Genomic DNA, 70,551 nt, shown 5'->3' with positions numbered 1-70,551 from the left:
GGAACCCTCTTACACTGTTGGTGGGAATGCAAGTTGGTACAGCCACTTTGGAAAACAGTGTGGAGGTGCCTCAAAAATTTAAAAATAGAGCTACCCTATGACCCAGCAATTGCACTCCTGGGTATTTACCCCAAAGACACAGATGTAGTGAAAAGAAGGGCCATATGCACCCCAATGTTCATAGCAGCAATGTCCGCAATAGCCAAACTGTGGAAAGAGCCGAGATGCCCTTCAACAGATGAATGGATAAAGATGATGTGGTCCATATATACAATGGAATATTACTCAACCATCAGAAAGGATGAATACCCAACTTTTACATCAACATGGATGGGACTGGAGGAGATTATGCCAAGTGAAATAAGTCAAGCAGAGAAAGTTAATTATCATATGGTTTCACTTATTTGTGGAACATAAGGAATAACATGGAGGACATTAGGAGAAGGAAGGGAAAAATGAGGCGGGGGGAATTGGAGGGAGAGATGAACCATGAGGGACTATGGACTCTGACAGACAAACAGGGTTTTAGAGGGGAGGGAGGAGGGGGGAATTGGTTAGCCCGGTGATGGGCATTAAGGAGGGCATGTACTGCATGGAGCACTGGGTGTTATACGAAAACAATGGATCGTGGATCACTACATCAAAAACTAATGATGTATTGTATGGTGACTAACATAACATAATAAAATTTTTAAAAAATCCACATACAACTATGATGCCCCAAAATGTAACTACTAACAGCTTACTGTTGACCAAGTCTTACCAATTAACAGTCAATTAACACTTACTTTGTACATTGTATGTATTATGTACATATTCTTACTATAAAGTAAGCTAGAAAAAAGAAAATGTTAAGAAAATTGTAAGGAAAATACATTTTCAGCACTATACCATATTTATCACAAAAAAGTCTGCCTATGAACGACCTGCATAGTTGGGCCATATGCTGCTCAAGGGTCAGCGGTATTTCCACGGGGAGAAAGAGCACTGCGTGCCGTACTTCCGTGTAATAGAGTAACACCTTCTCCACAGACAAGACTAACTTTTATAAGCCCCGGAAACTGACTTTACTCCATTAAATCGCTAATTCCAGAATGGCACCTCCCTCTTCCTCTGCTTTCGCGGATACTCCCTGCCTGCTCCACCTCTCCACTCACGGTGAGCCCCCATGGAGCCCCCATTACCTGCAAGACGATGCAGCCCTGGATGAAGTCGTCAAATGCGATCTGCCCCCGTCCTTGTCTGTCGAACTTGCGAATGAGGATGTCATGAAACTGGTCAGAGAGCCGGTACCCTTGAAGAGGAGAATGAGGATGAACAGAGGGCCAGGAGAGTGGACATTCCCATCAACATCCACGTCCTCCTTCCAAAAGGCCCCACAGCCTCTGACATCAGGTGATAACAAATGACCGAGGCTGAGGTGGGAGACTCGAGGCGCAAAATCATTCATATGCACTCTGGGAACGAAGCCATCATTCTGCAATGCGCCCCGCCTACAGTCCCATGAATGGCCGACATGAAGACCACCCCCTCTTTCTGGAAGGGTGAGTGTTACTCGGAGGCCAGCGCTGCCAGGAGCAGCAGGTCATTAATGTGAGCTCACTCGTTCACATCAAGTATACTCACCCCACAGTGCTGCACCCCAAAAATCACCCCGCAGGGCAGCCCAGCTTCGTTGTGAAGTTTTCGTTTTACAAATGGTTTCATTTTACATTTGAAAGATTGTATCACTGAAGGCTTCCAAATAAACAAAATGTAAACTCAGGGAAGTAGCAGATTCATTGATGGGTACTCCCCTCTATAAATTAGCACACTGACATTAGGAAATGAAAGATTACAAGGAGCAAGGCAGCCTCGTAAAGTTCACAACCACTCAAGGGTCATCCAATGGTTTCTCTCCAGACTGCACAAATGTTATGACAGAGTCACTGATGCCACCTTCAACTCACTGAATGTCTTGGAAAGGTCTCCAGCAGGGAGGCGGTTCTGAAGATGCAGGGACACAGCAGCCACTCGCCTGTGGGACACCTCTCAGGGCCACTCTAAACAAGGATACCTACTTCCCTCCTAATCCCACTACCTGTGTGACTGTGGTGTCCTTACTTATTCAGGAGACAAGATCCAGGGGCCAAAGTATTTTTACCGGTTTTCCGTCCTGTTGGAATCTTTGCGAGGATATATGTACACCTATCATCTGAGTGAATTTCATAGTTAATAACTTGCAGAAACACTTACTTTTCTAAAAAACAGATTCAAACATGCACACACATGACAGTACCTTCCAGAGTGGTCAGCATACTCTATCCATCTGTGACTTAAATCCAGGGCCCCCTTCCCTGCCAGCTGAGTAGAAGACAGGATCCCTGACTTAAAAAAAAAAAAGAGACAACAGGTCCTGGATGGGGGTCACACCCCCAGCCCCTCTGAGTCTCCTCTCCTCACACCTGGCACCTGTGCCTGTGGACAGGTAAGGAAGAGGTCCAGGCTGGTCAGGGCTGAGCTCATCCAGGGCGTAGACAGCAGATGATGGCCATCGCTGTGGCAGTCTCCCGCCCAGACATCCACAATCTCTGCAGACCACGTAAGCAAGTTCTATCATCCCTGGGATTAGCTTCCAATTTCCCCGGTCCTCAATATTATCGTAGCGAGAACAAAACCAACAGAAGTCAGACTAGAAAAATGAATGATGAACAAACAGCCTATAAAAGAGACATTTACATAAGAAGCAAAATCTGAGAGCAGACTCTTCTCTAAGAATTTCCTTCAGTGAAAATCCATGTCATGATAACCCCACCCTCGTAAATTAAGAGGATGTGCCCTCTGGAAATGCAAATCAAAACCACAATGAGGTGGCTCACACCTGTCAGAAGGGCTGGTATCAAAAAGACTAGAGGGCGCCTGGGTGGCTCAGTTGGTTAAGCGACTGCCTTCGGCTCAGGTCATGATCCCAGAGTCCTAGGATCGAGTCCCACATCAAGCTCCCAGCTCAGCGGGCAGCCTGCTTCTCCCTCTGACCCTCTCCCCTCTCATGCTATTTCTCTCTCTCTCTCAAATAAATAAATAAATAAAATCTTTAAAAAAAAAAAAAAAAAAGACTAGAAATGCCACATGTTGGCAAGGATGTGGAGACAAGAAACCCTCGTGCACTGTTGGTGGGAATGCACGCTGGTGCAGCCACCCTTGGGATCAGTATGGATCGGTAACGTTCCTCAGAAAGTTAAAAATAGAGCTACCACATGATCCAATAATCCCACTACTGGGTATTTACCCAAAGAAAACAAACACACTGATACAAAAAGATATTTGCACCCCCACATTCACTGCAGCATTATCTACAATAGCCAGGATATGGAAGCAGCCCAAGTAACGGACTGATGGATGGATAAAGAGGTAGTGCACACACACACACTCATACACGCACACACACACACCGGAATATTAGGCAGCCATAAAAAAGGATGAGACCTTGCCATTGGCGATAATATGGATGGACCTAGAGTGCATTATGCTAAAAGAAATAAGTCAGAGAAAGACAAATACCAGATGATTTCACTTATATGTGGGATCTAATAATAAAACAAATGAACAAACAAAACAGAAACAGACTCGTAAGTACAGAGAACCGGTGGTGGCCAGAGAGGAGGGGTAGGGGGATGGGAGAAATAGGTGAAGGGGATTAAGAAGTACAAACTTCAGATTATAAAATAATAAGTCCAGGGATGAAAAGTACAGCCTAGGGAACAGAGTCAATAATACTGTGACAATGCTATATGGTGACAGATGGCAGCTACATTAGTCGTGGTGAGTGCTAATGGAGAGCGCTGTCGAATCTCTATGTTGTATGCCCGAAACTAACATAACGTTTCTGTCAACTATACTTCATTTAAATGGAAGAAAAGAAAAAGAGGTGCCCTCTGTGTGCAGCTCCCCTGGCTTGTGACCCTGGTCAGCATCGGCCCCTGTTGGACCTGACGTGCTGGCCACAGGGCCACACCCTGACCTTAGGAGAGTGAGGTTCTCTCCTGACAGCTAACAAGCACAGCATTGTTAGTTGTATGGGAGGGATGGTGACAGCCCTCTACAGAGTGGTCCTGGGGCTGGAAGGAGCTGGATGGAGGCCTGGCTGGCCTGAAGATCCCACAAGTCACCAACCGCCTATTCCCAGCACCCCCATATGACAGCACATCTTCACAAACCTGGACGCTAACCAGTAACTACTCTCCAAGGGACAGAAACTGCAGCAAGGGACAGACCTGGGACAGGACACCAACCCGTGTCTATAACCAGCCAATGGCATGAAAAGGGTGGGGGCTGCCTGTGGACCTGCCGGGACCCTAACGCAAATGGGCTACTAATTTTTAGGGTGGGTCCATGGCATTGATTTGGTGAGCTAACGTCCACACCTTCCAGGGATGCAGAATAAAGCATGCTGGGCTAACACCGCACAGGTCTTGTATTCCTTGGCACACAACAGAGGACAAAGCAAATGCAGCACCATGTTGGTAATGGCTGAGATGAGTGACAACTGAATGGAGGGCCCTACAGTTTGATAACATTTTCATCAGAAAGCACTGAGCTGGTGGAGGGAGAGGGGGCGGAGGGAGAGGGAGCTGCCCGTACCTGACGACCTTCCCCACCAAGGGGGCACTGCACTGTGTGGGGTGAACTCCTCACACACTTCCTTACTTCCAGCTCTCGTACCTGGTGCACAGCACATAGGAACTGTGAGTTTAAAAAAGGACTATGTGAGCTACCGTAGCTAGCATGTGGGCCTGTGAGAGTGACCCAGTGCAGTCAGGGCTGGACAGAAATCTCTGCTTCAATTACTACCGAAAATCTTCTAAAATCATTAATATGTGAAAAGGATAACAATGTCCCTTTTTGGTAGAAGGCCTCAGAAATCAAGAACCAGTCACAGGAAGAGACTTGTAAGAACAACTGACGAAATGCTGTAGCAGAGTATTTACTTTCTCCAGAAAACATCTGGAAGTCAGGTAGGAGCCCAGCGTCAACCAGATCCTGAACACCAGCGACTGCCACATGACCTCCATGACCCTGAAGCCATAGCAGGGACTCAGAGGCCAGAGAGGCCGGGGCACTGCCCGCCTCAGAGCTCCCACCGTGAGCTCTAAGGACCCAGTGGGCCACTGGCACGAAGGAAAGAGAGGGCTCTGGGCCTGACAACGTTAGAAAGTGCCGTGTTCCCTGACACCTGAGGTCACTTGTCTGGATGTAATTCACAGGACCCAGGTTCCTCCCAAGCTGTCCTCGGCCCAGTCAGGCCTCCAGCTCCTTCCAGCCCCAGGACCACTCTCTGTAGAGGGCTGCCACCATCCCTTCCACATGGCCCTACCCGTTCCCCTGTCTAAGGGCAGAGCAAAGTCAGCTGGGTTCCCAGTCTCAACGCAGAGAACCTGAGGTCAAGTCCTGCCCTAATCTTGACCCACACCTAGTGAGTTGAGAACACAAACTTCCTATGGAGTCCCAGAACCTCTAACTGAACACCACAGGAATTCATAAGGAAAGAAAGGAAAGAGAAAGAGAAGACAGTCAAAAAGTGCATGCCCAAAGGAAAAACAGGAGAAGGGGTAGAAGTTAACAACACGTTAACATGAGAATTAAGATGTACTTTGTATTATTAAAACTCAAAATACCGGGCGCCTGGGTGGCTCAGTCGTTAAGCGTCTGCCTTCGGCTCAGGTCATGATCCCAGGGTCCTGGGATCGAGTCCCGCATCGGGCTCCCTGCTCTGCGGGAAGCCTGCTTCTCCCTCTCCCACTCCCCCTGCTTGTGTTCCTGCTCTCGCTATGTCTCTCTCTGTCAAAAAAATAAATAAAATCTTAAAAAAAAAAAAAAAACAAAACTCAAAATACCTACAAGTTCATTAGTACATTATAATAACATAGTACATTATAGAAAAAATAGTACATTATAAACTAACTTGCCTGATTTTTTTTCTAGAAGGTATTCATAAGCAGTCTTTCAAGCAAAATGTAGCAGGAGTTTTGTAATAGGGCCCCAGTAAACAGAGGGCTGAGTGAGATCATCCCAAACACACCAGAATCTGGGTGTAACTCCCACAAGCCTTGGACAAGTCTTCCATGTGCGTGTTCCCTCCACACACACAAAACCCCAACACCCTCTCAGACCCACACACCAGCATCAGAAGGCCCACTGACCCACCCTGGAAAGGCTGGGCAGACACTCCTGGTGGCACGGCACACTTGGGCTGACATGAACTTGAGAATGGGAGCCTGAACGCCTAGCAACGCTGTGCCTGAGGCAAGCAACTGGTATTGCCACTTACAGAATCATCTCCTACAAGTATCTGATCGTCCTGCTGTGTGTGGTGATGTATCATGAATTATAAGCTGCCGGACGTTTTATTTTCCCTTATTCACGTGAAACTGTTTCCAAAGCCATCCCATTCCCAGTGTGCATGTCACAGCACTCCACTCCACAAGTGATAAACGATTGCATAGCCGGTATCTCATTTTGGATGGAAAAAAACACATCAGGTCTCCAAGTCAAATATGAGCCTTCATGAGATAAATAATACCAAGGTATAAATCAGTATGATGTCAACAAAAATTTCAGTTACAAAAATCAGTAAATTGAGGGGCACCTGGGTAGCTCAGTGGGTTAAGCATCTGACTCTTGATTTCATCTCAGGTCATGATCTCAGGGCAGTGAGATCGATCCCCAAGTCAGTCTCTGCGCTGGGCATGGAGCCTGCTTAAGATTTCTCTCCCCCTCTGCCCCTCCCCCACTCTCAAAAAAAATCAATAAATTGACCAAAGTAAAAAAAGTTAATGACACCAAAATGGCCTCCAAAATGAAATACGCTACACAATCAAGATAAGTGAATTACCAAAACCTGAGAGTGCTTGCTTGAGCTCGTTCTTGTCAATCATCCCAGAGTTGTCCCTGTCATAGGTGCGGAAGACGTTCTGCCAGTCTGTGATGTACTTCCAGACGCCAGTGAACTCACCGAAGTTCACGCCAGCCTTGTTCTCTCGGTCAAACATGGCTGAGACAGAAAGGAACATGAGTGGTACGCAGCAGCTGGTAACTCAAGGTTAGCTGGTGAGCAGCTCAGTCCCAGCACAGCCACCCCACACTTCCCTCGGGGCCAGCCCCGTGCTCAGCCAGCAGATGCCCAAGTGTTGGGAAGAAATGCTCATTCGTTGATGGGAGGGCTGGATCTCCTCTGCTGGGTGGTTACCCAGCCACAGCCCCTAAACCACCTGAGACAGACGCGAGGCACACAGTAAAGAAAGTGCAAGAAAACACACCCGCAGACCCACAACAGAAATAATGCTTGACACGGAAGTAGCCTCTACAGAAACACGATGCCTGGAGGGTACTCTTGCTTTGTCAGGAAGAAACGGAGGTTCAGAGTGAAGTAGCCACCTCCACTCTCCCAGCTCCTAGTTCAGCTCCTTCCTTTCTCCAAGAGGACCTACAACCACCAGTGCAGGCCCACTGCAGTGAGAAAAAGACTCTACTGGCTTTAGATTTTAGTTTTTTTCAGTAAGACCTGCTTTTCATTAAAAAAATCAGCCTAAGGGTGCCTGGATGGCTCAGTCGGTTAAGCCTCCAACTCCTGATTTCAGCTCAGGTCATGATCTCAGGGTCATGGGATCCAGCTGTGTTGAGCTCCGCACTTAGCGGGGAGTCTGCTTCTCTCCTTCTCTCTCTCTCTCTCCCCCAAATAAATACATACATACATAAATCAATCAATCTTTGAAAAAGAAAAAAAAAATCAGCCTAATTCCAGGTCCAAATATGAAAGAATCTATAACTGCATTTATATATAATGGCAAAATGGCGAAAAATATACATAAAAACTGTCTGTACTCCTGCTACCAAGAAAATGACAAATCACTTGGTCCCTTTCACATAAAGAAGCCAATATAAGACTGAAACAGGAGCGCTCTTGGTTGCTCAGAAGTACACTGTAATTCAGTGAAAGCTCACATAAGGGAAAAATCAGGTCAGAAACCGAGCATCAGTGTTTCCGCCAGTCAACAACCATGCAAGATACGGACGGTGTGTGAAACGTGCTGGTCCTGTATGTACATGAACTCTTCAGAACCGGGAACTCAAGCTGAAGTGCTCGGCCAGGAGGGCAGGGTGAGGGGGACGAGGCAGAAAGCACAAGCTGCACCCAAGCAGGACAGGAGTCTGCCTGCGCCTTTACTTACATATGATGGACCTGACAGTCACTGGATTAAATGGAGTCCATGTGCCTGAAAATAAATGACAAGAAACAGTCAGAGAAAACAGTTTTCACAGCAAGCTCTAAGATTCTAATCTGGAACATCAGTAGCTAACGACAGTAACTTGCTGTTCAAGGAAGACCTTGGGACCACGGTTCTCAGCAGGGACACAGTCCCTAGGGGACATTTTTGGTTGCCATGACCACCGGGGGCTGTAAGCATGTCGTCGTTTGGGTTCGGTCCCCCACTGTGCAGGAGTCCCTCAGGCCCCAACAGACATACATTCAAAGCTGTTTATAATGACATGAGGCCGGGGGCTCGCTCTCGTTTACTACATAAACAAGATACGGTTTTATAGTATTTTTTTAATTTTATTTCTTTCTTTATTTTTTTTACAGTGTGGATCCCAACAAGGGGCGTGAACTCACGACCCTGAGAATCAAGACCTGAGCTGAGATCAAGCGTCGGACACACACAACCGACTGAGCCACCCAGGTGCTCCTGGTTTTATAGTATTTTAATATACACTCTATTTTCTAGGAATGCAGCCACCAGGTAAGTTGAGAAGCATACTCAAAAACATACCATAAAACCATGCCATAAAAATTTTCTCCTAAAATTATAGTCTGAGCATATTATTTTCATTGAGAGTGTGATTCACTTCAGAATAATGGGGATATTCGGGGCGCCTGGGTGGCTCAGCAGTTAAGCGTCTGCCTTCGGCTCGGGTCGTGATCCCAGGGTCCTGGGATTGAGCCCCACATCAGGCTCCCTGCTTGGCGGGAAGCCTGCTTCTCCTTCTCCCCCTGCTTGTGTTCCCTCTCTCACTGTATCTCTCTCTGTCAAATAAATAAATACAATCTTTAAAAAAAATAATAATAATGGGGCTATTATCAAGTATTTGTTATAAAGGGGACTGTTGAATCTGATAGAACCATTTATCAACTGGTAATGAAATGTTCACTAGATACCTTAGATACCTTTATGCCTCAAAATCTGTTTTCAGAGTAATTTATACCATTATCAATTTTTATACTCACTAAAAACAAAGTGTAAAAATATTTTTAATGTGGAGGGAAAGCAGTGTCTCTCCCCACATCCCACTTATATAAAACCTCATATTTTCTTCTATATATAAAACTGTTTTTGCCTCCCCCCCGCCCCCCGCCCCGAGATCCATGCCCTGACCTCACATAAAGTGACCTTTCATTCAAGTTTGAGGCCTATTTGGATGTGGGTGGTGGGCAGGAGAGTCTGAAGGGTACCACCCCTTACACTCTACCACACTGGGCTTCCCACCACAGCTCTAGAGGGCCATGCCCTCTAGTCAGGGCTCATGCACATGCTTCTCTACACCTCAAGTGTGGCCTCCCAACACACGCACACCCTTCACCACTCACCTCTCCTATAAGCCACAGGAAAAATGTGTCCCCAGGAGAGCTTTCCCTGAGCGCCCACATTCCCCCCAACCCCTACACATGGGGGCTAGATAAGCATCTTCTGCAGGCTTCAAGACATTTGGGGAGGGAGAGTGGGCAGAAGCCTGTATATAAAGGTATTATTGAAAACTATGTTACAAAGAACCCAACAGAAAGGAAAATTCTAAACACGGAGAGGGTTACTTCTTTGCTGTTTGTTTTTCCCTCCTTCACACCTAGCTGCTGCAAGCACTGAACTGCTCTTCCACAGGAGACAGCCCAGCACTGACTAGAAACCCCAGGAACCCAATGCACCTGTTGCAGCCTTTCCCTGGCCCTCTTTTCCTGTCTCCCCTCCACCTGATACAGGCTGATGAGCCCTCAATCAGTGAAAGTAAAGGCAGCCTCCACAGTCCATCCTGACTGTGAGCAGAAGCATCATGGGGCCGTCTCTGCAAATGACTTGGCCAGAGAAATTTGAAACAAAAGCAACACAAGTGCAACAGTTAAGTAATGTAGAAACATGCGCATCTGCCGTGGTGAGGACCCGGTGCCACCTGGACAGGCATGCACGGAATACCCAGAGAGAGTGCACCCCTGAGGTGACCCAGGGGAACCAGCACCCATGCTGGAGGATTCTAAGGATGGCAGGGGTCCCAGGCTCAGGAGAGCAATAGGTCATCCTGAGCTGAGTCAAGGATGGAGAGAGGCTGCCCTCTAGCACAAGACCCACAGGTTTTCTGCAGGGCTGCTGTGCAAGGGAAGGTGGAGGCAGGCTCCTCTGCTCATCCTTCTTGTTACCCAAATGGGGCCGGACTCTCCAAAGAAACCAAGGGATAATAACAGCCAACAGTTAATTGACTAGTTATCATGTACAGTCCTGTGGCCTGGTTCTCAGAATGAACATCAAAGCTCAACAACTCACAGCGAAGCCGAAATACTACAACATGTAGACTTTTGGGGCAAAAATAATAAATAAATAAAATTTGAAAATAAATAAAAAATAAAAATCAGACTTTTTAAAATGTCATCACTGGTGATCTCTTTCCACTTTACTTCATCAGACCAGGAACTCCCAGCCCTCTGGACTTTTCTACACAAGAGAAGGTGTAGCGAGTCCTGCAGGGCTGGGCACACAGCACTGGCATTCAATGCACAGAATTTGCAAGACTTTGGTGCCTCTTCAGGTTCAGCAAAATTCCATACTTTCCCAGTTTTCTTCAATTACAGCTTCAAATAGCACAACTAGAAATATGGCCTTTCTGAAAAGCAATCTAAATATTGATCAACAGCACTAATGACGCCTATACCCCCTGATGTGATAAATGTCACTTCTAAAAACTGGTTCTATGAAATTTGGAGTCAAATTACTACAGTATTTACATTAGTGAAAATTAGAAACAATCTAAATGACTAAGTGAAACACTGTAAACTCAATCCCGGTAGATACATTGTCTCCCAGTTCTGTACCAGGCACATGCAGGATCTAGTGGACTGGGGCTTGGCTCAAGGAGGAAAAGGATCTAAACTTCCAGTCTTCCTATTTTTAGATCCAAAGAAACTGGGGCCAGAAGTGCGATACACCCAAGGTTACAGGGTAACTTGTCAGTAAAGCCAGGTCCACCAAATCCCAACTTTCTTTTGTTTCTATCTGAAACTCTGGCTGGGCCTGTTTCTGGAAAGAGCAGACAGGACAGGCTGTACTAGGGGTCCTCAAGAACTCCTTCAGGCTCCATGACTCACTAAGACTCCAATACTCAGTCAGTCTGTTACAATGAAAGGATAGAGTAAAATCAATAGGGGGAAAAGGCACCAGGAGGAGTCCAGTGGACACCAGTGCTGCCCAGGACGTGCTTACTCCTCCAGCTACGAGTTGTGAGGACACAGGCCAAGTACTGTCCACTAGGGAAGCTCCCATGTCTAGAGTCCAGGGCTTCTCTTGGGAGTCCATCATGGAAGCTCCAGATACCCAGAGGGAAACCAGGTGTTTGCCATAAATCCTACTATTAGTATCAACTATCCAGGCAGACAGGTATCATACAGCTCGAGGCCCTTGGTGGACAAAACACTCTCCTCAGTCAAAACATCACAGGAGGTAGCCAGCCATCAAAGCCCTTCCTAGGAAGGAGCGGACTCTGAGCAATCCAGGCCTGCTGAGTGAGTCCTTCCCCACACACAGGCAGAAGGAAGCTGAAGGTAAATCTCTAAAGCAGCAAACCCCCTTACCCACAAAACTGGGCCTGTGGGGGCAGGAGCAGTGATGGGATCAGAAGCACGGTCTGCAGGGAACTAACTGTCGCTTATATGGTCTGATTTCCCTCATTTCCTCTTAATATGGGATCCCCAAGAGAGCTGGAACTCTGTTTTGATAAAAATACCTTAAAAAGAATATATGGATTATTTTTAAAGTGCAGCTAAAAAATGTCTCCACAAAATACCTACATAGATTATGTGAAGGCAAACCTGCAGAAGCACAAAAGAGAGGCTTGAGCAAAATTAAATTCCTGCAATTCCAAGAAACATCATGCAAGTTAAAAAAAAAGGTACCAAACTGAGATAGTTTATGACATGTCATTTCAAAAGAAGGCAAGAGAACAGTCTTCTTCTGTCTTTCCTCATACCTGTTAACCACATACCTTCCTGAGAGCAGTCAATTTTAGAAGCTTTCCTATGGAAAAAAGTCTTATAAAGAACTCAGTGTATGGGACCCACAAGTACTCTTTCAGGATGGTTTCAACTACATTTTAGCAGAGAGCGCACACACACACACACACACACACACACACACACACAGATTTAATTAAAGTGAGAAACCATGCAAGTCTAAAACTTCAGTTTTCCCACCAGTAATAGACTAAGTAAACCAACGTCCTGAAATAGCCTAATATTCCAGTTCTAATATGAAAACAGAAGCCCATTCCTGGGAGAACAATTAGAAGTCAAAATAATGTCAATTGCATTAGCCCTCAGAAGTCAAGGGGAGTGGAGAGGACCAGACGGGCCCACCCAGTGGCCAGTTTCCACGCACACACTACACCTCTGCACAGGAGCCCGGCCTGGCCTCCTTCGGGAAGTGGCCTTTCTAGTGGCAGAGACAGCTGCAACAACGATCACAAGACCCGAGTGTCAAGGACACTACAGCGATGCCACAGCAGCTCGACAGCAGGCACATCCCTCCAGGCAGAGAACCTGCAACTCGGGATGTACACGGCCTCAGCTTACATCAGTGCAGGAGTACTGAACCCCTGCAAGGGGGTGGGCACCACCACGGAGACAGGTGGGAAGACACCGGGGCTCAGCACGCCTTGCGTGCCTGTGAGCATAACATGAGCAGAAGCACCGGGGGGGGACCAGCAACAGACATCTGGATTCAGATTCTGGCTCCACAGCTTGAGAGCTATAAGGGGTAACTCACCTACTCTCGGGTCTGCATCATTCATAACCTGCTTTACTGCAGAAAGAACTTAAAGAAATTTATAAAGGTATCCATGGTAGAACAGAAATGAAGTAAATTTTAATTACGTTGGATGGGAAGAGAAAAGTAGGAGGATAAGAAAGTAAGGGATCTAAGACCAGGTCAGTAAAATTGACCTCTCAAAATTCTAAGTTCATGCTAGTGGCAAGCCACCGACTTAAATTTTTTAGCAGCTAATTTGAAGAGGAAAATGTAAGTGGTTAAAGATTCAGGGTTAGTAAGATATAAACAAAACAAGACACAACAGCCACCAGACGTGCTCAGAACACCGGAGATACCAGGCTCCCACGGAGGAGGAGGACGGCTGCTTCCCGGGCACCCCTGGCTCAGGGGGCGTGCTGGCTGCGGGCCTGCCTCTCTCCAGGTTAACCGTGACTACCTGCTTCGTGAGGCCAGTTCTTCCACGCCGCCCACAAAAGCTGAGGCAGGCCCACCGGCCAACTCAATACAAGTGCCTCCACAAAGACCACTGAGACAGTCCCAACCATACCTACTAGCTGGGTTAAACTAGGTACTGATTTCAAAGTATCTCAGCAACGGTGAACAAAACATCCTCTAGGCAATTGTTAAAATTCACTCTCTTTTAAACAGGTTCCTGGTGGATATTTAGTAGTAGCTGAGTTCAAGATTATGTTCTGACAGAGTAAAGACCCGTATGCTTTAACGAGCTGAACTAAGGGCAGCACTGACACCCTCTCGTGAAAATACAGGAGCCTAACGCTATAGGTCAGACTAGGTGCCGCCACCACACCCCCAGGGCTCCAACAACATGCTGATTTGAGATTAGGTTTGTTACGTGCCCAGCACGGTGCCCACATGCAATGGATGCTCAGTGAGTGGCAACTATCATCACCTCCATCCCCCGAGCCGACCCCCGGCCATAACAGTACTACTACTATACTTTCACTATCACCTCCATCCCGAGCCGACCCCCGGCCATAACAATACTACTACTATACTTTCACTATCACCACCATCCCCTGAGCCGACCCCCTGGCCCTAACAATACTACTACTGTACTTTCACTATCACCTCCATCCCTGAGCCGACCCCCGGCCATAACAATACTACTACTGTACTTTCACTATCACCTCCATCCCCTGAGCCGACCCACGGCCGTAACAATACTACTACTGTACTTTCACTATCACCTCCATCCCGAGCCGACCCACGGCCGTAACAATACTACTACTATACTTTCACTATCACCTCCATCCCGAGCCGACCCCCGGCCATAACAGTACTACTACTATACTTTCACTATCACCTCCATCCCTGAGCCGACCCCCGGCCATAACAGTACTACTACTATACTTTCACTATCACCTCCATCCCGAGCCGACCCCCGGCCGTAACAATACCACTACTGTACTTCCAGCCGACAACACTGAACCCTGCTGTGTGCCAGGCAGTGTACCAAGCACTCTCCATGCATTTTCTCCAACCACCCACCCAGAAAGGATCCAGACAGGAGCCCCCAGGGTGGACAGCATCACGCTAATGAGGTCAGAGTGTGCCCATCACTCCCAGTGCACGTTTCACACAAACCCCAAACCTGGGTGGCACTCTCAAAACTTCAAGCAAACAGACAAAAAGATGTCCAAATGGACATGGGTCATGAATTGGTCCTCACTTACTGGAAAAGAACTCAAAAGGAATACCTGCAAAGCATGACCCCCCGAGGGCACTCTGACTGCAGTGGCCACCCTCTTTAACATATGATGTGAAAACATCTGTTTGGTCAACGATTAGAAAGTTTTTTTGTTTTCTGAGAGAGAGAGAGTGAGCTTGCTTGCATGGGGGGTGGGGGGGGCTCGATCTCACGACCCTGAGATCATGACTTCAGCCGAAATCAAGAGTCAGACATTTAACTAAGCCACTCAGGTGCCCCAACACTTAGAAAGTTTTAAGCCAGATGTGCCAGATCACAGCCTGCTGGATTCCAGTTTGTTTTGGCATCTTTCTAGTAGTAACCCTGTCTTCTACTCCTCTAAGTGTAACTCAAGCTTTGGAGACACAAAAAATGGAAAGGAGTTAATAACAAGAGAAGAATCAAGAAGGCACAACCATCAAAGCAGAAGTAAAGAAATTTCTTAGTTTCCTGAACACAGCTACATAAATACACATGAAGTCATACACCAATACCTGCGGCCCAAGTGTTAAATACTAGAAAAAGAAGTCAGTACTATCTACTGTTCTTTAGACATATTAATCTGCAAATACAAATCCTGCACTTCATGCAAACCATGACGCAGTGACAAGACTAACACTAAATGTCTGGTATGTGCCCACAAGGAGGGTAAGCACACTCCTTTCAAACCATCCAATATCCAGCACTGTGAAGCAGTGCTGGCATCCTTACTCTTTCCAGAACATCAAACTGCTGCCCACTAATAAAAATGGGTCTTTCGACATCTTAGAATCAATCCCTTTCTACCTTAAATGGCACACCTCTGGAAAGACAAGCTACAAATCTAAGAACCAGAAAAGACAGTGGCATCTGAGGGACTCTTAAAAAGGGCAAAACAGCTGGGTATTTAATGAAGTAAAAGGTCTCAAATAGTACGTCCATGGATTAATTATGCTGAAACCAGCAAGAACACAACTCCACGGAGAGCCCCCAACACACCACCACACAAGAGCTATGATCCTGTATCCCTGTCTGAACACCTAGTATTCCCCCACTGATAAGACCACCTTCCCACAGTCCAACTGCCAGCGCCACACCTCCAACATCCCAATCACTTCCCCATGGTGCCCCCAGCACCTTGATGATCCTCTCCAGAGAGGTCACAAAGATGGACCTACCTAAGAAATTCAGTGATCTTCAACGTACCTTAAGTGTATCTGCTGTACAAAGCTAAGCTTCCTATCCTTCCCTAAAACCCGCACCCCAACCTCCATTTCTCAAGAAGCACTTCCCTGCACTAGTCCTAGCTCAGCAAGGCACTTAGAGCAGGATATCACTTGGCAAAATAAATCAAAAGCACCTCCACCACATGCCAGTAATAATAGTTAGGCCTTAATAACTCCTCTGTACCTGGAAAAAGAAACTATTTACTACGGGTTGGTCAGGCTCAAAGTTCAGTAGAAGTCCTGATGGCCAGGTCGCACTCACCATTGGATAGTGCTTGCTGAAGCTCGTTGTCCGATATCACTCCGCTCCTGTCTTTATCAACCCTACAAAATCAACAGCACTTAAGCTGGTGATTAAAAGTGCAGAACAAGCAAAACATGGCAAACATAAACATTTAACTCTCGCGTTAATCCTGCATTCACCCCGGCGTGCTCCCTCCCATGGACCTTCCACTGTACTCTGCTAGGATGTCTCACTCCCGCATTGTGCGGGGGAGGGAAACACCCGAGCGCCTTCTCTCCTCCGAAGCGCGCCACCTGCCAAAGTCCACGTTGGTTCTCCGCAGAGACACCTAACCATTTTTGTCTCTCTCCCTACACCTTCTCAAGCCTTCCTCCTGCGTCTTCCCTTGGCCAGTGAATTCCACCCACGCCGGTTTCTCTCCTTCCAAACAGCAAAAAGACTGCCTCAGACAAGTCCGTCACGGCCATGAGTCATTCGAGTCGCCGTCACTCATTCACGTGGAGGGACGACTCCGGACGGAAGGCACTGCCGTTACGGGCACCAGCTTCTCTCCCTGCCGCTGGCAATGTAACCGCGCTGAAGTGGTCTGTCTGTTTACCCTAGGCAAGCATCCCCAGGAGACCCTCCGGGAGCAGCAAGCCCTCAGCGGCGGCTCTTGGCGTTGCAGGGGGAGGGGTGGAGGCCGCGACCCCCGAGCATCTGCAGCGGGCTCCGCACCTCCACAGGGCCCCGGCGGGAGGGAGGCGCCCAGGGGGCGGCAGCACGGGGCTGGGGGTGTCGGGCAGGAGGCCGGGGAGAGATCTAAGGGAGCCAGGAAGGAGGCCAGGGTCGTGATGGGAGGACGAAGGGAAGCAGGAAGGAGGCGGAGGGTAGGCCCAAAGGAGCCAGGAAGGAGGCCGCGGGAAGACTGGAGGGAGCTGCAAGTAAGGCGGGGGGTGGGGGTAGGTGGGGAGAAAGCCGGAGTGAAGCCAGAAGGAGGCCGGGGGAGGCCGGGGGGAAGCCAAGAAGGGGGCCGGGGGGGCCGGGGGGAAGCCAGGAAGGAGGCCGGGGGGAAGCCAGGAAGGAGGCCGGGGAGAACAGAGCGGAGGCCGGTAGAGCCTCATAAGCGCCCGGGTGGCGCCGGGCCTCACCTCTGGAAAACGTTCCACAAGAAGCTCTGGTCCGGCAGCGCCGCGCCTCCAGCTGGGCCGGCCCCGGGGCCCGGGCGGTAGGAGTAGGCGGCCATGGGCCCAGGCGCACCGCAGGGCTGAAGTCCCCCGGGAACGCGAGAGGCCCGGGGCGGCTCCACTTCCGCCTCTGCTGGGGAGGGGCCTGGCACTTACGTCACTTCCGGGGCCACACGAAGGCGGTGTCTCCCCGCGGGCGGCTCCGGCGCCGCAGAGCGCCTCGCGGCCCGGTTGCTAGGCGACGCCCGGGGCTGTGCGGGTGCCCGCGGCGGCCGCCTCCGGACTCGCGGAGCCGCGTGCGGAAGGCGCTCAGTCCGCAGGGCGGAGGGACAAGAGGCGCGGAAGGGGCTCCCCTCGACCGTGTTTAATTCTTGCTCCAAGAATTTCTGGAAGGGAGTGTGACGGAAGGGAAGAACACGCTTTTCCGGAGCGTTTCGGTCTCCCCGTGCGTCGTCCTGTGGCGTCACCCGCCCCTCACCGGCGGCTCCGCCCGCCGGGGAGCCCCTGCCAGCTTCGGGGCGGTGGGTCCTGCGGGTCCTCAGGGCCGCGCTCGCCCGGCTTCCTGGTTCCGGGTCACCAGGCGACGTGCGTGCGGGCTCCGTCAGTTTCCTCAGGGGGACGAGGGCGCTGCGTGACGCCGGCTTCGCCGACAGGACTCCTCTCAAACCTCCTCAACAAGGCGAGGCTTTCCCACGCCTTAGTGAATTCGGATGGTTTCTAAGTTTCCCCTCACGAAGTAGTCATGAGCCATCTTTTCTAGAACTTTCCACAGCGCTGGGCCCATCTTTCGTGGGTCTCCCATCTCGGGCTCCTCTTCTGTTCTAACTCCACAAAAGTAATAGCCAGGGTTTTGCGGCACAATTGGCAGGGAAACCGGGTCGCGTCCCAGCGGCGGCAGCAGGCCCCGGGCTCCCTCTCCCGCCCGTGTGCCACCTGGACGGCCTCGGCCCGCGCCGCTGCAGGGCCCAGGAGCAGTCCGCTCTGCCTTCCTGTGGTGCCCGGCGTGCTCTCGGGGAGGCGCGCTGCACCCTCGAGTCTCCGACCGTGTGTGGCCCTCAGGCCAGGCCTCCAGGCCAGCTGCAAAGTCCGCACCCTTCTGACGAGAGACCGGCCGCCTGAGATCAGAGAGGCAGGCCCAGGCCTCCCTGAAGGCTGACTCCTAAAAGGGGCGTTCATTACTAGGAAATGAGGGTTTATTTTATTTTATTTATTTTTTTTTTTTTAAGATTTTATTTATTTTTTTGACAGAGAGAGACATAGCGAGAGCAGGAACACAAGCAGGGGGGAGTGGGAGAGGGAGAAGCAGGCTTCCGCAGAGCAGGGAGCCCGATGCGGGACTCGATCCCAGGACTCTGGGATCATGACCTGAGCCGAAGGCAGACGCTTAACGACTGAGCCACCCAGGCACCCGGAAATGAGGGTTTAAAGAACATCCCGCGCCTGCCCGCGCCCCTGTGGTCCACAGATGTACGATCAGTTTGGAAGGCTTCCTCAGACCCCGGCCTGCGGCGGTCGGCCCAGCGGCAGTCCCCGCCTTCACGTCAGCCCTCGTCTCTGATGGAGTGTGGACAGAACACGGCCGCTAGGCCGCAGCACCTGCGCCACGCTGTCAGGGCGGGCCCACGCCTTGCCGTCCTCGCCGTGAGCCCCTGCCCCCGATGGGGAGGGCGTCGCCTGCTGTCCTGTCGCCCGGTTACAACGGTGCGCAGCCACAGGGTGACCGCCTACTTGCCAGCAGAAGAGGCAGATCAGCCCCTGCCCAGCTGCACTGACTCAAGCACTTGAAGTATTAATGTACTTGCCGCTCCCCCCCCGCCTGTCTTGGGATTCAATTCCCTCCTAACCAGGTCCGTTCCAAGCTTTCCGAGGAGATGTAGCGCTCCCGGATCGGATGGGAGAGGAGAGAGAAACTGAAAGGCAACACTGCTCTCTTCCTCCTGGTAACGTTAGCCCGTAAGGTCTAATGTTGGGGCCAGTTGGAAAATGCCTCTTTTATCATCCTTAGAATTTTTCTAAACATTGGCTCTTTCAGGGTCGTAGCATTCCTAACACCTAACAGTCCACCCTCTTGTTCATCTTATGTCTTTGGCATATAGTAAACCCTCAACAAATGGATGACCAAGTAAGTTATGTGTCCATTCTTGACTGGCCAAAAGTTGGTGATTCATAAGTACTTTTGGAATAAATCAAGCCATCTTAGGAGTCTAAATTTTGGGGAAAACTTCTTAGAAAACACTCCTGACTCTATGGATACACAACAAAGAAGGACCCAGATTCTTAAAAACTGCAGCTGTTCCTGTGCAAGCTCTGCTTTCCCTCTGCACAACGGATGTGGCAAGTGGGCACATTTCCATAGAAGAGGCTAGAGAATATGTTCCCTCTGGCTCGCCCAAGGCTTCCCCAACTTACTTGACCTGGGAAGTGGCATCTGGGCACGCAGACAGCTTCCCTTGGGCAGCTCTTGCCTGGACCTGGATCTGGGCGGAGGGGTGCCCTTCAGGCCAAGTGATGGAGCCTCACTCAGTCACAATTGGAATCAAAGGGCAGAGAAGGGCCAGGGAAGCTATGAAATCCCAGAGATCTCAGCAAGTATTGCCTGTCTCTTCCTCACATTGGGCAGTTTTCAGAAGATGAACGGGTGAGGTGGAGGCCAGGAGACCCACTGGGAGGCTGCTGACCACATTGTGTATGTATCCACACCAACATCTTTCCCTCTGAAGCCACTTTGATTCGTTGTTTGCGCCTGATTTTCTCATCAGGACCACCAGCGGCTTGCACTGTGACCTTTACATGCTAGAAAACTTCCCTGTCACTTTCCCTTTTACAGACTCTGGTGCAGAATTCTAGGAGACAGAGCCAACTGTGTCCAGGCCTCCTCTTCCTTTCCAACCAAGGTTCTTGTCAGAATGCAGTATGAAAGAGAATGACTTACCACTTTTAACTCAGGTGTCCTACTAAGTGGAGGTCAACTTATCATACGTGCTGTTTAATGTAAGATACTAGCAAATGTCTAGATTGGTGTTGCCCAACCGAACTGTCTGCGACGATGGGATTGCTCTGCCGTCCAGTGTGGGAGCCACTCGCCACATAGCTACTGAGCACTTGAAATGGATCAAGGTGACCGGGGAATGTAATTTTAAGTTTTGTGTCATTTTAGTGAACTTAAATAGCTATGTGGTTATGGCTAATGCTATGGACAGTTTAAGAATATTGTTCTCTATCTTTTTTGCTTCTTTGGATCCGTATTAGAAATCATCCACATCTCTTGGGTCAGCACCCTAGTTTTTTACCTTGATGCACATTTAAAAAATAATTTCTCTGGTGTGTCAATTCCCCTACATGTGGGTTCTCTTAGAAACCTTAAATACACATTGTATAAAACCTTTCCAGTATGAAATATTCTGTCCCATAGGAACTTGCATTTCCAGACCACCTACTCCCCAGTGGTTTTCTTGGTTTCAGAATGCTCATGAAAATGGTCTGCAGGTTGATTTTTGGTTGAGAAGTAGCAGACATAAGGAAGCCACTGCCCTCAGTTCTTTGAAACCAAACAGCCCTTCTGTTATCATGCTTCATGGACATGGCTTTGCCAGCTTTTCATTCATTGTCCCAACACTTAAATGATGCTTAGATGCCCATATTTATACTTCCACTTCTGCAAAATTCTTTGGCCATACTTTGTTTCATCTGCTGATTGGGATGGAGGTCTGAGGTTGTCAGTCGTCTTTCCACCTGTTATTTTTTCCTGAAAATCACCTCCTTCATGTTTGTTGAACCACATCATCCCATGAAGGTGGTTTTCAAAGTTGGTCCCTGAACATATTACAAATGCAGATTCTCAGGCCCAACCCCAGGACCTACTGAACCAGATGTCCTGGGTGGGGTCAGGAATTACTCAACAATCCCTCCAGGTGACTCTGATATACATGCAAGTCCCAGAACCACATTAGGGATGGCAAAAACGGGGTCTTTAAATTCTATCATTCCTTACTCATTTATCTGAAGGGATTCCTCTGTAAATACTTTTCCCAATCAACTAGGTTATCCTGAATGGCAATTTGTGGATAAAAGGCAGGATAACCGTTTCATTATTTTCCTTTAATTGTCCACTTTCATTGTCAGTAGTTAGTGCCTTAGTTATTTCCAAGAGTGATTATGTTTTTGTTTGTTCAGTGTTGGCTGAGTTTTTAAACTACCATTATAAATTAACATACTGTTTTTAATAGTCAATCCACGCCTATGGCGGGGGGAGAGAGGAGTGTTAAGCAGACACCACAATCCAGGTGCTTAGGAAAATGTGTGTGTGTGTGTGTGTGTGTGTGTTTGTTTAAAGAACAAAGAAGACACCACAATCCAGGTGCTTAGAGCCCACTGCTATTGGGGCAAAGCTGGAAAATGTGTGTGTGTGTGTTTAAAGAACAAAGAAAAGGGGCGCCTGGGTGGCTCAGTTGGTTAAGTGTGGTTAAGCGTCTGCCTTGGGCTCAGGTCATGATCCCAGGGTCCTGGGATGGAGCTCCGCATCAGGCTCCCAGCTCAGCAGGGAGTCTGCTTCTCCCTCACCTTTTGCCTGCTGCTCCCCCTGCTCGTTTTCTCTGTCAAATAAATGAATAAAATATTAAAAAAAAAAAAACAAAAAAAACAAAGAAGGGGTGCCTGGGTGGCTCAGTTGTTTGCGTGTCTGCCTTGGCTCAGGTCACCATCTCAGGGTCCCTGGGTCGAGCCCCTGCTTGGCGGGGAGTCTGCTTCTCCCTCTCCCGCTCCTCATCTCTTTTTCTCAAATTAATAAAATCCTTTAAAAATAGTAAATAATAATAATAATAAAAGAAGAAAAAAATGTACACTTTACATTTCTATTCCAAATTTAGTATTGCAGGGTTACTTCTATTTCTTTCTCAGAAAACAATCTGTTTTAGCATTAACAGTTACTAGCTTTAACTAATTTAACACTACACAATTTCAAAGTATGAACACCAATATTCCTACTAACAGTAAGACTGCTGATGAAGCATAAGGTTTCTTAGTTGGTTCCATTTATCCTTAAAGTTCATGAAACTGTAAACTCAAAAGTTCTATGTTCTAATGCCACTTGAAATGACACTTTCCTCTTGGTGACAGTCACAGCTGGATTTGCAGTGGGGTTGCAGACACTCAATACTGTGTGGCTTGGAACTCCGCCAGCACTCACCAGACCTGTAGCTTCTTGCCCCAAGCACCTGCGACTCTGCCTGGGGTCTTTCTCTGGTGGTAGAAGTGTGGCAGGGAGCAGGGCCAGGAACCGACACTTGGATGCAGCCCTCAAGCCAGGAAACACACCCATCCCCTTGCTTGTGCAGCAATGTGAATGAACCACAAATCATGATGCTAAGAGAAACCGAATAAAAAGAGTACATGCTGTATGGTTCCATTTATATGTAGTTTTGGAGCACACAAGCTCATCTCTAATGACGGGAAGTAGATCAGTGGTTCCCTGTGCACTGTTGGGGATAAGGGGGGGGGGGATTACGAAGGAGCAAGAAGAAACCTGGGCTGGTGAATATGTTTATTAACTTCTGCCAATCATACCTCAAAAGAACTGTTAAAAATGCTAACCCCCACCAAGGAAAGAAAGAAAAAGAAAAGAAAAATGCTATACTAAGATAAAATTTCTCATTATATGATTGGCAAACATCCGAACATTTGCCATCATACTTTCTTTGCAAAGCTGTGGGAAATAGGGACTCTCCTCCATCACAGAGAATTTGGGAACATCTAAAAGAATGACATGTGCATTTACCCTTGGACCCAGCAATTCTTTTTTTTAAAGATTTTATTTATTTATTTGACAGAGAGAGACACAGCGAGAGAGGGAACACAAGCAGGGAGAGCGGGAGAGGGGGGAGAAGCATGCTTCCTGCTGAGCAGGGAGCCCGATGCGGGGCTCGATCCCAGGAACCTGGGATCATGACCTGAGCCGAAGGCAGATGCCCAACGACTGGGCCACCCAGGCACCCCTGGACCCAGCAATTCTTATTTTATTTGTTTATTTGACAGAGAGAGACACAGTGAGAGAGGGAACACAAGCAGGGGGAGTGGGAGAGGGAGAAGCAGGCTTCCTGCGGAGCAGGGAACCCAACGCGAGGCTCGATCCCAGGACCCTGGGACCATGACCTGAGCCAAAGGCAGACGCTTAACGACTGAGCCACCCAGGCGCCCCGGACCCAGCAATTCCACTTCTAGGACTTCACCTCAAAGAAAAGGACTTCACACACAAAGTTACTCATTGTGGCATCGGTAATACTGGAAAGAACACAAATGTCCACCACTGGAGGGTAAGGTACATTCATGCAACCAAAAGAACGAAGACTCACTGATGATAAGGAATGACCTCCAGATATGTAGACAAGGTGTACACAATAATGCAAATACAGATTTGCTTTCTTTTTCTCTTAAAACACTCACTAGGAAGATAACTAAAGTGGTTGCTATGGGGGAGAGAGGGGAGAGGATAGTTCCGAATACAATGGACTCTGAAAATATGTAAATGTCTTTACATATTTACCAGACAATCCCTAAAACTGAGAAACAGTAAAATCAATGACCCTAACTGTCGTGGACTGGATTCTATGGAAGCCAGCCCTGAGACAAGCACTACGTAGGAAAGGGACCCCGAGCAGCACTGAAAGCAAGCAGGGAAGGAAGAAACCCATTTACACCTCATCTGTTTTCTTTAATATCTGGCTATTTAAATACTTCAGGACACATGTTCACATATTAAACCATTTACTTACTGAGAACAACAAGGAAATGTTTGTTTTCTTCATATGCTGTCAACGCCAAAGTTCATTTTTACTTAATATATATGACAAAATTTCTGGATTTCGATGTTTTAGGTCAACGAACACGCCTCAAATCAAACACTATAAGCTCTTCAATGGACTTGGAAATAGAAGTTTGTAATTTATGTTTTATTTAAGAATCATGCCCAGTTTTACTATTTCACAAGAATGAAGCAAAGGATAAAGATAAGCTTCATTCACACTTCCTGGCTGTTGATTACTGGCAAGCTTCTGGCCACCGGGTCGTTGATCTATTCAAATGGCACTCCTTATTCACTTGAGTACAGGATTTTAAAAAGATAATTATGATATGAACACAGGCATGAGCTATTATACATAATTACAAAAGCTGGTCAACTCTGGTCTCATCAGTAGGAGCGAATGGCTGGAGGGACTGTGGCACAGTCAGCCTCATTTAAAGTTTTGTCGATCACTGGTCTGTATTGCAACGAAACCTTAAAAAGAAGAATCGACAGTAAGTTAAGCAAAATTTGTAGAAAAACATACAAATAGCATTCTACTGTGTTTTGAAAAATTAGCTGTAAAAGTTATTTGCAGACTATTTCAGGAACTTAAAAACACAAGTACTCACTGGAGTATTTTTCAGTAACAAACTCAAAAATGATCTAAATGCATAACAAGGGACCAGCCATGTAAATTATGGTAAATCCATGTAATGAAATACAGCAATTAAAATAACAATGTATTAAGTTCTTGATGCTTTACACAAATGCTCAAGAAGTGAAACCCTGCATACACTGTCATTCTTTAATTATGTTTAAAGTATATATTTACAGTTTTTTCTACTTGTATTTATATACATACACACAAGGAAAAGTATATGCACGTACATGCAAAACCCGAAGGAAATATTTCAGAATGATAATGAAGGCTATCTCTGACTGGTGAGCTTACAAACATTAATTTTCTTTATTTTTGTACTTTCTATACTTTCTAAAATGAGCACGTATTTCTTTTATAATTGTAAAAAGCCTTGAACATTACTAAAAATAGGACTGTACCGAGAGGAAAGTCTGATTTCTATACACTGTCAGAAAATAGACTTCATGCAAAGTTATGAAAGTTATTGCCTACCTGAAAGAGACACAGTAGGCTCTCTGTATTAAGTGATGGCAAAGAGAGCACAACATTATTTCTGTAGACTCACATAAATGATTAAGACTATCCCTTACAAGCCTGAAAAGCTTAAGGGTAAACACTTTATGTCTTATTTCTGATTCTTAATGCCCAGCAGAAATGCCAAATGGGTGAATTATGCTTTGGTGGATTAAGACTGTGAGTTTCTACTATAACCTAAGCGGGCTGTTCCTAGGACTCTGCCCACCTCACCCCCTCCTCTGCTTGCTCTGTATCCAGGCCGATGCTTCGGGCTGCACAGCATACCCTGGGGTTCCCTGAGGCTGCTTCCAGGTGGTCCGGCCAATGGGAAAAAAGGAGTGTTTCCCTGTCCCACCCCTACACCCCGACCTCACTCTCAATAGGCTTCATAATCATCATTCCCTCCCCTGCCACCAAGGCTTGGACGCGCACTCCTTGTCGGGTGCTAAAGCTGTGGAAGGCCAGCCCTTCTAAACTACTCGCCCACGCTGGATTCTGTTTCCAGGCAGAAGCCTGAGTGTCCTTTTCAGTGGTGTCTCAAATCTGTCAACAGTCAACTTAAATCCATGTTGCTTCTCCTAGTCCATCATATGCTGAACTCCAGAGCGTATGGGACAGCATATTTATCAGTGCATACGTGAGCAGAACACATTCCCCACATACCTTCCCAGTCTTGACATCAACATAGGAAAGGGTGTGCTTCCTCCAGTGCTCCTCAAATGGCTTCTTCTGCTGCCCCTGGATGGGCTTAGAGTAATCATACTCATCAATCCGCTCCTGAAGCCAGAGAAAGTAAGTTTATTTCAGAAAATGCCATTAACTATTACACTTCAAATTTCTTATTTCTCTAACAGGGCAATATAACTGGAAAACATAGCAAACTCATTAAAATGATACACGAGAGACTAGTCTGATATGAATCCCCCTAGATCCCACTCAATGAGGAGGTATCCACTGTCCTAAACAGACCTTGTTCACAGAGAGCTGGGACATTCATGGTCCATTTTTCAACCCATGTCCCTTCCCTTCTACCATTCCTAATGAAAAACCATTCTGTGTATATCTGACCTAAAAGAACACACTGTATGAAACACAGTGCAAGTAAGTCCCAAATGCAGGTGGAATGGAGAGATGAGACCCGTGATACATTTGCCAGCAGTCAGTCCTCCGGAGTGCCCGTCCATCCTGGGGCTCACGGGCAGGCCGTTCCTTCACTCCAGAGCCTCCACAGCACAGGTCCCGACAAGGGCAGGACCCAGTAAGGCCACAGAGCTAGGCAGTGGGTCTGCAGCTGCACTGTGAGCCCAGAGGTCCACTGCTACAACTACTGGGAGGGTGGCTGCAGAAATTAGCCTGATCTTTTACGCACTTAAAAGTTCATCAAAAACTTGTCTTTTTGCTCATATTCTGGGAGACTTCGAGTTCTTCTTTCAGCTTTTTTCATTTAAATGTTTCAATTTTAGCAATTATATTAAAATTTTGCTCAGAAAGTCTTAAAAAAGAAGCCGAATACTTAAAGAGTATCCTACACATGGTAATGGGTAAGACATACGAGAGCCACTTAAAGTAAAAACCAGGGGCACCTGGCTGGCTCAGTCAGTGGAGCATGCGGTTGTGAGTTTCAGCCCCATGTTGGGGGCAGAGATTACTTAAAAATAAAATTTAAAAATAACAACAAACTGAGGGTTGACACAGGGAGGTGAGTTGGGGATGGGCCAGGTGGGTGATGGGTATTAAGGATGACACTTGTGATGAGCACTGGGTGTTGTATGTAAAGTGATGAATCACTGAATTCTATTCCAGAAACCAATATTGCACTGTATGCCAACTACCTAAAATTTAAATTAAAAATAAATAAATAAATAAAAACACACAAGTGTAAAAAAAAAAAAAAAAAGATGCTTTCTATAAAAATAAACGAATAAATAAAAATAGAATACAAATGAAAAGATTCAAACTGTTTCTGCTGAGTGAGGCGAGCAGGGAGGTGGGCAGAGGCAGGCCTCTCACCTGGGATCAAGTGGGGCTGTAGCACTTCCCCTTATGTCTAAACACATACTTAGGGGTGAGCTCTCTTGCGGGAGCAGCTTCCCCCTGCCTTCCTTCCCCCCTTCCCCCTTCCCCCCTTCACACATCTGCTGTGACTGAATGAAAACTCCTTCACCTCAGCCACACAAACTGCTGACCAACCCACAGTCTGGAGAAGTTTCTAGTCCTCAGTACAGGTGATGAATGTGCTTAATAATCTAATCCAGCTTGAGTCGGTGAAAGGTAAATTAATAAAATTTCACAGTAAATCAGAAGCTAATCCTCTTGCTGTAGCCAATTTCCCCATTCGCCATGTCCAGCTGACTGGGGAGGCTGCCACCAGCAACACCACATGTTGCTGAACCAAAGCCTATCTGTCTGGAAGGTGGCTCAGGCCGGACTGATGCTCCATCCTGAACTTGTGTTTGCCCTCAAGTGCCCATTTCCTCAATGTTTTCCTTTCATATGCTGAGTGCTCTGTTCTGGAAGAATCTGAACTGTACTCTGCATGAAAATCAGGTTACTTTGGGACACCTGGGTGGCTCGGTTGGTTAAGCGTGAGCCGGTCGTATCTCAGGGTTTTGGGATCAAGTCCCACGTCGGGCTCCCTGCTCAGCGGGGAGTCTGCTTCTCCCTCTGCCGCTCCCCTCACCCCGCCCCCCCGCCCCACTCGAGTTCATGCACGTGCTCTCTCTCTCTCAAAGACGAGGTCAGGTCTCAGTAACTGACTCATCATTTTAGCACCTTCTGGCAACAGTGCTCAGACTGCACACTAATCTCTGACCTCGTAACAGTTCGGAGTGTTCTGTTAGAGGTGCTGCTACTGGCGGCAGATGCCAATCTGAAGCAAGAAAAAGGTCATGCTGGTACTAACACAGTGATACCAAAGTATGAAAGTTATCAAGGGGAAAAATATTGTTTTCAATTAACTTTTGGGAAAATGGAGTGAAATGTACAGAAAGCGCAGGGTTAGGGACTGAGCAATGCCACTGGACAGAAAACATGATGTGCACATGGGATGTGTTGTCAAGACGCACCCTGTAATCTTCCCTGGCATGAGCACCACGAGACTCCTTCCGGGCCTCTGCTCCGTAAATGGTCTGAAGTGCACAGAGCATCAGGTTCTGCAGCTCCAGGGTCTCCACCAGGTCGGTGTTCCAGACCATTCCTGGGGACACACAAGGCACCCATGAGAAAGAGGATCCAGTCAGATGGGTCCTCCGGGCTGTGACTGTGGGCTTGCCAGTTTTGACACAAACAGCAAGGATGGGGATAAGGCAGCACTAAGTGGCACAGACAGGGCTCTGAGGCACCCCAACTGTATGCAGGGGCCCATGGAACTGCTTACCTCGGTCAAACGTCTTCAGATGTTTTAGGTCTCCATACAGCTGGCTGACTTTCTCACACCCTTCCTGTAACACACTTCCCACCCGGAACACCGCAGCATGATTTTGCATCGACTGTAACACAAAATATCATTTGTAAATCTTCAACTAGTATGAAGAAGCCATGCCTAAAACTGGTAAACCCTTTAGATTTTTTCTTACACATTTCACTTTTACTTTTGAAGATTTTATTTTGAAGTAATCTCTACACCCAATGTGGGGCTCAAACTCACAACCCTACTCCACCAACTGAGCCGGCCACGTACCCCTGCATTTCATTTTTTATGAAATATTTATGTAAATCAAATTTAAAAACTACGAAATTCAGACTGAATCTATGACTCTGAATTCTACTTTGTTCTTTAAGTAAGCTCTATGCCCAAATTGGGCTTGAACACACCACCTTTTTTTTTAAATTTTTTTTATTGTTATGTTAATCCCCATACATTACATCATTAGTTTTAGATATAGTGTTCCATGATTCATTGTTTGTGCATAACACCCAGTGCTCCATGCAGAATGTGCCCTCCTCAATACCCATCACCAGGCTAACCCATCCTCCCACCCCCCTCCCCTCTAGAACCCTCAGTTTGTTTTTCAGAGTCCATCGTCTCATGGTTCGGCTCCCCCTCCGATTTCCCCCCCTTCGTTCTTCCCCTCCTGCTACATTCTTCTTCTTTTTTTCTTTCTTAACATATATTGCATTATTTGTTTCAGAGGTACAGATCTGAGATTCAACAGTCTTGCACAATTCACAGCGCTTACCAGAGCACATACCCTCCCCAGTGTCCATCACCCAGTCACCCCATCCCTCCCACCCCACCCCCCACTCCAGCAACCCTCAGTTTGTTGAACACACAACCTTAAGATCAAAGTCGTGTGTTCTACTGACTGGGCCAGCAGGTGCCCATTACTCTGAATTTTATTTTATTTTTTAAGATTTTATTTATTTATTTGAGAGAGAGAATGAGATAGAGAGAGCATGAGAGGGGGGAGGGTCAGAGGGAGAAGCAAGCTCCTTGCTGAGCAGGGAGCCCGATGCGGGACTCGATCCCGGGACTCCAGGATCATGACCTGAGCCAAAGGCAGTCACTTAACCAACTGAGCCACCCAGGCGCCCCCATTACTCTGAATTTTAAAGTGAAGTTTGTTCATGGGCACTTTTAAGATCTACTCTCTTAGCAACTTTCAAATATGTAATGAAGTGTAATTAAGTGTAATTATCACACTGTACATTACAAGCCCCAGGACTTACTTATTTTTAATTGGAAGCTTGTACCTTTTGTCTCCTTCCACCCACTCCCCATCTCTGGCAACCGTCAATCTGTTCTCTGTATCTATGAGCTCAGTTTCTTGTTTTTTAAGATTCTACAGTAAGTGGAATCATATTTGTCTTTGTCTGACTTATTTCACTGAGCATAATGCCCTCTAGGCCCACCCATGTTGTCACAAATGGAAGATTTCATTCTTTTTTATGCCTCAATAACATGTTTATACACATATAAAATATACACCACATATAAAGTATATAGAACATATACACATATCTTCATTATCCATTCATCCAATAGACATCTAGGTTATTTTCATATCTTGGTTATGGTAAATAATACTGAAATAGACATGGGATACATTTATCTTTTGGAACTAGCGTTTTCATTTCCTTTGGATAAATACACAGAAGTGGAATTGCTGGATCATACAGTTCTATTTTTAATTTTGGGGGGGAACCTCCATACTGTTTTCCACGGTGGCTGCACCAATTTGCATTCCCACCAACAGTCATGAGGGTTCCCCTTTCTCCGCAACCTTGCCAACATTTGTGTTTCTGGTCTTTTTGATACTAACCATTTCTGATGGGTGTGAAGGTGTGTTTCTGATTAGCATTTCCCTGATGAGTGGTGATGTTGAGCATCTTTTCACATGTCTGCCACCTGTATGTTTTCTTTGGAAGAATGTTCAGATCCTCTGACCATTTCTTAGATTGTTTTTATGCTATAGAGTTGTAGGAGTTCTTTATATATTTTGGGGTATTAGTCCCTTATCAGATGCATGACTTGCAAATATTTCCTCCTACTCTATAGGCTGCCTTTTCATTTTGTTGGGTTTCCTTTGCTCTGCAGAAGTTTTTTAAGTTTGTTGTGGTCCCAGCAGTTTATTTTTACTTTTGTTGCCTTTGCTCTTGGTGTCAAATCCAAAAACTCACCGCCAAGACTGTTATTAAGGTGCTTACCATCTGTGTTTTCTTCTAGTTTTATGGTTTCAGGTCTTATATTCAAGTCTTTAATCCATTTTGAGTCAGTTTTGTGTGTGGGTAGATTCATTCTTTCGCATGTGGCTGTTCAGTTTTTCCAGCACCATTAGAGACTGTTCTTTTCCCATTGTGTATTCTTGGCTCTTTTGTTGTAAATTAATTAGCCATATATACATGGGTTTATTTATGAGCTTGATTCTATTCCATTGATCCACAGGTCTGTTTTTAGGCCGATACCTTACTGTTTTGATTACTATTCCTTTGTAATATAGTTTGAAATCAGGGAAAGAGCTATGCCTCCAGCTTTCTCTCTCAGGATTGCTTTGGCTATTCAGAATCTTTTGTGGTTCCATACTAATTTTAGGATTGTTTCTTCTATTTCTGTAAAAAAATGCCATTGGAATTCTAACAAAGATTGTACTGAGTCTGGGGATTGCTTTGGTTGATATGAATATTTCAACAATATTAATTCTTCCAATCCAGGAATACAGAATATCTTTCCACTTATGTAGGTCTTCAACTTTATTAATGTTTTACAATTTTCAGGGTACAGATTTTTCCCCTCCTTTAAATTTATTCCTAGGTATTTTATTCTTTTTGATGCAATTGTAAACGAGATTATTTTTTCTTTCAGAGCGTTCAATATTTGTGTAACAGAAACAACAGATTTTTATGTATTGATTTTCTATCTGTCAACTTTACTGAATTCATTTACTAGTTCTAACTTTTTTTGGTGGAGTCTGTGTCATATGTGATCTGATATATCTGTAAACAATGACTTACTTCTTCCTTTCCATTTTGGATGCTTTTATTTCTCTTTCCTGCCTGACTGCTCTAGCCAGGACTTCCAATGCTGTTGAACAAAGTGGTGAGAGTGAACATCCTTCTCTTGTTCCTGTGGTGAAAGCTTTCCACCACTGAGTATAACATTAGCTGTGGACTTGTCATGTATGGCCTTTATTACATTGAGATAAGTTCCCTCTATACTTGCCTCATTGAGAGTTTCATCATAAATTGATGTTAAAATGCAGTTTTGATTAAAGCTTTTAAAAAAATGTTTCTATGTTCCCATTAAGTATGTGTCTTAAATCCACATACATTAGTTCAAGTGGAACATTTTGCATTTAGGGAAGGCAGTTTGTGGAACTCGGCCAGGATCTGTGATTCCAAGCAAACTTAACTTCTGAGGCGTGATATACTGAATGGTGGCAGAAAGGTTTAAGGGCACCACCTTTGAATTCCCAAGGAGACACCAGCTCCTATGGTTTTGTTTTGTTTTTTAAGATTTTATTTGACAGAGAGAGAAACAGTGAGAGAGAGAACACAAGCAGGGGGAGTGGGAGAGGGAGAAGCAGGCTTCACGCCGAGCAGGGAGCCCGATGTGGGGCTGGATCCCAGGACCCCGGGATCATGACCTGAGCCGAAGGCAGACGCTTAATGACTGAGCCACCCAGGCGCCCCAGCTCCTATGGTCTTGCCCCACTTTTGAGAGCTGGTGGTAAATGTTCTAGGAGCTAGCAGATTGCCCCTTGGTGACACAAACTAATAAGTGCTGAGACTATGAGGTGGTCAGCAATGAGCATGGGGTGGATGGTCACGAAGAAGAGGGAGAAGTAAGAGGCCTGGGAACCCTCCCTGCCTGTCTACTGGTTAATCTTGTAAAAAACCCCTCATATGTCAAATTCCTGTATGGCTTTATTGTTTATGCTCTTAGGAAATGTGACATGAAATAAACCTGACATTTATTTTAGGATCTACCTCTATTTCCTACCACTTACTGACCTTTCACCGCTCTTGAAAAAGCCCTTTCTTTATCCCATGCTCAATCACAGCGTGTGCCTGGGCCTACGTCTGGACTCCACTTTGTGCCACTGATCTCTACCATAGACTAACACAGCTTGTTGACTTAGTTCTGTTTAGCAGACATCTCATCTATTTCTTTAAAATGATAAATTCATTTTTATTTTATTTTTAAAGATTTTATTTACTTGAGAGAGGAAGAAACAGACTCCCAGCAAACAGAGAGCCTGATGCGGGGCTCGATCCCAGGACCCTGAGATCATGACCTGAGCCGAAGTCAGATGCTTAACTGAACCACCCACGTGCCCCAGAACGATACATAATTTTAAATATATATATATATTTTTAAAGATTTTATTCATTCACTTGAGACAGAGATACAGAGAGGGAGAGAGAGAGCATGAGCAGGGAGAGAGGGAGAGGGAGAAGTAGGCTCCCCGCTGAGCCAGGAGCCTGATGTGGGGCTTGATCCCAGGACCCTGGGATTATGACCTGAGCCAAAGGCAGACGCTTAACCATCTGAGCCACCCAGGCGCCCCCATAATTTTAAAATTATAATGCACACCATCAAATGTCCTGGCCTTTCAGGACAAGCAAACGGAAAAAACTATCTTAGAACCTAGTAAATGTTAGTTAAAACATTCTTTTATTACATTCTTCAGTGCTCATGTTTTCATACTCTTTAGGGTTATGTTTATTCAAGGCATTTTACACTTTTTGGCTGTACTGTGAATGAAATAATTTTCAAGTGGATTACTGCAGGCATACTGGAAAGCTACTGATGAATCTTTTACACAGATATCTTACTTCATTCTTGTTTTTACTAGTTTTTTACTTACTGTCTTGAGATTTTTTTTTTTAAAGATTTTATTTATTTATTTAACAGAGAAAGAATGAGAGAGAGAGAGAGAGAGCACATGAGAGGGGGGAGGGTCAGAGGGAGAAGCAGACTCCCCACTGAGCAGGGAGCCCGATGCGGGACTTGATTCTGGGACTCCAAGATTATGACCTGAGCCAAAGGCTGTCACTTAACCAACTGAGCCACCCAGGCGCCCCCTGTCTTGAGATTTTTAATTGTAAGTAATGATACTTTTGTCTACTCCTTTTCAATACATACCTCACTTCTTTTCTATCTTACTGTATCAGCTGGACATTAGCAGAAAAATTAGTCCCCCAACTCAAATGTGCATTCCAAGAAGGCAGGATTTTGTTCAGACGACTGGGGCATCCAGAACACTGCCTGGCACACAGCAGATAACAATTCAGGTGGTCCCTTACCTATGACGGTTTGACTTATTGTTTTTGAACTTTACAATGATGCAAAAGTCATCTGCATTCCGAGAACCCATATTTTGAATTTTCATCTTTTTCCAGGCTAGCGATGTGCAGAAAGGCACACTCTCCTGATACTGGGCAGTGGCAGCAACCGCAGCTCCCACTCAGCCCCAGGACCCCGAAGGTCAACAACCATCTGCACTCACACAATCATTCTGTTTTCCACTTCCAGGACAGTACTCAATAAATTACATGAGACGGTCAACACTCCAACATAAAACAGGCTTTGTATTAGATGAGTTTTCCCTCCTACTGACTAACAAGTGTTCTGAGCACGTTTAAGGTCAGCTAAGCAGATGTTCAGTAAGTTAGAGGTGTATTAAATGCATTTATGATTTACACCACTCTCAACCTTCATCAGGATGTAACCCCATCCTAAGTCAAAGATCTGTATGTGCCTTACTTGGTGGGAATGCCTCTAGGATTTCCTATTTCAAAATACCTCATGGATTCACCATTTCCACACCTAAAATGAAGTTCCTACTATCCAGTGCAGTGATTACGTCTGTCATAGCTGGCCTCCAACTCCTGATATCAAAACCCTATAAAAGTCCTGCACAGTACCTCTTGGCTGGTTTCCTTAAACATACCTCTGTCCTTCACTCGTGCTATTTGCCTTACCTTTCCAGGAAGCCTCCCTGAAGCTCAGTCTCCCTAAACACAGAACCACACAGTCCTATAAAAGTTGCAGTATGCAACTTTTTACTTTTGATAGTGAGAGTCTGTGCCACTGAACCCCTTTCAGACTATGACTAAAAGCAAGGGGCTTCTTTTCGGAATATGCCTCCACACAGGAATTCTTGTACATGATTTCAACTCGACAGAGAGCTCATTTGTGGGCCAAGAATCCCTGTATTAGAAGAATCTGATGGATCCCTAGCTGTTTTACATACTATTTTTATGGATCTAACCCTGTGTTATCCAGTGCAGTAGCCACATGTAGTGCTTTATATTAAACTGAAATTGAATAAAATTAAAATTGAGGTCTTTAGTCAGACTGCAGACCTCAGGCTCCAGTCACATGTGGAACATGACATGTTTTCACCCTCAGAGAACATTCCATCAGATGTGCTCATCTAGAAGGGAAATATATCCTGACAACCACCAGTGCACAGATTACCATTTCTACCCACCACCCACATTCCCCTCTCGTCCTGATTTTATTTAGAGGCTTCAATGGGCCCAGTTTAAAGACATTTCCCAGAGCTGCTGGAGGCTGGGTGTGATGGTGGGATTAATTTCTTGGCAATGAGATGTGCTGGGCTTTCAGGAAGTCTGCTACAAGGAAGCTCCCAGCTGGGAACTGAGCTTCTCAGACCTTTCACTGTCCCTCCCCCTTCAGGCTTTGACATACACATGAAGGCAGAGAGGGTCTGAGGAAGGAAGCCACGTGCAAGCACCCTGGGGCGTATGAGAGAATCACAGTTTCTGCCCTGGGCTGCTATCTCCGGCCTTCTGTGTGTAAGGTGTCCTTTTGCTGTTCACCCTGAGCCCGGCACAGGGGAATGGACACACCAGTATGTGTGCACGTGCTTACCTTCTGCATGTTGAGTCGTAGTTCTGATGTTCTTATGCTTCCATCAGCAAATCTCAATTTGTCAAGATTCATGACAGACTCTTCCCCGGCATTTGGTTTAATTGGGGGAACTTTATCTCCTTAAAAAACAGACAAAAAGCTAGAATTTAATGGAGTTTGGGAGACATACACAAACTGAGCTGATATTCCACCTGGACCACCCTATACCTAAGGAACCACAAATGGACTAGGGGCCAAAGAGTAAACATAAAGACAAAATTTCTGGCAAGGAGTAGGTATCCAATAAATCTCTGAACAAAACAGAAACCATTCCTAAGTTTAAAAATCAGATTTATGCAAAGAAACCTTGCTTTATTACTCTATTAAAGGGAAAACTGGCACCTTCACAACAGCGAGCAGTTTCCAACAATTCTGCCAACATGCCCCACCACCACCAATGGTGGTCCTCATTCAGGGACGAGGGAGGGCCTGGCCAGGCATGTTTAGAAGTCTCCTGCTAATTCGGACCTTTGCATCTGCTTACCTAAACCTCAAGACCTGTTTTTCTGACTTTTCTAAAAAGATAAATGTTTCAAAAATTTTTAAAGGTTTTTTTTTTTTTTTTTTTCTAATGACATGTTTTGAAATGTATTTTCTTCAATGGGTAATACGGGCAGAGGGTATGAAATGAGGAAACAAAGGTTTGCAGGTAACGTGGGATCGCTCACAGCCACTCTCTGCAAGGAGGGCACCGGTCCTTCGTGTGACCCACCCCAGCTCTTCCAGGCCAGCTGCGGTTTCCTCTGCTTTTGTTTGTAGTGTTTTTTTAAAAAAGGGATCATTTGGGGCTCCTGGTGGCTCGGTTGGTTACGCATGTGACACGCATGTGACTCTTGGTCTCAGCTCAGGTCTTGATCTCAGGGTCATGAGGTCAGGCCCTGTGTTGGGCTCCACAGTGTGGAGCCTACTTAAAAATAAATTAAAAGTTAAAAAGTAATCATTTACCAAAATTATTTTTCTTTAGGTGCACAGTTCTACAAATTTCGACACATATATGGGTTCCTGTAACCATCATAATTAAGGTACAGAATAAAATACATTATTAGGGTATAAAATGTTTAAAATATTCAACATTTGGGGCGCCTGGGTGGCTCAGTCAATTAAGCGGCTGCCTTCGGCTCAGGTCATGATCCCGGGGTCCTGGGATTGAGCCCCGCATTGGGCTCCCTGCTCTGCGGGGAGCCTGCTTCTCCCTCTCCCTCCGCCTGCCGCTCTGCCTACTTGTGCTATCTCTCTGTCAAATAAATAAATAAAATCTTAAAAAAAAAAAAAAAAATTCAACATTTGGGAGGATGTAGCAGTGCTTTTCTTTCCCTTTTGTTTTTAAAAGTTAAAATATAATTAAGGTATAGTATCATTTTTGGTGTAGTTTTGTACATTTTGCCAGAGTTGCACAAGGCCCACCATGATTAGGATGGTGACCAGCAAGCCACCTTATTCTCTAGTTTTGTCTCTTCCATTATGTTATACAAATAAAATCAGATGTATGTAGCCTCTTGAGCCCAGATCATACAACCTAATACGTCTGATATCCATTCGTGTTGTTGCACGTACAAGTAGTTTGTTCCTTTTTTTTATCACTGACTTAAAATGTCTTTTTTTACAATGTGCACTGACCTTTCAGATACAAAAGTACAAGATATTTTTACAAAACTTCCTTTTTCTCATTTTCAAAGAAAGGGAACCTCGAATTTCCTGCTTTGCTCTGAGATTTGATTTCAGGCTTCACCAGTACAATGGAATGAGCACTAGGTCTGGTGTCAGACAAGGTGGTTTTGACCCCTTTTGTAGCAAAGACGGGGACAGTGCCCCACCTCTGCCTATCAGCCTGGACTTGTAGTCAGAGCAAGGGAGAAGGTGTCTGGAAATGACTGTCCTTTTCATTACACGTACCTGCTGACTGCAGATGTAAAGGGGAGTGTGGCGTGTTATACTGAGGGCTGTGTTTCACTAGTAGGAGAGTAAGACTTCCGCCAGCTTAAAATCCAGACAAAAAGCTTTTGTTCAATAAAAACAGCAGAACTGAGACTAAATGGTTACCACTAGTGAAGCATAAGGGGAAGAACAGGGGCCCAGGGATTCCCACCACCCTCCCCTCGGGAACAGTGTCTCATCTCACCTGTTGTTCTGAGCAAATGGGCCACAGTAACCTACATGGACCCTCTGGGAGCTCATTTCAACAGTAGTGTCCTGTTCATAGTGGGACTCGCGCTTCCAGCACATATTGCCTCAGCAAATTATTTTAAGTTACTAGAAGAACACAATCACTGACCGAAAACCACTGTGTCACTGCAGGGAGAGCTGTACCCAACCCTTTGTTTTGTGTGCATTAGGTTCTGCTTTAACAGATTATTTATATATATATTTTAGAACCTCAATTACTTTTCCATAACTACTGAGAACTTATACATTTTCATTTTTAAAATATTTCATTGCAAGTAATTTATAATGAGCAAGCACTATGTGATAAACTTCCTCTCAAAACAACTCCTTGGGGTGGGGGGATGGGTTAGCCCGGTGACGGGTATTAAGGAGGGCACGTTCTGCATGGAGCACTGGGTGTTATACGCAAACAAGGAATCATGGAACACTACAGCAAAAACTAATGAGGTATTGTATGGTGACTAACAAAATAAAATAAAGAACAAAAAAACAAAAAACAACTCCTTCATGGTGACTTTCCTAAAGAGAACATAATGACTACAAAACAAAATCTAACCAAAACCAGGTTACCCTCTAAACTGTTAAGACCCTCACCCAGCCTATGTCTAGTCTCTGTCACCATATAAATCTCTGAATCACTGTTTCCTCACTCATAGGGGGGAAAAACAGACTACCCCTCCACGATCACGAAGCAAATTTCCAATTACAAATCCCGACATGGTAACCTCTCACCTCCCAACAGCCTGGCTACTTGAAGAAAACACATACCAGGTCTGCAGGACTCTGCAATACTCAGAGCACACGCCCGGCCAAAGACGACCAGGTCCAAGAGCGAGTTTGCCCCGAGACGGTTGGCACCGTGCACTGAGGCGCAGGCGGCCTCCCCACAGGCATACAGGCCGGGCACGATCTGATCCTGGCCGTTCACGTGCCTCAGGACCTGTGGAAGGAAGACTGAAGACTTCAGGAGCACAATCTGCACAGCCCTGCTTCCCAGTAGTGGGGCATCTGCATGCCGGTTCAGAGGAAGGAGGGCAGGTAAGGACTGGATCTGCTCTCGTCTACAGGGAACCCTCTGACCACGTGTGCGCCCGGATACTCAGCCACCCCAGGCAGAGACAGGTCCAAGGACCCCACACGGCAGCACCTGTGATTTCAATCCCACAGCTACGGCTCATGAGAAACCTCACTCACCACCTCTGACTGACCCCCTCACTTCCATACTCTGACTCTGGATTCAAATGAAGGGAAGGGAGTATGGCATATCATTTGTCTATAAAGACAGAAGGAGATCCCCTGCCACCTTGCCTGAGGAGAGGCCAAAACAAAATCTGGGTGGACTGCAAACCACTTGAAAGTATTTGTTGTAAAGAGAATATGAATTACAAGGTCACCGTAAAAGTAACAAGAGATCATAAAAGAAAATAAATTATAAACTGGGAAAAGCTGCAAATGATATTGCATCTACGACTGTGTACTACAGAGGGATCTGTAAGTTACCAGTGACTGCTCGTTATTACGGAGTGAATGCAAACACTGGTACGTGCCCGAGCCCCACTGTGCCCTCCAACAGCAACTCAGTGCTTTCTGAGGAAACCATGTCTTCTCCTGAGTCCGCAAGGGACAACTGTGAGGTGGGCCCATCGTTCCTGCCCTCTTCCCCACCACGGAAGGGCCCGGGCTTGGTCACCTGCCCCTTGTAGTTGGTGGGAATACCACCCATGTTATAATGCACAGTGGGAAGGACAGGGATCGGCTCCTTGGTGACATCCACGCCTGCAAAGATCATGGCCGTCTCTGAAATGCCAGGCAGGCGTATGGCCAGCTGCTCGGGGGGTAGGTGGTGCAACTGCAGGTGGACGTGATCTTTCTCAGGGCCACAGCCTCTGGTGGGAAAGGACATCATGGTGTGAGGCAAAGAAAGGTAAATACAGAAAATGTGAGACCACAAAGTCACTGAAGCATATCAAGTTCCACTATGCTGTACAAAATTTCCCCTCACTTGTGGTCATCCATTCTTCACGTCTTTTCTGAGCACCTACTATGTGCCAGGGTGGACTCCACATGGTGGGACACAGCCAGAACATGGACAGACATCCTGCCCTCACTGGGCTCACACGCCAGTCTTGGGAAGTCACAATGTGTTTTCCTTGATAAATGCATTAGGAAGTCCTTTCAATATAAATACTGCAAATATAAAGTGTCTAGAGGCTGTTAACACCAAAAATTTGACCAGCACCAGCACAGTAAGGCGGCATTGGCAGTGAAGAGCTGACACTGCTTCGATGAACAAGAGCCCGCACCCCGACGGTCCCGAAACAGCATCAAAGGTCCACATGCTAACTTCAGGTTGCAGGCACGTCTGCCTCTATCACAACACTCAGCCAAACGCCCCAAAATGCTGGTCTTTAGAGCAGTATCATAAACTGACAGTCACAGGGCAGCAGGTAACTGCACGCAGCCTACAGAGTTGGGTGGGGTAGCGTGGGACGGGGTGCTGAAACTCACACACAAGTCACACCAGCCCATGTTAGAACGTAGACACGAACAGCACCCACCAAAAGAGAAAGGAGGGGTGCATGTGTGCATGTGCACGGACACCTTTGGAGATGATCACACAGACCTTCCTTCACGGATTTCCAGAGTCATGGACCGAGACACAACATCTCTGGACGCCAGGTCCTTTGCAACCGGGGCATATCGCTCCATGAACCTTTCGCCTTGACTGTTAATGAGAATGCCTCCCTCTCCACGGCATCCTTCCGTAATGAGACAACCAGCACCATATATACCTGCAAAGAACCCAATTAATTAGATGTTTATAACCTAACAATTGCTAGGTCTATATTTCAAATGCAAATTTTTTTCAAGACATTTTTGGGGAAAGGAAAAGGTTATGCAAAGGGCATTGAGCTCAATGAGAATAATGTGGCAATGTGCTCACAAGAGAATAAGACAAAGGAAAGAATAAAGAAGAGTAGGAAGTTCTGATAACAAAAAGCACTGACAGAGCAGCAGTAAGGGGAAAGCTCAGCTGCTGTGGTGATGATGTCGCTTGGCTGAGTACGACGGCTGTGTTTAAACTTTCCACACAACCAAGCACACGTTAAATATCTCAGGTTTTGTTTTCATTTTAGAGCATCGTTTTGTGCCATGAAATTGCGACGAGATAGGAAAAATCAGCTTGGAAAGTTCCTATCTTTTTAAAGTCACTGGTTACGGGCTGCTTGCGTGGCTCCGTCAGTTAAGCGTCTGCCTTCAGCTCAGGTCACGATCTCAGGGTCCTGGGACTGAGCTCTGTGTCGTGCTCTCTGCTCAGCAGGGAGTCTGCTTCTCCCTCTCCCTCTGCCCCTCCCCCGGCTCATGCACACGATCTAATAAAATCTTTTTTTTTAAGATTTTATTTATTTATTTGACAGAGAAAGAGAATACAAGCAGGGGGAGCAGCAAAGGAAGAAGCAGGCTCCCACTGAGCAGACAGCCTGATGTGGGCCTTAATCCCAGGACACTGGGATCATGACCTGAGCTGAAGGCGGACACTTAACCAACTGAGCCACCCAGGCACCCCTTTAACAAATAAAATCTTAAAAAATAAGTAAGTCACTGGTAACAACCACAGCAATAATTATCACAGTTCATACTTATATTGTACTTGCTGTGTACAATTCTGTTTTCTAACGACCCCAGCAAATATCCCCATTTTCAGAGATGAGCAATGACAACTGAGGAACCTGTCAACGTCCTGCAGCTGGGAAGGCAGAACCAAACGCTCACTAGGCAACAAGGCAGGTCTGTGCCCTTAATCTCACTGTCCCTCAACATAATGAAAACAAGGAATGCCAAGCACTTGAATTTTAACAGGGAAACAAACGCATATGTTTGTCATGTTGACATCTGTCAATGTCATCTGAAAGCTAACACTTTCATTAGCACACCAGAAGAGTTAAGAGTCCTGCATTTCCTCTGCCTTTAGTTTCCTGGTTTCAACGGTGTTTCTTCCAGTGCTTTATTTCCTGTATACTGTAAAGGAAGCCTGAGAAATTGAGCTCTCAATAAGTTACAGGGGGAATTCAGAAGTCTCATTTTATTAGTGTTTTGTTTTTTTTTAAAGATTTTAATTATTTATTTGACAGAGACAGACACAGCGAGAGAGGGAACACAAGCAGGGGGAGTGGGAAAGGGAGAAGCAGGCCTCCCGCAGAGCAGGGAGCCCGATGTGGGGCTCGATCCCAGGACCCCGGGATCATGACCTGAGCCGAAGGCAGACGCTTAACGACTGAGCCACCCGGGCGCCCCTCATTTTACTAGTTAAAAACAGTAATTAAGGGGCGCCCGGGTGGCTCAGTTGGTTGAGCGTCCGACTCTTGGTTTCGGCTCAGGTCACGATCTCAGGGTCATGGGATCGAGCCCCAGGTTGCGCTCTGTGTGTGCTCAGCAGGGAGTCGGTTTGAGATTCTCCCTCTTCCTCTGCCCACTCCCCCACTCGTGCTGTCACTCGCTCAGATAAATAATATTTAAAAAAATGAAAACTACCTAAAACATTTTTTTATTTTTCATCCCTGCCAGGGGATCAGAAAAAAACAGACGGACAGAGCAAAGAGAAAAAAAAGGTCAGAGTCTTTAGCAAGGTGGCTGGCTACTGCCACCAGGTGTGGTGTCCCTCAGTTGACAAGTCAGAAAAGCAACCAGAAAGAAAGTTCAGAATGAGACTCATCCCTCCCAAGAGGCAGATCTCTCTCTCTGATTCATTTCTGGATAACAAACTCTCTCAAACCTGCACCCCGAGGGTAGACCTCCCTTCTGAACCCCACATTTGCAAACTCAACTATCTGAGGACCCAAGATGGGCTCAATCTGCCCATGACCGGGCAGTCATCAACACCTCACGGGGTCCTGTCTGCCACACTTTGTCCCAACTTGATTCTCTCCTGCTGTGACAGCCTGCTCTTTTCCCTACGACACTGAAATCTGCCCATGCCGTAACTCTGGTCAACAGCAACCCTCCTAGCTGTCAGACATCCACTCAGGAAATACTGACAAGGTCCTACTGTGTGCCAGGCACTGTGAACACAGCCATACCTGCCCCTGCCTCTGGGAGCTGACAACCAAGTCAGGGAGAGGGACGCTAACAGTCACGGCTTTACGACTGGAGCAGGTACCTCCAAAGCAAGAGATAGTTACGCTGGTGCCCTAAACTGCCTTGGGGGAAACAGGGAAAAATCTCCTGAGCAAATGACAAGCTGGGCTCTGAGAACATGCCAGTGCATGGAGGTGCAGAGGAGCATCAAGGTGTGGAGGCCTCAAAAGCCACGAAGAGCCCGGACCCCATGAGAGCGGCCCCGTCCTACCTGTGGGGTGGAACTGAACGAACTCCAGGTCCTGGCAGGGAAGGCCTGCCCTGGTGACCATGGCGGTGCCGTCGCCCGTGCTGGTGTGGGCGGATGTGCAGCTGAAGTAGGTGCGCCCGTAGCCTCTGGAAAACAGACGGGCCAGCAGAGGTAGGACGGCGGCGCACAGGGGACCGTCGGGTCTGCCTCTCTAATGGCGCCAGAGCGGAGAGCGCAGCCCAGCAGCACTGCCACACGTGCTGTCCGTCTGGGCCACCCTGGGTAACTGGGGTAGGCGCCCGAGGGACAGGGAAGGCACTCTCATCTGTACCTTAGTGCACTTTTGTGCTGAGTGACTTCCCTGATAAGCACATTGTACGTTAATACTAAAATTTCTAATGTCTATGGATTCATGCTTTTAAAGGCTTAAAATAACTGACAGTGTATGAAATGGAATTTACTTATTTTCATCATGTGAACAAACTACCCCAGAAAGTCAGTATAAACACAGTACCCACTAAAGCAAAAGAGAGGTTAGTCCGGAAAATGTCATGTGACTCTCCAGACCCGTTTCATCAAGGGTCCGCCCAGGTGCAAACTGAGGACAGATACTTCCTCACCCACCTGAGGCAGCTGCTGTGATTTCAAAGATACAGAACCGAGGCTGGCAAAGCTTATTATGCAGCTGGGATAGGTCACTGCCTGTGACTAAACCACTATTCCATAGTGCCTCCACTTTTATTAGAAGAAACTGAGACCCACCTTCCCTACAGAGAAATTAAATACAAGTTAGACTCCTACCCAGTAGCTACAACAGTGTTCTTGGCTCTTAGGCGATGGATGGACCCATCTTCTATGCACAGTGCAATAACACCACGACATTCCCCATTTTCCATCAAGAGATCCAAGGCAAAATACTCTACAAAATAGCTGGTATCATATCGCAGAGACTAAAAAACATGAAAGAAAAACAGGAATCCACAGTTTCAATTGCATTTAGGGTGTTAAATTGACATTTCAGCAATACTGCTCACGTGAACGGGTTAAAGGCCCTGATCTGGTGTGTAACAAATGGACAGCGTAAACCCTAGGAAAATACCAGGTTGCAAACGGAGTCAGAGTTCAGCTCACATCAGCCACAGTGCTGACGCTGTTGGGTGACAACACAAAAGGTAGCCCTCTCCTAGCTGTATGATCAGAACGTAAGGACACACGTGTCATGCACACCAGAGAAGACAATGTAGCTGCTTAGTGAAAGTGAAGGACCCTCACGGAACTGTCAGCTCCCCCATGTGACACACAATTCTGCGGGATGGGCGGATCCTGTCATGCATCTGTCAGTGCACCCAGCCAGAGAAGAAACCGGTGCCTTACACGTGTAAATCAATACCTTGTCCCCATCTGAAAGCGAGTTCAGAAAACTGACTATTCTGAATCAGTTATTCAGAATATTATCTGGCTATGCCAAAGTAGGCCCCAATTATCCAGTAACTCCTGTCCCCCGAATCTTAGTCCAGTTTGAACAGTTAAGTATTAAATCAATCAGTTCAGGAACTCAGAGGTACTGAGTCATAAAATACTTAATCTCTTCTTACACTTGCAGTGTGGCAGATCGCAAGTTCAAATATAGTATGTAATGATGATCAGTTTAATTTTCTAAAATGGACACTTCCAAATTAACAATTACTATACACATCCTACCAAGTTCCTCTGCTGTTTATTAAGTGACCCCGGAGCTGACACGCTGACATTCTGACCTGTCCCCAGGGTGGCCTGTTTCCAGCTCATCACCATACGCCCGGCCTAACCAGACCGTGTCGTCACCCTGCGCACCCAGGGCAGCCTCACCCTTCCATACAACGTGTGCAGCAGTGAGTGGCCAGTGCGGTCCGCCACACAGCAGCACCGGTGGGCCTGCCCGCCTTTCCCAAACTTGAGGCTCTGTCCGCCAAAAGCACGCTGGTAAATCCTCCCATCTTCAGTTCTGCTAAATGGCATGCCATAATTTTCCAGCTGTGAAATATAAAAACGAACACCTGGTACTTTGAAGGAATCAAGACATTCATGGCTACTTTACACTAAACAATTTCAACATAAACCTGCAAACCCCAAACCAATACATTCTATGAAAATTTGAACACTTCGGAAAAGAGAAAAACTTTGCTATTAAATGAACTGAATGGTTAATGACAGAAAAGATTTCCCTTGTTCCATCCACTCATTACCCTTCTTTGAGCTGACCACATTTGCCTCAACCTCCCTCTTGTATTAGACCACGTGAAGGTACTACCTCTACCACGGAAGCAGGAGCCTGCTCCGTCATGTAGTGGATGGCGTCCTGGTCCCCCAGCCAGTCGGAGCCCTTCACGGTGTCATAGAAGTGCCATCTCCAGTTGTCTTCCTCCATGTTCCCCAGAGCAGCATTGATCCCTCCCTGCAAACAGAGAGCAACCTTACAAGCTACAAGGAGGAGCCCCAGTGGCATCTTCCAGGCTCATCCTTTGCCCCCGTCCCAGAACTGGGTTCAGAGAAAGCCAACTGCTTTGACATGTCTGTAAGGGACCTGACTGTGGTCCGGTTACAAGACCTCCCTCAGCCTCAGTCCCCTTCCCTAAGAGTTGTCTGGAGGGTTAAGTGAGGTTATACGTGCAACGCTCAACACTTCCCAACCTGGCACATACAAGGTACTCAGTAAATCTGGGATAATTTTATGACAAAATGTTCCCAGTGGTATTTATGGGAATGTGTTAAAGACAAGAAGTGTTTACTGCCAAGGAATGAACTCTGAACTCAGAGTCACAGAACACGGCGGTACGGGGACAAACGTAATGCTCGCACTTTTCCTCTCCCAACTCAAAACTGGAGTACTCCTCTCTTTTTCACAAGTATAGGCACACAGAACTTCCCCCTCTGTTTTCCAACTGTTCCTCAGTCACAGCTTTTGAGTCAAGCAACCCACGCTGGAACTCTTTTCCCACTTGGTGCTACTGGGCCTCAATTTCCCATTATGTTTAGTTCCCAGGAAAGGTATCACTAGCACAGAGCCAGGAATCCTGTAATAGACATGCAGCAAAAGTTACCAAATTACTTCCTCCTCCTTCTCCAACCCCTTCAATTATAAACCCAGACACAATCCTGATTAAAAATGTGAAGTACCAGAGTAGTGGCAGAATAGAGAAAACCTAGTTCAAAATAACACAAAAATACTTGGCCCGGTGCGTGCACCGATGCTATTTACTGCTACTGTTAGTAAAAATCAGGGGCACAGACAGCTAGTCTTCCCAGAATCCCTAGAAGTACTGTTTTGTTTTTTTAAAGTGATCTCTATATCCAATGTGGGGCTCATGTTCTATAACAAAGCCAGCCAGGCGTCCCTGCAGAAGCACACTTTAGACTCTCCAGGCCCCACCGGTCTTATCCTTCCCCCAATTATACCTATTTTCTCTAGAATCTGCATTCAAGCTAAGCTATCCATTTCTCACTCTTTTTATTGAATACTGCATTATCTGAACACCTTATTATTTTACATTATTTATAATTACGTTTACATCCATATTTTCCTTTTAGACAATGAATTCTCCAAAGGTATATATTATTTATTTTTTCAGTGTACAAAACAGCATTTGAGGACAAAGTTATCTGGGCAATTAAGTGCCTGAAGAATGTTGCTGGACACTGAATACAGGCTACAGCAGTAATTAGGGTGGCTTTTACTGGGTCCTGGAAAGTCACCACATTCTCTGCTATCTCTATAAGGAAATGTGTTCCAAATACTGGAAAAAACAGTCCAGTATGCTTTTGGAATACTCAACCAGGGTACTACCCACAGTATGCCAAGAAAAAAAACAAAGTTATAAAGTCCCTGTGTAACATTTCACCTTACTTTTATCTTCTTCCCTAAATTCTGAGCTTTTTAAAGGCCAATGTTCTTTTATCCTACACACTCGTGCCATCACCATCATATTTATAACAAGGCCTACACCGAGGCTGCGGCAGTAAACGTGAGATCCGGGGCCAACAGCAGCAAGTCCAGAGACGCTCATTTCAGATTGGGAAGAGTACAGTGAAGACAAACCGTGGTGTGGGCAGGGGGTCTAGGTGGGTGCTCAGAGAAGACCTGAGTGTGACTGGAGCAGAAGAGAGTGGTAAGAGGCCCCAGAAGCGGCTCTGGCAGTGGGGGTGGTGGCAGTGTGGGCACAGACCCCCAAGCTGAGTGAGCAAATGGGTGCAAGGAGCAGAAAAAGACAAACGTGGCTGGAGTGTGGTGGGAAGGAGGCCTGTGGCAGGAGACCTCACTGCTGCGCAGGTGCCAAAACCACTCAGGGAGCCCCCTTCTCTTACCTGGGCCGCAACGGTGTGTGATCTGGTAGGAAAGAGCTTTGTGACGCAGGCCGTGTTAAACCCAGCCTCGGAAAGGCCGAATGCAGCTCGCAAGCCTGCCCCTCCAGCGCCTACCACCACTGCATCAAACTCATGGTCCACGACTGGGTACTGCGTAGAGATCTGGAAAGGAACAATTCACCTGTCAGCCCACTACTGGGTACTGCGTAGAGATCTGGAAAGGAACAATTCACCTGTCAGCCAGGGACTGTGGGTGCAGCTCAAGAGCGCAGAGAAACGGAAGGAGCAACAAAAGAGCAGCTGCAGCAAAGAGGGGCCTCCACCCTGTGGGGCAGCCCACACTGACAGGGCCAACACAGAGTTGCCAAAAGGAGAGCACTCATCCTGGCACCTAGGAAACCCACCACGAGGTGAAATGCTTAAGAGGTACAGCCTCAAAGCAAAGAACTGCAGGAGCAAAGGAAAGCAACAACACAAATCAGAATGTTAGTTCTAAATATGGCTTTTCTATTCAAATATATTCTTTATCTTTTTACGTTTATAGCAATATATACATAGGTTATGCTTATACGAATCTAAGCTCATAATGCAGTGTAGATCGTGATTCTCCACCTGTGATCAGCAAGTTTCTTATGACAGTGTTAATATGGTGTTTCATTTAGGTAAGCACATTGCCAGTCCATCTGGGCAACCACCTCAGCACCGAGGACTGGGACCTTGTTTTAGGACCATGTTTGTGTTTGATTGAGAAGGTGCCAACTAGCATTCAGTAACTACTGTGAGGAATGAGAAAAGAACTTGTAAACAAATGTGTCTTCGGCAGAGAACAGAACGGGACCAGTAAACACAAAGAGCCTACACATGACTGGCTTCATGGTCCTATGTCATCCGTCACTAAATAATGTTCATCTGTTATTTATTATTTTGCTGCTCTGACTTAATTTTTACTCTGGTTTATAGATACCTATGAAGTACAAGCAAAAAGGGTTGATGACTGTGCTTACATTTGTACCACAATTAAGTACTATACACTAAAAATAACTGGAGCATCATTGGAATGAGAATATTTTCCTTTAAATAGGAACTGTGTATTATTCCAATATACTGAAAACTGGTATAGATCATTACTCCTGTAAGCCAAAGATGTCATTTATAAGCAAACAAAAAGTTGTGAACTTACTGAATCTGAAACTTTAGCAGAAGACCTCTTATTCCCATCAACAGCGAAGTGAAAACTTCGGGTGCCTGTCTGCCATGTTGCTGGCCACTGCTGAGACACAGATAGAGATGGAACAGGATTAGCCATCAAAATTTCCCCTTAAGTCATGAACCTTTTCAAGTACCCAGGTGCTCCCCCTTCATCTGGACAGCTCAGCTGGGGTCCTCTACTTAACCCTGAAGGGTAAGGACCCAGGGCAGGCCCACATGGCAAGGACCTGGCACCCAGGAAAAACCCTTCTAAATGAAGCTTGTTTCCAAACAGGACACTCACAGACTCAGAGAGGAAAAGGCACAACTTCACGTTAACTTCTTAACTTAGGGTTCTTCATGGAGAATAAGGGAAAGACATCTATTTTTGCGAAAGTGGTAGTTTGCAAACAATGAAGCACTTTTACTGTATCCATCATAACCCTCTTCACCCTAGAGCACCACATGTCTGCAAGGCTGTGTGGTTCACTGGAAAAGGCACTGGGCAGTGTATCGGGAGATCCATTTTCTAGAAGAGGCTTTACTGCTTGTTGTGACACCTAGGCACCAGTGGGATCAGTCCTTCACTGTTAATGCGAGGACCCCAGGCCCAGAGACACCCACAGTTTTGCTTCCCCCCCGCTCCACATCTGTGCTGGGCTCGAGGCACACCCCCCATCTGTCCTACTCCGCAGTGCTGTTCCCTCTGTCTGGACACTTGTCTCTGGGCCTTTCACTGGCTACAACTCTCCAAGTTTTGGCTTAAATGTCCCACCCTATAAACACTCAAGAAAACGGGTATTAATGAAATCACAGCCCAGCATGAGGGAGGCCACATTCTTTCCATTCTGAGGACTGCATTTGAGAGGACTACTGATAAAATGAAGTTTTGGCAATCTCATAAAGAACAGTTTTAGAAATTAAGTACATTTAACAATGTCTTCAAGTATTCTGCAATTTGGAAGAGACGTTACTTATTCTGTGGGGTAAAAAAAAAAAAAAAAAAAAAAATTATTCCGTAGGACCAACAAGTGGGGAATACAGGAAGGAGAATAGGGCAAAATACAAAATGAACTCTAACTGAACAGTTTTGAACTGAAGGACTTCCTTCTAAGATTAAGGGACTCAGGCCAAGGCTGCAGGGCTTGGCCACTTGAAAATCGCAGGTGGCTCTGACCTCTTGGCTTCCTCCAGCTCTGAGACAAAATGATGGCTGTCACAAATAGCTGACTTTATGCTAATACTCCAATTACAAAGAAATTTGTTGGATTTCTAAGTAATCTGAACAGATAAAAGCAATATTCTTGAATTCTCCAATTTCAACTTTAAATACATTTGTTTTAATAGACATAAGCCAATTTTTTCTTTCAGAAAATGAATTTAAAAACTAAAAAGAATATTCTTGCTTTAGTATAATTTTAAAATTGGTAAAATCACATCTTAAAGAACTAAGTCAAAGAATTTTAATACAAAAGTTCTTGAAAATTTTATAAAGTACAATATAAACGTAACAGTTCCAAAAAGAACAGTACATTTTGCAATACCAAACTGAAATTAAAATAGAAACAGTGAGTGCCCCCTGCCAGCCGAGTGGGGAGGTGAGGCCATGAATGCAGGGCACCTGTCCCACCTCATCTCCTTCAGGAGACCCACTGGCTCCACAGCAAATCTGAGTAATGAAGAAAACTTGAAACTGGGAAATGCAACAATCCAAATGGCCTTTGGCACAATTATAAAGTTGTGGTGACAGTACATGGAGACACTGATCCCGTTCCAGGAATCGTTATGAATTTGACCAACCTCAAAGAGTATATGGAGGCGGCAATTATGAAGGCCTTTGATCATAAGAATCTGGATCTGGATGGGCCATACTTTGCAGCTATTGTAAGCACGACAAAAAATGTAGCTGTATGTATCTGGGAAAACCTCCAGAAATTTCTTCCTCTAGGCGTTCTTTATAAAGTAAAAGCATACGAAACTGACAATAATGTTGTCATCTATAAAGGAGAGTAGCTTTTAGCAGTTAATACTGTAGAAAGAGTAATTTCTTTCCATATCTGAAAAGGTCTTTTTAAAAAAAATTTTTGTTTTAGAGAGAGAGAGAGAGAGTGTATGTGCACGAGCGGGGAGCCTCACATGGGGATTGATCTCAGGACCCTGAGATTATGACCTGAGCTGAAACCAAGAGTCAGACGCTTGACCGACTGAGCCACCCAGGTGCCCCTTGTAAAAGGTCTTTATCCCCTTGGACTATCAAGAAGTCATCATATAACTTATACCTCCACATTGTATTCTGGAGTGCCTGATGGACTGAAATCATTGTATGTAAGACCTGCTGTAAATTCAAATGTATTTTAAAACCAAACTCGTAAAACATCCCGAGTATCATTTAGAGAGTCTCTAATGTACAGATTAAAAATCACTTCATTTTCAGTAAAATGTTGTAGTGTGGAATTTAAAGGCCAAATAAATCAATTTTTGTCTTTCCGTTCTCTCGTTTTTGGTATTCACATTTTTCTTGCTATAATATGAAAAGCAAAGATGTTTATAAGACTTATAGTACGTGAAACTTAAAAAAATATATACATATGGGTGATCACACAGTCCGGAGACACAGACAACATACAGTTCTTCCTTGATTACATCTCGAGTATTCTAAGGGCACAAGTTCATTCAGTGAAAAATGAGACACACAAATCACCTTAGGCAATGCACTGTAGATGGACGTACAAGGACTGATGGAAATACCCCTTCAGTGCACATTGTTCAGTGAACTTCTGCACAAGTTTGTTGAACTATGAATTTCTAGCGAGGAACAGCACAATCACTGAACATTTGTTGGAGTATCAGTAAACTATTATATTTGTCTGTTTCCAGACCTTATGACCACCTGTACAATTTTAATTCAGAAAACTGAATCATATGTATCAAATCCTATGACAATAATCAACATGAAAAGGATGTATTATACTGTAAAGCATCTCTTACATACAGGTTTTCCTAATCAATCCCATTTTGTTCTGATTATAAACTTACCTGCTTCAGTTAACTATAAAAAAAATAAAATAGAAACAGATTCCCTAAGTATTTCTTCTTTTTAGGATGTTCATGCTGAATAAGGACAGACACGCACACATGCCTAGCTTAAACACTGGCAGCTATTATAATGAAATCTTTAACAAATTATCACACTATCTGTGGAAAACAGACTACTAGCTTTTCATCTAAATCGGATTTGAGGAACAATTTTAGAATTTGTAGAGCCCAATATTAACCCAATTTGTCTTTAGATAAAACTCTTTTTGTGTCACTTAACATTTTTTTGAAGTAAAACTATCAAACAGGACAACATAGAGAAGAATGAGGAAATCTACCTCAGAGGTAGAATTAAAAAAACACTTAGACCTTTTAATGGCAGGAAAGCACAGGTGAATGAATTAGACAGTAAAAGGAAGAAAAAAGTGAAAAGAAGTGTGACGTCTAGCAAAGTAGGGAGTCCTCATCTAATAACATGCACCTACAAATCATGAACAAGAAAGGCATCTATACAATCAGAAAAAGCAGCCAATAAAGGAGCGTGAACTAAATCTTCATTTAGCAGCACAAGGCAATGTCCAAAATGGACAAAAATACACCTGCATATTAGCTAGAAAAATGGAGGTAAACACCAGGGGCCAATAACAGAAACAATTTAGAATTGATTCCACTGCGGAACAGGTCTGGGGAGGGAAAGGGTCTTACTCCTTTTCATTTATAAAGCCTTCTGTATTCCTTGGCTTTTTTTTTAACTATGTGTAATTATTTTCATCAAAAATTTAAAGGTTTTTAAAACAGGGATTCTTAAAACACAGTTCACAAGATTACCAAGCACAGGCTGTCGGCCGTAGGCTGTGGCTCGGATGAGCACCACACAAGAGCTTCACGGGTTATCTCACAGAATCCTCATTAAGCCCACAGAGAAAGGGAGTCTACCCAAGGTCTGGATTCAGGTCTGCCTGGCTGGCACCAGATTTTGTACATTGCCCCAGGTAAGGAGCCTTTGGAAAAATCTCTGCGACTCCAAAATAAGATGCATATCCAGATCACATATCAAAACCAAGCCATAATTTTTCAAGCGAAGCAAGAAAAACATCACACAGAATGCAGAACTGAATGCCACTGCAGTGTAATTACCCCAAGAAGCAAAACGAAAGGTTACTACAATGGCCTAAATAATGTAATTCTAGATACTCCATTAAAACATATTCAAATAATACATTCAAAGAAAAGAATCTGACTTACTCTAGAACAGTACTTTGGATTTTTTCATGTTAAAGAACTTGCGAAATCTCATCTGAAGGAGTTAACCAGTAACTATCTCAGATCCTCAGTTTTACTTTTCTTTTCAGTAAACTAGGACAGTCTGCAAATTGTGTCAGTGCATTAGGGTAACTAAAAATGAAACAAAGGCAAAATAGGTTTGATAATTTTGCAACTTGAAAGCAGCTGTAAATATAAAATGACTTGGAAACACCACAGAATTAAACAAAATGAGATAAAGAAAAATTCTCTGTGGATTTTGTTCAAATTATTCTCATGTACTCTCCATGCACATTTCTCAGGTGGTGATCATACATTTCTTTTTTTGTTCTGCTAATTGGATGCTTTTGTTTCTGACAATCCTAAATTCCACTAAATATACTGCTTGGGATGGGAAAAGCTATCTTCATCAAGATAAAAAAAACTTTTTTAAAAACCCAAGACCAACTTCTAGTAGGCCTAAGTGGTGGTTCAATTTTGCCGTTTCTTGCCCTCATGTTCACAAGTCCCTAAATAAAGGACTGTGGTGAAAATTCAAGGAGATAATGAAGGGAAAGTGCCGGCAGCTAACAGCGATTCAACCAAGATCACTTGAAATCAAGCCAACACAAAAGGAGAGGTTTATGCACCTGACCTCTTGAGCCGAAAGCTCAGAGCTAGAACTCTTCTAGTCCAGCTTCAAGGACAACAATCTTTTCATAAACTGACAAGGGGCAGGTGGTGCGTGAGTGAAGCAAGTTCCACAGGCCGGAGGGGTGCAGTCTGCACAAGGACCCCGGAGCACCAGTCTGGGGTGACTGGGGATTAGACCTATTTAGCTCTTCTCCACAACCACCACCAATTACCAATGAGTTACTTCACCTAACAAGTAGGAAGCACCTGTAAGTCAGTCTGCTCAGGGACGCCTGACTAAAAATACCCCACTGACCAAAGACTCCACTTCCCACTTGTGGGCTCCCTCCATCCTTTGCGTCTTAGAGCCCAAGACGGGGGTTGGAGAGTGGGGACCTCTGCTCAGTAAACAGCAACACGTGAAAGCATTTAAACTGTTCTCTGGTGTTGGCAGGATGGCTGACTACACCTTCTCACATTTAACTTTTAATATTTGTATTTCAAAAAGGAGAAAATTGCAGGTATAATTACAGGCACAAGTCAAGTCAGTATTGTTGAGTGCCTGGGTTCCTATTGGGATTTTCACTCTGTAATTACATTACTGAGCAAGTAGGCGGGAGGATCATTTAAAAGAACCCAAATAACTAAACCCTCTAAGTTTACTGTGCCTCAATAAAACCCGAAAAGATGGATTCTGAAGGCGTCCCTGGAAAAAGCACACGTGACACAATCCCGTAGCTAGGGCTCGAGGAAGTCTTCCCCCCGGCGCCCATGCACCGCTGCCCGGAGTCCGAGCACTCCAGGCACCTTCCACCCGCCTCCCCTGACAGAGCACGGGAAACCAAACTTCCCGGCGTCCTCGCCCAAACGTGGTTTTGCGGTCAGAGTGCTGGCATTCTCCGTCTGATTTTCTAAAAAGCGCGCAAAACGCCACCACACAAAAACCAGAACCAAGGCCCTAAACTTACTGCCAGGTCTACGCTTTCCCCGAAGGCGGCTCGGTTCTGCGAACCACTAAGAGGAAGCCCAAGCGCGGGTGCCGGACGTGCCTCCCACCGACCCCGCCTGGGACCTCCCAGCCAGCGCGCGCCTGCGGTCATGGGCCCGCCTCCGCCCGAGGTCTAAGGGCGCCTTTGGATTCCGAGGCCCGGGGCACCCATGGGCCGCTACCTGTCCGAGTGACCTTGGCCAAACACGCCTCCCCACGCGCTGAAGACTCGGGCTGCGGCGACGCTAATCTGCGAGGCCCCCAGACCCCAGGCAGGGATCCCAGGAAGGGGGAGCGGCCCCAGGGCGGCACGCGGGGTCATGACCTTCATCCGGACGCAGCCCGACGGGCTTCTGAAAACGTCCGGCTGCCCTCTGGGTCGGCCCCACTTCTCGGGCGACCTCCTCCCCGCACCGGCCCGCAGACCCTCCCCGGGCCGGGGCAACTCAGCGTCCGCCCCGCCCTGCGGGGACCGTCCTACCCCCACCTCGGCCCCCGCGCCCTGCCCGCCCCGCGGCGCCGACTCACCGCCCTGGTCAGTGCCAGGCGCCGGGCGCCCAACAGCCGAGACACCGCCCGGACCCCCGACATGTCTGTCCTCCAGGGCGCTGTCCCACCAGCCTCCGCGCCAGACTGCGCCTGCGCATCTAGCCGCGCCCGGGCCGGGACGCGGGGACACCGCGCCTGCGCACCAAGCCAGGACCCCCGAGTGGGTGGTGAAGCATTGCGCCTGCGCACAGGACCGGCGGACAGTGGTGCTGAGGGGATCCAGGGCCCGGGGCTCCCCGGCCGGGGGTAGGTCGGGGGCGGGGCCGAGTTCGTCCCGGGCCAGGGCCTGGGCTGTGGCCAGGGCCTGTGCGGTGTTCCGGAGGGGCCGGGGGTAGGTCTGGGGGCTAGGGGTAGGTCGGGGGCCTAGGGAGAAGTCGGGGGGAATGGGTGTAGGTTCGGGAGGGCCGCGGGTGGGTAGGGGGTCGGAATAGGTCAGGGCGCCGGGCCGTGTTCGGGGGTTCTGGGACTGGGTCGGAGTAGGTCAGGGCGCCGAGTTGTGTTAGGGGGCTCCGGGGGGTGGGTCGGGGGGCGGGAGGGCTGGGGGCTGGGTCTGGGATAGGTCCGGGCGCCGGCCCGGGTTTTGGGGTGGGGGCGGGCGCCCTGCTGACACTGGGAGCCCCAGCGGTGGATACGGGCGGATGACCCGGTGAGGGTCTGGTTCAGCTTCCCGGGCTGTGTCTTCACTGACTCGCTTGATTCCGCCTCTGGTCCACGAAGTATTTTTGTTCTTCGTGTGTTTTACGTAAGGTACCTGGAATCTTTTGTGGGACGAAGTGGCATGGGAAATAAACTGTTCACTTTCCTGTGTTTCGTATTGTATTGTTAGGATCTTTCTCATGCACAATTGTGTGCAATATAATTTAGAAATATTTTAGTGAGTTAATTTAAATTTACAATGATCCATCCACTCTTATTTTATTGACTTTTTTTTTAAGATTTTACTTATTTATTTGACAGAGCGAGCGAGCACAAGCAGGGGGAGCAGCAGAGGGAGAGAGAGAGAAGCAGGTCCCCACTGAGCAAAGAGCCCAGGACCCTGGGATCATGACCTGAGCCTAAGGCAGTCGCTTAAACCAATTGAGCCACCCAGGCACCCATATTTTATTGACATTTAGGTTGTTTCCAAATCTTTGCTAGTGTTAAATAAGGAAAGAAAGATTATAATTGTGTATAACCCTTTGTCTTACTTAGGATTAGGTTGCTTTTCTTAGAATTGTGTTTCCACAGGCCCTATGCCCCTTAAGTGGACTTCATTGGCTTGGAGGAAATGAAAACCATTCTTCACAGACCTACATTGAGAGTTTGCAGTTTAGTACTTTCAGAACTAATTTTTTATTGTATAGTTACCACAAACTCCTTAACATAATATTTTTGGCATTTCTTTATTGCCAGTTAGAATTTTATATTTCTAGATGTTAAGTGTTTATTGAAAACCCTATTAAAATTTTTCAAAATTGAATTGGATTCCTTTTTTGTTATGTAAGCCTTGATTATTTCTTTTCTTTTCTTTTCTTTTTAAGATTTTATTTATTTGACAGAGAGAGACACAGCGAGAGAGGGAACACAAGCAGGGGGAGCAGGAGAGGGAGAAGCAGGCTTCCCGCCGAACAAGGAGCCCGATGTGGGGCTCGATCCCAGGACCCTAGGATCATGACCTGAGCCGAAGGCAGACGCTTAACGACTGAGCCACCCAGGCGCCCCTGATTATTTCTTTTCTAATCAGTGTGTTTTATTTGTGGCCATCACATAGAAATAAGCTGAAAGTCTCATTGCTCTATTTTGTGAAAATGCCCAACCTAGTGCAGGTACTTAGTAAATTGGTAAGTTCATGTTAACATTAGACCCCAGCCTAGTTACTGAGATACAGCATGAGCTTTAAGCAGAAACATCTGTAATTATGGTGTTCATGCCACCAAAGTCAGGAGGCATGAGAGCCTTCCTAGCACTGTCCCCATCTCCGCCACACACCGCTTGCCTGGGCCTCTCCATGGCCTCTCCATGTCATTTGCCATTTCCTGAGGGCCAGTGCTTTCGTGCCTTGCTATTTACGTATTTTTGTATACAACCATACTGTGAAGCTTGTTTATATTAGAGATCTTAACATCACTTTACTTGTATTTCACTTATTTGAAACCTCTTTCTCTCTCCAACTGTATCATGAGTGGCTATTGTCTGAGGCCTTGTTTTTTTTCTTTTAATCCTGTAAGGCTCAGTGCTATGTGGCTCATACTGAGCCAAGTAGATGATACAATTGTGACATTTATTTTGTTCCTTTTATATGGTTAATGGTTTTATTATTTACTTCAAGGTACATCTCCATGAATAACTTAAATGACCCCCCAAATTGGAATATCCGGCCTAATTCCAGGGCTGATGGGGGTGATGGAAGCAGATGGAATTATGCCCTATTGGTTCCAATGCTGGGATTGGCTGCTTTTCGTAAGTCATGGTTTTCCTAACATTTGCATTTGGGGGGCTGAAAGTGTGGATCCCAAAAACCTTGGGCTTTGGACCCTGACAGATGCAAGTGTACATCCTAGTGTTATCCCATACAGTGAGTCCTAGGCAAATTACTTAACCCCTTGAGCCTTAGTTTCCCTATCCATTGAAGCATTGTGAGGGCTAAATAAAACAAGATACTTTGTGTGGAGTGGGTTTTAGTAACTATTAGCTCCTTTCCAGACTTCACTTTTCTGAAAGGAGCTCTCTTGGTTCAGTTGCCCTCATCAGGACTGACAGGGAAGAATAAAATAGGTGTAAAAGAAAACCAGTTTGGTCATCTGTTTAATGTTTAGGGAATCAGTCTTAAAACCTCTGCTCACCTGGCCAGCTTCTCTCTAGTTTGAATTGACTTTGGGGAAATTACCAGTTACTGGTCCGTTACAATTATTCCAGCCCTTAGCTTTTATTTTCTACTACATGATAATTTTCTGATGTTCAGGAATTAGTTTTATATTTTGTCATATCCCACAGTTTTGGATTGACACTTACGAATATGAGAAACTGAATAATTGAATGGAAGAAAATCACAAGCTGCCGTCTGTTTGCAGTGATACTTTTTATGGAGTGTTTTTTTATGTGCTTAGATTTCTCAGGTCAATAGGCTTACCTCAGAAGAAGTGAAGGATGAAGAGAGTAGCATTTATCAACTGTTCATTTATCTGCCTTTACTGTAGACTGTGCCAGGAGACTAGTTTACACCGATATTTGGCAATATAATTTCTATGTATTTATTTATGGGGGGACACGCATGTGGGGAGGGGCAGAGGGAAAGGGAGAATCTCAAGCAGACTCCTCACTGAGTGTGGAGCCCAACGCAGGGCTCTATCTCACAACCCCGAGATCATGACCCGAGCCAAAGCCAAGAGCCACCCAGGTGCCCCTTGGCAATATAAATTCTAAACTATGTAGTAAAAGATTTTTGGAGACTCTTTATAAGAATGCAAAGATAAAAGTTTTCGGTGATCATGCTACCTAAGCAAGACAACCAAGAAGAAAATACAAAATATTCATTGACCCTTCTCAGGGACAGAAAGCAACATTTCAAAAGTCCAAGGAGGCAAGAACCTCAAAAGTAAAGGTTGTTATGAAAGGCTATAAAAGCTAGAGTTTGGAAAGGAAATGGAATGGTGAGAGTTGCCACGGGGCTTGTCCCAGCCTCAAAACTAATTAATCATTGTTAGTCAGTGTAATCTTAAGCCTTCCAATTCCCTCACCAAGTTCATCACCCTAGCCATAGGCAATAGGTAGTGGTTCCAAGGGTTAGGAGAGCTTTGCAAGGTGGCAGGCTGGTGAGCTTCTAAGTGGCAACACCCTTAGGACTGGGTTTGGATCTGCCCAGTCTCTGACCTAGAAGCAGGCACTGTGCAGATTGCTGAATCAAAAAAACTACCTGATCTTGTCAGCCTCCATGGGAGTCGATGTTTAGTTTTTTAAGAAAGTGCCAAAACGTTTTCCCGAGTGGTAGTACCATTTTGCATCCTCATCAGCAGTGTGTGAGTGATCCATTTTCTTGTTAGCCTCACCAGCATTTGGTGAGGCCACTGTTGTTCTTATTTTACACCCATTGTGGTTTCAATTTGCATTTCCCTAATAGCTAATAACGTTGAACATGTTTTCACATTCTTATTTGCCATTGGTATAGCCTCTTCCACGACATGTCTGTTCCTGTCTTTCGGCCATTTTCTAATTATACTGTGTTTTCATGTTGAGTTTTCAGAGTTTTTTACTACATTCTAGATTCTAGTATTTTGTTGGATATCTAGTTTGCCAGTATCTTTTTCCACTCTGTAACTGGTTTTTTTATTCTCTAAATGGAGGCTTTCGCAGAGCAAAGGTTTTAATTTTGATGAAGTTCAAGTTTTTTCTTTCATGGGTCATGCTTTTCCTCCTGCAGCTCTTTGCCTAGCCCTAGATCCTGAAGGTTCTGTCCCACATTGTTTCTTTTTTTTTTTTTTTTTAAGATTTTATTTATTTATTTGAGAGAGAGAATGAGAGACAGCACAAGAGGGAAGAGGGTCAGAGGGAGAAGCAGACCCCGCGCTGAGCAGGGAGCCCGATGCGGGACTCGATCCCGGGACTCCAGGATCATGACCTGAGCTGAAGGCAGTCGCTTAACCAACTGAGCCACCCAGGCGCCCCCACATTGTTTCTTGAAAGTTTAGTTTTCCATGTCCATGATCCATTTTGAGTTAATTTTTTTTTTTTTAGTATAATGTATGAGACTTAGGTTTTCTTTCTTCCTTTCCGATCTGTTTGTCTTTTGTTTCCTTTTCCTTTTCTTGCACTGGCTGACATCTCCAGGCCTCCACTGAGAAGTTCCCATCTTACAGGAAGAGCATTCGGTCTTCACCGTTAAAGGCGACGTTAGCTGTGGGTTTTCATAGCTGTTCTTTATCAAGGCAAGGAAGCTCCCCTCAGTTTTTCTTTTTTTTTTTGAGTTTTTATCACCAGTGGGTGTTGAGTTTTGCCAAATGTTTTTCTGTATCAGTTGATGCGATCATGTGATTTTTCTTCTTTAGACTATTCATATGTTTGGTTACATTGATTGATTTGATCATGGGTCATGGGATCCAGCCCCATGTCAGGCTGTGGCTTTGTGCTCAGCAGGGAGTCTGCTTGAAGATCCTCTCCCTCTGCCCCTCTCCCCGCTCGCATGCACTTTCTCTCTCAAATAAATAAATCTTTGGGCTGCCTGGATGGCTCAGTCGTTAAGCGTCTGCCTTCGGCTGAGGTCATGATCCCAGGGTCCTGGGATCGAGTCCTGCATCAGGCTCCCTGCTCAGCGGGAAGCCTGCTTCTCTCTCTCCCTCTGCCCCTGCTTGTGTTCTCTCTCTTGCTGTCTGTCTCTCTGTCAAATAAATAAATAAAATCTTTAAAAAAAAAAAATCTTAAAAAAAAAATCTTTGAAAACAAATCTCCACTTGGTCACGCCATATAATCCTTTTTACGTATTGTAGAATTACATTTGGCAGTATTTTGTTCAGGGTTTTATGTCTGTGTTCATATGGGATTTATTATTTTAGCCCTTTGGCAGAGTTCTTTCTTCTCCACACTTACTTCAGCATCATGGTTTTTTTTGTGTCAGTTATTGTATTTTTCAGTTCAAAATGTTCATATGCTTGTTTTTGTATCTCCTATTTCTGTGCTTAGACTTTGTATTGTCATGCCTGCTTTAAACTCTTTGTCAGGTAACCCTAACATCTCTGTACTCTTGGTATTGGCATCTACTGATTATCTTTTTACATTCAGTTTGAGATCTTTCTGATTCTTGGTATGAAGAGTGATTTTCAATTGAAACCTGTGTATTTGGGGCATTATGTTATGAGGCTGACCTTTTATTCGGACATTCTGTGGATTCTTCTTGGATAGGGCTCTAGCAGGGGAAAGGTGGCTCTGCTGCCTCACTCCCAGGTGGGGATGGAAGTCCAAGCTCCCCACTCAGCCTCCGGTCCCCTCATTACCACTGGGCAGGAGCTGGGGGTGCAGCTCCCCTAGGTTTCCACTGATGCTCCTCCCTGCCTGGGAGAGGTAGGAGATCTTGTTACTGCTCCCCACTTGGCCACCTCTGACACCACCCCCAAGGGAGCAGGAGGGGCTCGCATCAGCCTTTGCCCGATGGATGGGGATGGGACCACAGTGACTTTGCTGTTTGGCCGGAGTGGAGTAGTTATTGTTGAAGTTTCTGTCTTGCTAGGCCACCTTCCTAGCCCCTTGGCCAGAGAGAGCAGACTTGTGCTGGGGCTTTTTGAAAGAAAGTCTTCACCATTGGCATTTCAGCTCCAAGTCCGGGAAGTGTGAGGCAAAATGAAACCCCAGGGGACTCACCACCATAGCCTTCCTTGGGTCCCAAGGTCCCTTGCCAGTCTGCCTGCAGTTCTCCACCTTTAAGAACCCCCTTGGTTTGCTGTACTTACGACGCAGGGTTTCCGACTGTGCTGAGCAGGAAGAATAGGAAAGAGTACTTCTGTTCCATTCCCCCAAAAGCAGGAGCCCCCACTCTCGTCTCTGCCTTAGGAAACTGGGGCTGTGCACAATTGTGTTTGCCCAGAGTCATAAGGCAGGGTTCTCCAGGATCAGACCCAGACTTAAGGTTTTTCCATTCTGCTTCCACACTTTCCTCTGCACACGTCCTTGGTGATCTCCCCCACCTGTGTCACGTCTCTGTCCCACCTCTTCCTGGAGGCCTTCCTGATTCAGTGCCACCCACCCCAGACTTGCCCGTAATCACAGCCTGTACCATGTAGTCTGATGTGCAGCTCGGTGTGTTCTGTACCGGTCGCCACTTGTTCCATGTGTCAGTTGTGGTACTTCCGTTAGATCACACCTGGGTTAAGGCAAGAGTGGCCTCCTCTGCCCCCTGCTGCACCCCCACCTCTGATCTTCCACTTCTTACCAGAGTCTCTGAGGACCTCTGTTGTTCAGGCCTGCTGACTTCCAGAGCGTGCTCCAGCCCCTCGATAGAAGCCCTGCAGCGACTCCTGGACAGCGTCTGCTCAGGATGTGTGATGCCCACTCCTGTCCCTGTTCATTCTGCCTAGAGGGGCCTTTCCTACCAGCTGCTCCTCGTTTTTGCAGACTGGTTCCCATTCACCTCTTTCGTGAGCCCCTCCCCGACTGCACCCCAAACGGAATTAGTCCTTCCTTCCTCCCCTTCTCACAGAGCTCTCAGTGCTTATCAGATGATACTGTAACTGCTGCGCTAGTGGCCAGTCCCCTGCCTGTGAACTTCATTGGAAGGAGGAGATGAAGATGACGTGTGCTTTCGAGTTTCCGTTACCAGTGGGACTAGACGCTGTTTGTAGGTGAGGAAGGAATGCGTTTGGTCTCACGCTTATAGAGTTGGGGTGGCAGCAGCACTTCAAGTGGAAATGACTTGCAAGCGCACGCAAATACTGCCTCAGAGGATGGTTCCCAAGGGACGCGGGGGAAGAAGACCCGAATGGCAAGGACACCGCCTTGAGTGCTGGGGAGGGAAAAGGAGCCTCCCCGGCACTGGATTTCTGCATGCAGCAGAGGACAGAGGCCCAGCTGCTCCTCAGTCTGCCCCACGTTTGTGAGAGTCGAGTTGCCCTGGTTTGGGAAAAGGGAGCCAGGCCATGTCTTGAGGTTGAACATCTTCCTCCACCTTATTTTTATGTACCCCTGTCAGAATAGAAGCGAGATGACCAGGCAGGTCTGAATGCACTTTGCAGTCACTCAGTTCTGTAATCACCTGCCAACGTTACAGGAAGCATAGCAGTGTTGACTTTTAAACCTTGGCAGTAGGACATGGAGGCCCTGTGGCCAGAGTAGGCATTGGTGGTGAGTTTGAGAGCAAAAGAAAGCAGGGGTGGATTTTTTCAGCCAGAGAAGATGAGGAGTCTGGAAGGGAACTGTCAGCAACCTTGTCACACTTGTCCTTGGGGACCCTTACCTGATTTTAAGATAAGAATTTTGATTATTACATGGTTTCATACAAAATGTTACCCGTACCTTTCAGGCCTTAAGATTTTATTGAAATACTGTCCTTAGCTGCTTTATGCTTTTTCAAAATAAAGATTATAAAACTTCAGCTCTGACTTCTCATTAAGTGTGTTTTTCTCCCCCAATTTATTCGTGTCAGGTTGGATTTGGTCCAGGGAGTCCCAGAAAGAAATCGAAAAAGAGAGAGAAGCGTACCGTCAGAGAACAGCTGCTTTCCAGCGGGATCTCGAAGCCAAGTACCATGCCGTGATCTCAGAAAACCGGCGTGCAGTTGCTCACTTGTCTTTGGAACTTGAAAAGGAACAAAACCGAACGACTAGTTACCGAGAAGCCCTTATCTCTCAGGGGCGCAAGTTGGTAGAAGAAAAGAAGCTTCTGGAACAGGAGCGGGCTCAGGTCATGCAAGAAAAGAGACAGTTGCAGCCCCTGAGAAGTGCGTATCTGAGCTTCCTGGAGAAGGAAGATGACTGGCAGAGGAGGGCCAGGCTTGTGCTGAAAGAGTTTGAAGACGCTCTTACGGAAAGACAGAACATCTACTGCAGCCTGTTCCTCCCCCGCGGCAGGCGGCTGGAAATCGAGAAGAACTTACTGGTCCGAGCATCCACCGACCCGGTTGCCGCTGAGCTGCAGATGGCGGCTGGCCTGACCGACATATTTCAGCACGACACATACTGTGGCGACGTCTGGAATACCAACAAACGCCAGAATGGGAGACTCATGTGGCTGTATCTCAAATACTGGGAACTGACTGTTGAACTGAAGAAGTGTAAGAGAGTTGAGAAAGCCATCCTAGAGAAGTAGGGCGGGAGCGAAGTACATCTTCAGTGATGCTGTGGCGTCCCGGGGTATCGCCATGTTGTCGGTTCCTTCCGCAGCCACCTTCCAGCTGCGTGGTCTTCCACTCCCACCACCGTCTGAGCGGGACACGGTCTCTTCCTTGGCCCTCTTCAGCTATAAGGATGCAGTTTCTTGGGAGGATTTTTTTTTAAGCTGTAACATTTTATTAGGCTGCACAGTATAACGTCATATCTTTGCTGTAGGGTAAGATTGTTTTTAAGAAAGTCAAAAACAGTATCGATCGTCACTGTAAGTAGTTTTCTGTTTGTTTTCATCACTCCCTAAATAAATTCTGTTTTCTCCTCAAATTACTTTTCTCTCTCCTAGAATTATAAAAAGAAGTTGTCAGGTAATGGATAGAACTGCCTAATGAGGACAGAAAATACTAACATTATCAAGGTTTCTTGCTGGTGTGAGCATCTCTCCCACCAAAGGGAGAGAAAGTGTTCCTTGTATCCAGTTGACACCCTGGTATGTGTTTGGGATTTGGCTTGTGTCTGTATTTAGTAAGCACCTATTATTTATTAGCAATGACATATAATAAAAAATACTTGCCATTTAAAAGCAACAATGCCACCTATGTGTGTAATTCTTTACTCTTTATAAAATGTTTTTACATAGATTATCTCCATTTTACCACAAACTGATCAAAGGTAGGCACTTGCCCATTTTTCACAAAGCTAAGGTGAATCAGCCTCTCACACGTCACCCCTGTAATCCCACCCCGTGTAATCCCAACATGGGAAGTATATGTAGCAAAATCAGAGAATGGGACGCCTGGGTGGCTCTGACTTTTGTTCAGGTCATGATCTCAGGGTCCTGGGATCAAGCCCCGTGTGGAGCTCTGCTCTCAGCGGAGAGTCTTCTTTCCTCTGCCTCTGCGCCTCCCTCTGCTCATGCTCACTTGCTCATTCTCGCAAATAAATAAGGAAAATCTTTAAAAAAAAAAAAATCAGAGGAAAAGGCACGTGGGGGCAAGTGAGGAGCCTGTGCGGCTTCCAGAGTCTTCTCCCCGGGGAGTCATGGGAGTGCTCCCTCCCACCCACCCCCACCAGCAAGGAGCGTGAACTGTCGCCAACCTGGGACCCCCAGAGACAGCCCAGCGCTGATGTTGATGGCTGGTCACGTGGGTATCCTCTGCTTGGCACGCACCCAGATTGCAGAATCCCAGAAGGAAAGCCGGTATCCTCTCAAACTACAAAATTTAGACACAGTGGGCTGCCCTTCCTGGTCGGTGGCAGGGAGGTCCTCTCGCCATCCAGGGGCCAGCCTTGCAGCAGGCTTTTGGAAGGCCCACAGTCTCCTTGTGCAGGTGAGGCAGCTGGACCTGTCGCCAGGAGAAGCTGTCTGGGCAGTGCGGCCCCAGAAGTGCTGGAAACTTAGATGCAGTTCCTCGGTAGCAAGTGGCCCAGCAACGGCTGCGCTGAGGTCCGCCTGCTTTGGAGCCCCGTTTCCACCCGGCCTGCCTGCCTGTCTGTGGCAGGGAGACAAACTTAGGAATACTAAGCTGACAAAAAACTCCACGTCTAATTATAGGGGAATGTCATTAGAGCTGGGTTTGGTCTGGGGACCAAAATGCTGAGGACTTATGGCCCAGTGGATCTGCATGGTTTATGCTCACATGTGGTTTTTAATCTTCACAACAATTTCAGAGATGAAGAAGCGGCTCAGACCGAAAGGTCCCCCATGGGGCTGGGGTCCTCGCCCCGGGCTCTGCTCTTTGCTGCTGTGCTCGGCACAAGATGGTTTCATGCTTTTCTTCTCCAGCGGCTCCTCCCGTCATCTTTTTGCTCAACTGTCACTGCTTGACCCAAACAAAAATAACTTAGGTAAATCTGAACTAAAAAGTTTCTATGGTTATTTGTATCACCTAGAGTGCTGTCCATTCAGTTTCTGTTACTCCACTGACTCTCCAGGTACCCTTGGATAAACCACCTAATGCTTTCCCCTTGGTTTTGTCTTTAAAAGGAGGGAAATTCACGGGGCACCTGGGTGGTGCAGTGGGTTAAGCGGCCGACTCCTGGTTTCGGCTCAGGTCAGGATCTCAGGGTCTTGGGCTTGAGCCCCGTGTCAGGGATTCTCTCTCTGTCCTCCCCCCCCCCGCCCCCACCGTGTCTCTCTCTCTAAAAAGTAAATAAGTAAATCTTTAAAAAAAATGAGGAAAATTCAGCCAGCCATTTAGTAGGTAAATTTCAAGGTGAATTGTTAATCCTCATCCTATTTTCTAATGTCCAGCATGCTGTGAGCCTAGTCTTCAATAGCTCGATAACTATGTTCAGATAATTCAAATCAGTTTAGACACTGGGTTGATACTGCAAAATCAGAAACTTGCTACAGAAAATTATGTTGGGCCATGTTTGTATTTGCATAGCATAGCTGCCTTCTACTAGCAAGTTTATTTGAGGGTTAATTTGATGCCATCCATCTTTTTAACATTGATTTTGTTAGGTTGGAAATTTGATGACTTCACAGGTGTATCAAAGGAGGTCTGGACTAAGTGACACTAGAGTGGAACATTATTGAACTAAAAGGGTTTAAAATTGAGAAAGAGAGTAGGAGCCAGGAGCTGTTTGATATGTGTGCAGGATTTGTGGGGACTTGGGAGTCAAACATCATTCGTCCAGGCTGCTTTCCAGAAGGTCTCAGTAACTGAAACCTTGAGCCAGCAAGGCAAGGAGGATGCTCCAGGATAAAAGGGCCAGGGTTGAGAAAGGACCTGTCTCTGGAGGGAGCCTGTCTGTGCTGTAGTCAAGAGGACGGGGCGGTGGTTGCGGTGGGGGGCTTTGGGGGGGGGTTCAACCTCTGCTTTCTAATTGTACTTACTGTGAAAGTACCTATTTCAGCGTGTTTTACTTTGGAATAAAGTTGGAAGGCTCAAGGATTGACCAGGATGTTCCAAAAATAAAAAAAGAAGCAGGCGGTGATTCTGTAAATTAATCCCACTCAATTTATTTGTTAAATATGCTTTTCCTCCTTGTAAAAGTTCATAGAGACAGATACAGAATTCTCATATGTATTTCTTGTGTGTGTGTGTCTATAATGCATATGTGGACCGACAGATGAAGTGGTTGATTTCATGATGACAAAGTAATCCTGCAAACATCGCACCAATGATGCGATGTTATGACAGGGAAGAGAGTTCACCAAAGAGCCTGTGTGTTTTTGAAAAGGGAAGTTAGGGGCGCCTGGGTGGCTCAGTCGGTGCAGCATCTGCCTTCAGCTCAGGTCGTGGTCTCAGGGTCCTGGGATCGAGCCCCGCGTCGGGCTCCTTCTCCCTCTCCCTCTGCCCCTCCCCTTGCTTGTGTGCTCTCTCTGTCTCTGTTAACAAAATAAAATCTTAAGAAAAAGTGGAAAGGGAAGTTATGTCTAATTAAACTATGTAACAGAGTATTTCTATATGGGATTGTTCAACAGTCTGATTGCTAAACAGTTTACCCAGATCATCTCTCAGGAGAAGGAGGAAAAGTCTTTGTCATCACTTTCACTGTCTCAGTACTCTGTGAAAGCCATCTGCAGTGAATACACAGGGGCTGGTGAAGGTTCCTGTGCTCACTCGGTATCTCGTGACAGAGCATAGGGGACCCCACCCACACAGAGGACATCCTGAGCCCTGCAGAGAGAGTGCCGGACTGTGGAGGCCAGAGGGATGCCACTGGGCCTCCTGGGGGCATCCTGAGCCATGCTCGTTGGATCTGCCCTGCCCCATGTGAGCAAGATGCTCCTCTCCTCCAGCAGTGACAGAGACAGCTGCTCGGTTTCTCTCTGCGTCAGGACTCCGGCTGTAAGCAGCAGAAAGCGATTCAAGCTACCTGAGACAGTTTTGAGGGGGCTTTATTCAAGGACATGTCATGGGACCTCAGGGCAGGAATGGAGACTGCAGGCCATTTCCTCAGAGAGGAACCAGAAATGGCCAACAGCGGTCCGGAACCTCGGAGCAGTGGTCTCCCTGCCTCGTAGCTGCTTTAATCTTTCTCCCTCTGGGTCTTCTGAATCTGCGTCTTACCTGTTTGGTTCCCACGTGTGGCAGTTTGGGGACTACTGGGTCACAGGGTGCTGTGGCCTTTGGATGGAGAGGGTGCAGGGAAATCAGGCGTGTGGCTTTTGCTAACCTCACAGGAGATCTTGAAAAAAGAAATTGCGGCTTATTGGCTGCCTCTGTGGCAGCTCTGAAGGAAGTCCGTCTCCGGCAGGCCCTGCGACAAGTCAGGGTCTTGTCAGGGAGCAGACAGACCGCAGGGGAGCGTTGAGATCTGAGGCACGGCGCCCCAGCCGCCCGCTGCGCCGGGAAGCAAGCGCAGGCCTGGCCTGCTGTGCTGCGTGGATCTAAGGGAGACGTGCAGCACCCTGCTGTGCGCGCTCACGTGTGTCCCTGCATAGTGTCCGGGCACGGACACTGGCTCTCTGTGGGTGGCCTGCAGTGGGTGGGCGCTGGGAGCCCGGCTGCCTGGAGCCAGGGCACAGAAGCTCATGGAGGGGTGGACGGGGCTGTTGGCAGGATTTGTCACATGAGGGCAGATGCTGCAGCCCCCGCCGAGGTGCTGAGATGTACCCTGCTCAAAAGGGGCTCTACCCACAGCCAGGGCTGACTGTTGTAAGGGATGCCGTGGTTTTGGGCCCCAGGCTGATGGGGCTCGGGAGTGCCAGCGGCAGGTGGGTAGAGTCCCTGCGATGGGCATCAAGACCCAGGCGAAAGCTACAGCACTTGCACCCATAGGGAGCTGCCGCAGTGGCCAGCCATAGAGCGTGGGGTCCTGCGGTCTAGTGGGTGACAGCTCATCAGGGGGTTGCTCAAGCCACATAGTGAGAAGGAAGAGGAGAGCACCAGTGATGGTAAGAGCCCCAGGCTCATGTGCCCCGCACAGAAAGTCCCCTGAGTCTGTGGATCTCTCCTAGTCTGGGGCGTAGAACTGGAAAGAACCATCTGGAACAAAAGTGGAGTAGGAGGCCCCTGAATCTGTACTCCCTCTTTGCCAGGATGGGCAACAGGAAGCAGGGCAGACTTCCTGGAGGAAGTGCCATGATGAATCCACCACAAAGGACTTGGGGAAGGTAAAGCCCATGTCCTTGATGTCCCGGAAGGTGGTTTCCCAGTGTCCATCATGATCCTCACCCTGTCCCCATTCAATTCAGCAGTCTGGCCCCTGGGAAGACAAGGTGGATTTGGGCACTGAGAGGCCTTTAAGCTTCACCAGGAGGAGCCGCAGCACAGCTGCCCCCGTGGTACCCTCCCACCCTCTTGACCCTTGGCCCTCTGCCCCTCTCTCTGCCTAGGTGGTGGGTTTTCTTGTCCCTACAGTTTGCCTTTGTGTTGGATCCATGCCTTCGCAGAATGAAAAGCACAGGGATGCGCCTGGGTCCTGGCAGATCCCTGGGACTGACGTCACATGGACATCGTCAGAGAGCCTCTGAATCCCAGGCTGTGCAGGTGCAGCGAAAACCCATCATGGCTGGAGACAGTACTTCCAGGGTTGGGGCCTAGCAGGTGTGCAGGAACAAGTAAATGACAGGCACCAGGATGGCATAAGTTATGCCCTAAGTTATGGGAGGCCTAAGTTCTGCTTGGGCTGCTCCACGTGCTTCGGAATTGCTCCAAATGTGCCTTCCCAGCCTCTTTGACTTTTATGGGGGGTTGTTCCTCAGAAGCCCCAAGGGCAGGGGCTGTTGGCAACATTCACCACCAGCAGACACCTGCGTGCCCACCTCCTGCCCCAGTCACTGCAGCATCCCTGGGCCCTTCTCCACCACGGCTGCCTGACTCAGCCACGTACTTGCTGGGGTCCTCTCCTGCTGGCCACAGACATAAACAGTTGGAATTACTCCACTCTTTAGAGTTAGATTCAAAGCATCGCAAAATTTTGACCTGTGCCCGCCCTACTCTCTTCTCAGGGCTTCTTGCAACAGCAAACTCCATGTGCCTGAAGTAGGGTTCAGAGACGTTGCCAGCAGGACAGAAGAGGGTGGGTGGCCCAGAAAGCAGATCTGAGGGGCACAAAGAGTTAGAAGTCACCTCTTCCCTCCTGCCCACTTTTTGGACATCCTCCTTTCCTGAAAGACTCAGGAGGAACATTATTGCCTTCCCCAGCAGGTAGACTCCTGAGACAGCTATCACTCCGGGGGCCTATACCTTAGGCAGCCCCACTTGGTTGTTGGGGAGAAAGGCATGAGACATACCGGGGGGGGGGGCAGCATGGGATTACCTGGATGGGGACTTACCTGGGGAGGGGGGAGCATGTAGGGTGTAGACATACCTGTGGGGGGCAGCATGGGATTACCTGGATGGGGACTTACCCGGGGAGGCGGGGAGCATGTAGGGTGTAGACATACCTGGGGGGGACAGCATGGGATTACCTGGATGGGGACTTAGCTGGGGGAAAGAGGAGCCCCAGAACTGGACAGAGGGTGGAGCCTGCTCACACAGTGACTCAAACCCCCAACCAGAACTTGGGTGCTCTAGTGTGAGAAGATTGGGCCCATCAAGCACTAGCCTCTATCTTGAGAAAATATTTCATTTTCATACTCTTAGATATTTAAAAAAATTCTGAATTGCATTGAAATTAAAGCCACGTCTGAGGAAGGCACACTACTGTTTT

General features: G+C 46.7%; 3 protein-coding genes across 7 annotated transcripts in view; 1 reads left to right on the top strand and 2 right to left on the bottom strand.

The window, feature by feature from the left end:
- Positions 1-17,627, bottom strand: part of PDCD6 (programmed cell death 6) — a 20,845-nt gene extending 3,218 nt beyond the window's left edge. Inside the window, exons 1-5 of one of the 2 annotated variants that reach the window (XM_032415288.1) lie at positions 17,346-17,627; positions 16,234-16,295; positions 8,208-8,252; positions 6,872-7,030; positions 1,185-1,294 (exon numbers count right to left, since the gene is read on the bottom strand). In XM_032415288.1, the coding sequence (XP_032271179.1) occupies positions 1,185-1,294; positions 6,872-7,030; positions 8,208-8,252; positions 16,234-16,295; positions 17,346-17,440 (471 nt within the window). In that variant the 5' untranslated portion in view covers positions 17,441-17,627. The remainder of the gene's footprint in view (positions 1-1,184; positions 1,295-6,871; positions 7,031-8,207; positions 8,253-16,233; positions 16,296-17,345) is intronic. The other variant, XM_032415289.1, reaches the window with a different exon arrangement.
- A 6,677-nt stretch (positions 17,628-24,304) lies between these two features.
- Positions 24,305-55,252, bottom strand: SDHA (succinate dehydrogenase complex flavoprotein subunit A). 3 transcript variants are annotated; one of them, XM_032415241.1, is made up of 16 exons: positions 55,139-55,252; positions 48,704-48,793; positions 47,524-47,685; positions 45,473-45,616; positions 45,031-45,195; positions 43,984-44,132; positions 43,204-43,328; positions 40,480-40,648; positions 39,547-39,742; positions 38,625-38,796; positions 35,655-35,773; positions 28,692-28,803; positions 28,381-28,511; positions 25,979-26,092; positions 25,292-25,314; positions 24,305-24,651 (listed from the first exon to the last, which is right to left on the bottom strand). In XM_032415241.1, the coding sequence occupies exons 1-16, from the start codon at positions 55,199-55,201 to the stop codon at positions 24,627-24,629; spliced, it is 1,959 nt and encodes a 652-aa protein (XP_032271132.1). In that variant the 5' UTR covers positions 55,202-55,252; the 3' UTR covers positions 24,305-24,626. The 3 variants fall into 3 exon arrangements, with proteins under 3 accessions (XP_032271132.1, XP_032271130.1, XP_032271131.1); XM_032415239.1 differs by lacking the exon at positions 25,292-25,314; XM_032415240.1 differs by lacking the exon at positions 25,292-25,314 and having other exon boundaries at positions 48,704-48,790; positions 55,139-55,229.
- CCDC127 (coiled-coil domain containing 127) lies at positions 55,174-64,525 on the top strand. 2 transcript variants are annotated; one of them, XM_032415243.1, is made up of 3 exons: positions 55,174-55,405; positions 57,468-57,598; positions 63,264-64,525. In XM_032415243.1, exons 1-3 carry the CDS (start codon positions 55,200-55,202, stop codon positions 63,923-63,925), a joined length of 999 nt encoding a protein of 332 aa, XP_032271134.1. In that variant the 5' UTR covers positions 55,174-55,199; the 3' UTR covers positions 63,926-64,525. The 2 variants fall into 2 exon arrangements, with proteins under 2 accessions (XP_032271134.1, XP_032271135.1); XM_032415244.1 differs by lacking the exon at positions 55,174-55,405 and adding an exon at positions 55,411-55,490.
- The last annotated feature ends 6,026 nt before the right edge of the window (positions 64,526-70,551 follow it).

The sequence above is a fragment of the Phoca vitulina genome, unplaced genomic scaffold (genome assembly GCF_004348235.1).
Source record: "Phoca vitulina isolate PV1807 unplaced genomic scaffold, GSC_HSeal_1.0 scaffold17, whole genome shotgun sequence".
Lineage (NCBI taxonomy): Eukaryota > Metazoa > Chordata > Mammalia > Carnivora > Phocidae > Phoca > Phoca vitulina.
The sequence above is the reverse complement of the archived record's forward strand: the minus strand, read 5'-3'. Positions and strand labels throughout refer to the sequence as shown.

Excerpts from the sequence above, each read along its gene's own strand:
- CCDC127 (XM_032415243.1), top strand. The coding sequence starts at position 55,200 with ATGTCTGTCCTCCAGGGCGCTGTCCCACCAGCCTCCGCGCCAGACTGC. Across the intron at positions 55,406-57,467 it reads CCGGGGCTCCCCGGCCGGGG|GTACATCTCCATGAATAACT; the intron begins GTAGGTCGGGGG and ends ATTTACTTCAAG. Across the intron at positions 57,599-63,263 it reads GCTGGGATTGGCTGCTTTTC|GTTGGATTTGGTCCAGGGAG; the intron begins GTAAGTCATGGT and ends TATTCGTGTCAG.
- SDHA (XM_032415239.1), bottom strand. The coding sequence starts at position 55,201 with ATGTCGGGGGTCCGGGCGGTGTCTCGGCTGTTGGGCGCCCGGCGCCTG. Across the intron at positions 45,196-45,472 it reads CTCCTGCTTCCGTGGTAGAG|CTGGAAAATTATGGCATGCC; the intron begins GTAGTACCTTCA and ends TATATTTCACAG. Across the intron at positions 38,797-39,546 it reads CCACCAACTACAAGGGGCAG|GTCCTGAGGCACGTGAACGG; the intron begins GTGACCAAGCCC and ends TTCCTTCCACAG.